The following is a 71,894-nucleotide window of genomic DNA, read 5'->3' as shown; positions in this document are numbered from 1 at the left end:
TACATTTTATTTATAGTTTGTATTATTTTGTTTCAACTTCATTTAGTTCTGCTCTGATCTTGGTTATTTTCTTTCTTCTGCTGGGTTTGGCTTTGGTGTCTTCTTGTTTCTTGAATTTCTAGAAATGTAACCTTAGACTCTCTATTTGTGCTCTTTCAGTCATTTTGATGTAGGCATTTAAAGCTATGAACTTTTAGCACACTCTTTGCAGAATGCCAGAGGTTTTGATAGGATGTGTCACTACTGTTCAGTTCAAAGAGTTTTTAAATTTCCATCTTGATTTCACATTTGACCGAGTGATCAATCAGGAGCAAGTTATTTAATTTCCATGTGTTTGCATGGTTTTGAAGGTTCCTTTTGGAGTTGATTTCCAGTTTAATTCTACTGTTGTCTGAGAGATTACTTCATATAATTTCAATTTTCTTAAATTTTTTGAGACTTGTTTTGTGGCCTATTCTATGACCTATCTTGAGAAAGTTCCATGTGCTGATGAATAGAATGTATATTCTGGGTTGTTGGGTAGAATATTCTGTAAATATGTCTTAAGTCTCTTTGCTCTAGGGCATAGTTTAAATCCCTTGTTTCTTTCTTGACTTTCTGTCTTGATGACCTGTCTAGTGCCGTCAGTGGAGTACTGAAGTCCCTCACTCTTATTGTGTTACTCTCTATTTCATTTCCTAGTTCTAATAGTAATAGTTTTATAAATTTGGGAGATCCAGTGTTAGGTGCATATGTATTTAGGATTGTAATATTTTTCTGTTGGACAAGTCCTTTTATTGTTATATAATGTCCCTCTTTGTCTTTTTTAACTGCTGTTGCCTTAAAGTTAGTTTTTTCTGATATCAGAATAGTTACTCCTGCTCACTTTTGTGGCCATTTGCATGGGGTATCTTTATCTACACTTTTACCTTAAGTTTATAGGACCCTTTATGGTTAGGAGAGTCTCTTGAGGGCAGCAGATACTTGCTTGGTGCATTATTATCAATTCTGCAATTCTGTATCTTTTAAGTGGAGAATTTAGACCACTTGCATTCAATGTTAGTATTGAGATGTGAGGTACTGTTCCATTCATCCTGCTATTTGTCGCCTGAATACCTTGGGTTTTTTTTCATTTATTTATTGTGTTTTTGTTTTATAGGTCCTGTGAGATTCATGCTTAAAGAGGTTCTGTGTTGATGTGTTTCCAGGATTTCTTTCCAGATTTGGAGTTTGTTTGAGCAGTTATTGTAGTGCTGGCTCGGTAGTGGCAAATTCTCTCAGCATTTGTTTGTCTGAAAAAGACTGTTATCTTTCCTTTATTTAAGAACTTAAGTTTTGCTGGATATAAAATTCTTGGCTGATAATTTCTTTTAAGGAGAATGCAGATAGGTATGCATGCCCATTTGAGGTGTTCTTCCGTCATTGAAGGTTACTAATATCACATGTGTTGAAAAGCATATGGGATTATTCACTTAATTGATGAGTACTCATTTCATTTTACATTAATTTGTAACATGTAAAAACAGTATATAAACATAGGTACAGACATATACATATATGTGATACCACATAGAACATAGCATGTACACATAAAGATTGAGGGAGACAGCAATACTTTAGATTTTTGATTTTAAAACTTTATGCATGGAACCCATAAAACTCATTATTTAAAAAAAAAAGTTGAATTTAAATTGTGGTTTTGTAAATAGAAAAAGGTAACATTTATCTGAGGAAGCCCTTGCTGAGTTTTAGAGAAAGTAGGTAGTAAATTTACATCTTAAAGCAGAGAGAGACAGAGAGAGAGAGAGAGAGAGAGAAGGAATTTGGATGTGTTCAAAGAAGATTAAAAATAGATGCCAAGGTAACACAATAATGATAGAAATTTGTAACAGAATTTTATAAGGAGACCGATTTTATTGACATACATGGCTTTTATTTTGGTCTGTGTTTTCCAATTGTACTCCAGGAAACACACTACACAGGCTCCCTTCTTAAGTGCTGGTGGGCCACTGCACAAGCAGACAGCCCACTTTAAGGGAAAAATCAGGGGAGAAGAGATGCAGACCCCAGAATTATGCCAACATAGAAAAGCCTAAGTCAAAGGTCAAACCATACACATGAAATTTCATCACCGGTTTGGGCATGTTTTATGTGTACTTTACTTTCCTTAATTTCTGCTCTAAGGCTTTTAAATAAACTTTCACTTCTGCTGTAAAACTTGCCTCAGTCTCTTCTTCTGCCTTATGACCCTGAGTTGAATTCTTTCTTCTGAAGAAACAAGAATTGAGGCTACTGCAGACTTGTACAGATTTGCTAATATATTTTAGTGCCATTTTACAAAAAGAATATATATATTCTTATATTTATACATATAATATATATAACATATGTATACATATATATATAACATATATGTATTCATAGAGGCTTTGAAACTACATTCTTGCTGCACTTTATGTAAACAATCCAGGTATAAGACTAAAACTTACTTTGGAAATACATTAGTCCCATATGATTTCTATTTCATAAAAATGGGAAACAGGAGGGGGAAGATTATTTTTCAGAAGAAAACAACAGAACAACAGTTATTAAATTTTAGATGTGTTCATTTATTTTTTGAATTTTCTTATTTACCTACAATTTGGACTTAATCCTAAATTTTTTCCTGGCTACAAGTTTCAAAACTAATGGTTTCAGAATTTTCTTCCATTTTTCTTCCATTTTGGTATATTATAAATTAAAACTCTGCTTTTAATATTTGTATCTTTTTTTAAATTATGCTTTTAAGTTCTGGGATACATGTGCAGAACCTGCAGGTTTGTTACATAGGTATACATGTGCCATGGTGCTTTGCTGCACCCACTAACCCATCAGCTACATTAGGCATTTCTTCTAATGCTGTCCCTCCCCTAGGCCCCCACCCCTCAACAGGCCCCAGTGTATGATTTCCCCTCCCTGTGTCCATGTGTTCTCATTGTTCAACTCCCACTTATGAGTGAGAACATGCAGTGTTCGGTTTTCTGTTCCTGTGTTAGTTTGCTGAGAATGATGGTTTCCAGCTGCATCCATGTCCCTGCAAAGGACATGAACTCATCCTTTGTTTTGGCTGCATCAAATTCCATGGTGTATATGGACCACATTTTCTTTATTCAGTCCCTCATTGATAGGCATTTGGGTTGGTTCCAAGTTTTTGCTATTGTGAATGGTGCTGCAATAAACATATGTGTGCATGTGTCTTTATAGTAGAATGATCTATAACCCTTTGGGTATACAACCAGTAATGGGATTACTGGGTCAAATGGTATTTCTTGTTCTAGATCCCTGAGGAATCTCCACACTGTCTTCCACAATGGTTGAACTTATTTACACTCCCACCAACAGTGTAAAAGCATTCCTATTTCTCCACATCCTCTCCAGCATCTGTTGTTTCCTGACCTTTTAATGATCACCACTCTAACTGGTGTGAGATGGTGTCTCATTGTGTTTTGATTTGCATGTCTCTAATGACCAGTGATGATGAGCTTTTATTCATATGTTTGTTGGTCACATAAATGTCTTATTTTGAGAAGTGTCTGTTCATGTGCTTCGCCCACTTTTTGATGGGGTTGCTTTCTTCTTGTAAATGTGTTTAAGTTTCTTGTAGTTTCTGGATATTAGCCTTTTGTCAGATGTGTAGACTAAACGTTGCAAGCTGAACCTAGATGACTTTTGTAAACTTCTGCAGAAACCATAGCAACTGATACATAAACAACCTTTATGCCTCTTGATCAGTAGACTACACAAAAGGTACACATGAACACTGGGTTCAGACTGCAATTCAGAGAATTGCATCAGATTGCCATTGCAATTGGAAGATGCTTCAGAAACTCTAGAAAACCTAGTCTATAGACTGCTCCAGACATTACAGGGGAGCCAACATACAACTGAAAGTGTTAGAGCGATGTTTGCCAAACAAATTACTCTAATTGAAGCAGCAGTTGTGTTACTTGAATACAGTTCCAAGACTATACTGTCCCTTTGTTACTGTGACTTCCCTTTGCCCTTTTCTGATTTGTCTTCATCCCATTTTCCATGGGACATGAATTCTTAAGAATGAGTCTTCCTAGTCATGTAGGATCAGATGAAACATACAGCCACAGGGGTCTTCTACAATACTTTCTCTGAGAGCTTTTGAAGAATTGTGGGGCCAGATGTGCTTGCACAGGCCTGTAACCCCAGCCTGAGAGTCCAAGGCAGGAGGACCACTTGAAACCAAGAGTTTAAGACCAGCCTAAGCAACAAAGGGAGATCACATCTTTACAAAACAAAATAAATCAAATTAGCCAGGTACAGTGGTGCATGCCTATAGTCTCAGACACTTTGGAGGCTAAGGTGGGAAGACCGCTTCAGTCCAGGAGTTCAAGGGTGCAGTGAGTACACTCTAGGCAACAAAGCAAGATTGTGTCTCTTAAAAAAGAAGGAGAAGGAGGAGGAGGAGGAGGAGGAGGAGGAGGAGGAGGAGAAGGAGAAGGAGAAGGAGAAGGAGAAGAAGAAGAAGAAGAAGAAGAAGAAGAAGAAGAAGAAGAAGAAGAAGAAGAAGAAGAAGAAGAAGAAGAAGAAGAAGAAAGAAGAAAGAAGAAAGAAGAAGAAGAAGAAGAGGAGGAGGAGGAGGAGGAGGAGGAAGGAAAAAAGAAAGAAAGAAGGAAGAAGGAAGAAAGAGGAAAGAAGGAAGAAGAAGAGGAGGAGGAGGAGGAAGAAGAAGAAGGCAAAAAGAAGAAAGAAGAAAGAAGGAAGAAAGAAGAAAGAAGGAGGAGGAGGAAGAAGAAGAAGGAGGAGGAGGGGAAGGAGGGGAAGGAGGGGAAAGAGGAGAAGAGGGAGAAGAGGGAGAAGAGAGAGAAAAGGGAGAAGAGGGAGAAAAGGGAAAAGAAGGAAGAAGAAGAAAGAAGAAGAAGAAAAAGAATGGGGTAAACACAAAAGCCAAAGATCTCAGGCATCTCTGGATGATTGCCTGAACAAACTGTTTTTTCTTGGCTTCAAACCTTTCAAGATGTATATTTCTTTGTAAAAGAAAGACATGCTGACTGTAACTTTAGGTGAACAATCAAAATCTAGCTCCTAAAACTCAAGTATTTTAACTCTCATTCTGATAATATTTATTTTCTGAGGCACAGAAGAAAGACAATATTAGATCAATTGTTTTCCTGCCCACTCCATCACTTCCTACCTGCCTTCTCCCCTTTAATCAAATGTATAAATACTAAGCCTCCTGAAACCTCTTCAGAGAGAGCACAAGCCACTGAGGTTTTTTGAAACTCATGTTTTTCCAGGGTACAGCATCAAGCTCTGGCTCAATAAAACTCGATTGTTCAAGACCGTTGCCTCAGTCAGTCATTCTGGATAAAAACCATGAGTCCTGGACAGCCCTTCAGTAATCTGTTGCCTGCCTAGTTGATGTGTACCTAGGTGAGTCAGGTCTTCATGAGTCAAACACTCTTCTTCCATTTCTGCCTTTCCCAACATTACCACTCAGTGCTGTGTGCTCTGATCTGACCCCAGCTCCCAGGTTCTTTGTATTGGTCTAAGAAAGCAAGACCAGGAAGGGCAGGTTGAGAAGGAAGTAAGAGGTCAACAGCCATAGAACGTGGCAAGTGGAGCTGTCATCGCTCAAAGCCACATTCTCTGGGTACATTTTCTGTTTCTACTGCACTTGTTGATGGCCAGAGAATGGCCATGCAAATAGTTGGCAATAGAATAAAAAATGACCTTTTGTGAGACTTGGAACTTGGCCATTCTTTTTTCCAAAAAAGATTGAGGTTTCTAAAAGCTAGCTTTTATGCAGGGCTGTGCAGTTGTGAGTGTAGTGTTAGGGAAAAGGTACATAAGTGAAGGATGAGACAGAAAACAAAATGCTGGCTGTCAAATCCTGAAAGTAAATGGGACAAAAATCACTTTTGAAGGTGGATGTCATTCAGGAGACCTTGTAAATTTTATAAAGCCCTCTTACCAAATGAACTGGAGGATGAGGTTAAATTATGGAGTTAGGTGACAGTGGGCACATACTTCTCTGCCACAGTTTTGTTGTTTTGTTTTCTTTTTTTTTTTTTTTTATCTGTAAAAATGGAGATGGTGGCTCTTAGAATTTTTTTTGTCAGGACTGTAGCTACATGAAGAGCTCTTAGGATAGTGCCTGGTGCATAGTGAGTGCTGCATCAGTGTGTGAGCTATTATAATTATGGGAATAGGCAAAAGTGCCACCCTGGCCATCCAGAGTGTGGAGATACTTTCCAGTGAGGGTCCAGGCAGGCCAGCTGGAGATAAAGCTGGTTAGTGGGGAAGTTTAACTTCCAGGAGTAGAAGAATTTAGGAGAAGTAACTCATGCACAACTTTCCCTAAACATTCCTTTAACCAACAGTAGGAATGCTCAGAGTGGGTGTGACTTCTGTGACAATCATTCTCTCCTGGGAATCTAAGAATGTGTCCTAGAGTTGACTGGCTTTGATGTAAGCCAAACCCAGAAATGGGCTTCAGGGCTGCATTGCAGATAGCATTCATCTTGAAAAAGAAAACATTCATCTTGCTAAAGGAATACCCTCTTCTGGCCCAGGCCATTATTTTTGTTTTTGTACTATGCTAATTTTTAAGATGTAAGGAGAAAGACTGAAGAATAAACTAATGAAGTGCATGTATGAAATAACAGGTTGAATTGAGACTGGTATGCGTAAGTTAAGAGAAATCGTGTATACATTTTGTGCGAACATAAAAAGGATTTCTTGTTGCAATCAGACCTCTCCATAAAAATAATACTCATTGCCTTTAGTGCATAGCAGACTCTATCACAAGAACACACCATCAGAGTCATGAGAGAATGGGTAGTGTGGCTTCTTTAATTGGCAGGTTAGACTGAGAAAGTTACTGAAGAGAAAGGAGTTGAAGGAAAAGATGAATGAGGGCGAGAAAAATAGGATGGTGAAAGGAAAGGACTGAAAGGAATGTTTACCAAGGGCTCATCAGGTACCAGGCTCTGTGACTAATGTCTTACACATGCTAATTTACTCTTCCACTGTCATTTTCTGATGCAGTAAGAGTCAGCCTTACACTGCAGATGAGGAAAGAGGCTGAGGGAGGTCAAATGAGGAATTTAGGGTCATCCAGCCACTTCATAGCAGAGCTAGTATGTCTCCCTGTGGTTAATGCAGACAGAAAAGTGAGACATGGAAGGAAGGTAAAACGTATTTTTGTTGTGGGTAATGTTTATGAAAGTGACCTGTATGAGACAGAATAATGGCCTCTTAAAAATGTTCACAACCGGGCAGGGTGCAGTGGCTCACGCCTGTAATCCCAGCACTTTGGGAAGATGAGATGGGCAAATCACAAGGTCAGGAATTCGAGACCAACCTTGCCAACATGGTGAAACCCTGTTTCTACTAAAAATGCAAAAATTAGCTGGGCGTGGTGGCGGGCACCTGTAATCCCAGCTACTTGGGAGGCTGAGGCAGGAGAATCATTTGAACCTGGGAGGTGGAGGTTACAGTGAGCTGAGATCACCCCACTGCACTCCAGCTGGGGCAACATGAGTGAAACTCTGTTTCAAAAAAAAAAAAAAAATCCACATCCTAAGACTTGGAACACATGCATTTATGTTCTTGGAAAAAGCACTGTTCAACGGTGATGCAGTTGATTACCTTCAGATGGAAAGCTTATTCTGGATTATCTGGGTAGCGCCCAGTGTCATCATAAAGGTCCTTGTAAGTGAAAGACAGAGGCAGGAAGGTCAGGGTGAGAATGATACAGCCTGAGAGACTCCACTGGCCATTGCTTGCTGTGAACATGTGTGACAAGACAAAATTACAACTAATTTAGTTATATATGGAATTGGCTTTTATTTGTCATTTATGATTTGGGACAGCTCTCCCTCTACAGATACAGTGATGACTCCCCCTGCGCAATACAATAACATAACAGTGGGTTTTGTCAAATGCGGATCAGTAAACAAAGCCATAGAAATAAATTGATTGGTTAACATCAGAGTACTTCTGGTCACTTTTTTTGGTAAAAGGTAAAGCAGAGGGGACTTCCTGATTATGCTCACTCAGGTAGACTGGAATCTTTTTTGTACAGAAAAATATGATCTGTTTTGAGAGCTATCTGCTTCCTTAAATTTTCAGTGGCAGTGTATAACATGTAGCATGTGTGGTTCTATTTTGGAGTGTCTGTACTCTCACTTAGGTGAAAATATGACGAAAACTTAAAGAATTATCATTAGTCTCAATAACCGTAATTTGGGGCTTCCATCATTTCTTTTCTTTTCTTTTTAATTTTCTTTGGCTTTTTAAAATTTTTTTTATATTTTATGTTCTAGGGTACATGTGCACAACGTGCAGGTTTGTTACATATGTATACATGTGCCATGTTGATGTGCTGCACCCGTTAACTCCTCATTTACATTAGGTATATCTACTAATGCTATCCCTTCCCCTCCACACACCCCACAACAGACCCCAGTGTGTGATGTTCCCCGTCGTGTGTCCAAGTGTTCTCAATGTTCAATTCCCACCTATGAGTAAGAACATGCGGTATTTGGTTTTCTATTCTTACAATAGTTTGCTGAGAATGATGGTTTCCAACTGCATCCATGTCCCTACAAAGGACAAGAACTCATGCTCTTTTTTATGGCTGCATAGTATTCCATGGTGTATATGTGCCACATTTTCTTAATCCAGTCTGTCATCGATAGACATTTGGTTGGTTCCCAGTCTTTGCTATTGTGAATACTGCCACAATAAACATATATGTGCATGTCTCTTTGTAGCAGCATGATTTATAATCCTTTGGGATTATAAATATGTGTGTCTCTGCACATGAGCTAGGTCTTCTGGATACAGCACGCTAATGGGTCTTAACTCTTTATCCAATTTGCCAGTCTGTGTCTTTTAATTGGACCATATAGCCCATCAACATTTAAGATTAATATTGTTATGTGTGAACTTGATCCTTTCATTGTGATGTTAGCTGGTCATTTTGCTCGTTAGTTGATGCAGTTTCCTCCTAGCGTCGATGGTCTTTACATTTTGGCATGTTTTTGCAGTGACTGGTACTGGTTGTTCCTTTCCAAGTTTAGGGCTTCCGGAGCTCTTGTAGGGCAGGCCTGTTGGTGACAAAATCTCTCAGCATTTGCTTGTCTGTAAAGCATTTTATTTCTCCTTCACTTATGAAGCTTAGTTTGGTTGGATAAGAAATTTTGGGATGAAAATTCTTTTCTTTAAGAATGTCGAATATTGGACCCCACCCTCTTCTGGCTTGTAGAGTTTCTGCCCAGAGATCCGCTGTCAGTCTGATGGCTTCCTTTTGTGGGTAACCCGAGCTTTCTCTGTGGCTGCCCTTAACATTTTTTCCTTCATTTCAACTTTGGTGAATCTGACAATTATGTGTCTTGGAGTTGCTCTTCTCGAGGAGTATCTTTGTGGCATTCTCTGTATTTCCTGAATTTGAATGTTGGACTGCCTTGCTAGGTTGGGGAAGTTCTTCTGGATAATATCCGGCAGAGTGTTTTCCAGCTTGTTCCATTTTACTAGTCACCTTCAGGTACAGGAATCTGATGTAGATTTGGTCTTTTCACATAGTCCCAAATTTTCTGGAGGCTTTCTTCATTTCTTTTTACTCTTTTTTCTCTAAACTTCTCTTCTCGCTTCATTTCATTCATTTGACCTTCAATAACTGATACCCTTTCTACCAGTTGATCGAGTTGGTTACTGAATCTTGTGCATTTGTCACGTAGTTCTCGTTTCATGGTTTTCACTTCTATCAGGTTGTTTAAGGACTTCTCTACATTGGTTATTCTAGTTAGCCGTTCGTCAAATCTTTTATCAAGGTTTCTAGTTTCTTTGCGCTGGATTTGTACTTCCTCCTTTAGCTCGGAGAAGTTTGATTGTCTGAACCCTTCTTCTCTCAACTCGTCAAAGTCATTCTCTGTCCAGCTTTGTTCCATTGCTGGCAAGGAGCTGCGTTCCTTTGGACGGGGAGAGGCGCTCCGAGTTTTAGATTTTCAGCATTTCTGCACTGCTTTTTCCCCATCTTTGTGGTTTTATCTACCATTGGTCTTTGATGATGGTGACGTACAGATGGGGTTTTGGTGTGGATGTCCTTTCTGTTTTTGTTAGTTTCCCTTCTAACAGTCAGGACCCTCAGCTACAGGTCTGTTGGAATTTGCATGAGGTCCACTTCAGACCCTTTTTGCCTGGGTATCAGCAGCGGAAGCTACAGTAGAGTGAATACTGTTGAACAGCCAATGTTACTGTCTGATCATTCCTCTGGAAGCTTCATCTCAGAGGTGTATCTGGCCATGTGAGGTGTGTGGTGTCAGTCTGCCCCTAGTGGAGATGTCTCCCAATTAGGCTACTCAGGAGTCGGGGACCCACTTGAGCAGGCAGTCTGTCCTTTCTCAGATCCCAAACTCCATGCTGGGAGAACCACTACTCTCTTCAAAGCTGTCAGGGACATTTACATCTGCAGAGGTTTCTGCTGCCTTTTGTTTGGCTATGCCCTGTCCCTGGAGGTGGAGTCTATAGAGGCAGGCAGGCCTCCTTGAGCTGCAGTGGGCTCCATCCACCCAGTTCAAGCTTCCTGGCCACTTTGTTTACCTACTTAAACCTCAGCAATGGCAGGTGCCTCTCGCCCAACCTTCGTGCTGCCTTGCAGTTAGATCTCAGACTGCTGTGCTAGCAATGAGGGAGCCTCCATGGACATGGGACCCTCCAAGCCAGGTGCGGGATATGATCTCCTGGTGTGCCATTTGCTAAGACCCTTGTTAAAGTACAGTACTAGGATGGGAGTGACCTGATTTTCCAGGTGCTGTGTGTCACGATTTCCCTTGGCTAGGAAAGGGAATTCTCTTCTCCCTTGTACTTCCCAAGTGAGGCGATGCCTCACCCTGCTTCCACTCTCATTCGTTGGGCTGCACCCACTGTCCTGCACCCACTGTCCAAGATGCCCCAGTAAGATGAACCTGGTACCTCTGCTGGAAATGCAGAAATCACCCGTCTTCTGTGTTGCTCACGCTGGGATCTGGAGACTGGTGCTGTTCCTATTTGGCCATGTTGGCGCCACCCCCCCTTTTCTTTTTTTTAAATGGAGTCTCACTCTGTGGCACAAGCTGCATTGCAGTGGCATGATCTCGGCTCACTGCAGCCTCCATCTTCTGGGTTCAAGTGATTCTCCCATCTCAGCATCTAAAGTAGCTGGGATAAATTGCAGGATCTGGCCAGCAGCCCACAATGCAACAGACCTCTTTCTTTGTTTCCAGGTGGATTGGCTGGTCAAGAAATAAAACACACACACATGATAGTGAAAGCTGGGTCCAAGGGGGTCATTGCCTTCTGGTCCTGTGATGCCAACAATACACTGGATATACCAGCATTTATTATTAAATTTAGTGAGGGTGGGGGTAGGTTAGTGAGGAATTCAGGGTCATTTGATTATGAGGTGAGATGGTCACATGGGGATGAAGTAATTCTTTAATATAACATCGGTATGCAGAAGTACAGAATACAGAGATAAGAATTTAAACATAGTGTGGGCATCAACAATTTCTAACACAGCTGTAAAACAGAAACACAGTCTATCTATATCCTATGATTAGCAAGGTATTAATCAGCAGTAACAGTTGCAGGAAAAGCTGGTTGCAAACAATCAATAGAAACAGGACGTGTAAATAGACAACCGGTTAAACCAAAAAATTCTCAGGAGGGAGTATACCTAAACCCTGAAGAGACCTAGAAGAGCCGTGGTAAGATAAGTGTGTTTATAACCCTATCTTATCCATATGAACAGGTGCCCCTCAAGTGTCCATTAATAGGCTCTCCACAAGGGTTGCATTCCATTCCCAGAGGTATGAACATCTGCTTTTCTGGAATAGGAATCTTGGTGATGTGAAACCTCCCTGACTACACGTCCATTTATAGGCTCTCTGCAGGGGGAAGTCCATCACGCGCTGTTGGCTCATTCTGGCAGCCCATCCTGGCATTGTCTTTACACAATCCTGCATGCAATTTTGTATTTACAATAATCAGGAGCATTTCATCTTTTATTCCATAGCAATGGTTTCAGGGGGTCTCCCTACAGGACTACAGGTGCGTGCCACCACACCCGGATAATTTTTGTATTTTTAGTAGATATAGGGTTTCACCATATTGACGCAGCTGGTCTCAACCTCTTGACGTCGTGATCCGCCTGCCTTTTCCTCCTAAAGTGCTGGGCTTACAGATGTGAGCCACTGCACCTGGCCCATAAACCACACATTTCCTTGAGTTTTTGAATTCCAGCCCAAGAGAAACAATTTAATATTTGAAGGATGGCTGCACACAAATATTTGCATGCAAATAAAAATGTTTGTAGATTGCACCACATGAGGGAGACTACCAGTATGACTATCAGGATGAAAATATCAAGAGTTTAGAATATGCACCTTAGGCAAGATGCAAACCAACTACAATAGAATAGATCAAAGAAGAAGCCAGAAGAGTCTAGTCATTTTAACCAGGCAGCACATTTGTTGATTTTTACAACTGAGTCTCTATAATGCCCGATGTATTTATCCATGTGCAACAAGAAGTGTCAGAAACTGCACAGGCTCCCACTTGTTAGCTGGTAAAGAGCAATTCTATTTTCTAGCATTGCATGTCTATGTTAAATTAAAACAGGGAGTGAGAAGAATAGGCAAGTATAGAAGTAGTAGCCTAAAAAAAAACTCCATACATTTGAGGAAAACATTGAGTTAAAGATACAGCTAAGGGCAGTTTTTGGGTGGGCTAAAGGATCTCTTGTTATGTAAAAATGTGTGGGCCAGGTGTGGTGCCTCACGCCTGTAATCCCAGCACTTTGGGAAGCCAAGGCGTGTGGATCACCTGAGGTCAGGAGTTCGAGACCAGCCTGACCAACATGTAGAAACCCCGTCTCTACTAAAAATAAACAATTAGCCTGGTGTCATGGAGCATGCCTATAATCCCAGCTACTAGGGAGGCTGAAGCATGAGAATCACTTGAACCCAGGGGGCGGAGGTTATGGTGAGCCAAGATTGTACCATTGCTCTCCAGTGTGGGCAACAAGAGAGGAACTCCATCTTTAAAAAAAAGTGTGCTTGACATGATATATCTGACACTGTTAACTTACTCTCAGAAGCTACTTCTTGTGAAATCCTAAGTACAGCATTATTCTGGAAAGCAAAGGAGACAGGCATAAGCAAGGACAAATTAAGAGAGTTAAGAGTCTCATCATGATTGATAGTCTTGTTCTGATATCTTGAGAAAAGCAGTCCACAGTGTAAAGTCATCAACTTGCTGTCGTGGTTTGCAGTTTAAGTGTCTCTAAGTTATGGTGTTGAACATTTGGTGAGCTCTGAAGGGCCCACACCTCAAACACGAGGGTTTTCCCATGAAATTTACATTGAGTTGTCCACCTCTAGCTTATATGGCTTCAGGAACAGAGCTGTTCCCATTCTTAATGATTTCATTGGAGAAAAATGAACTGGAAGAAATAAAAGAATTCAGGGTCCAGTCCAGTCTACCAATGGATTATAAATACTCAAAGATAATGAACAGTGGTTCAATTTGGTTAAAGGTGTACTACAGTTTTTCTTTTCAAAATAATTTGTCTCTATATAGGGGTCTCTATTTTTACCAAGGATAATCCCAGTAGGATGAATTTGTTTGCAAAATAGGTTGAGTCTCACCAAACTTGCCTAGATTTTTTACCTAAGTGCAGCAAGAGTAGCAAGGGACCATAGAGGCTCTTTTTAAACTTTGCTTTGCTAGAAGTTTTATAAGACTCTCAGATTAAACTTTCAAAAACCTCTTGAGACTAGAAAGCCAAACCAAGGCCAACTTCAGACTTTGCCTGCATTCCCTATGGGTTTATTCTATGTATATTCTCAAATAGAACATCCCAGTCAAAGCCTTAGTAATATAACCAATGTTTTCAAATGTGTTCTGTTATAAAGAGAGTAGATTCTTACTGAACTTGTGCCAATAACTTTATTACCATAAGCATGTGAATACTGATGAATAGTTTCCCAATTCTGGGGCACTCAGATTCGGATCAAAAGCAAATGTGTCCATTTTTGTTTACAAAAGTATACTTTACCAAATTGGTGTAAAGTATAAATAGCTTAAAAGAGAAAGTTCACAAATGTGGATATTAAAACATTCAAAGAAGCAGCACATTCTCAAATAAAAAATTATAAAAACATTATCATTTTGATTTTTTTTTTTTTTTTTTTTTTTGAGACGGAGTCTCGCTCTGTCACCCAGGCTGGAGTGCAGTGGCGCAATCTCAGCTCACTGCAAGCTCCGCCTCCCGGGTTCACGCCATTCTCCGGCCTCAGCCTCCCGAGTAGCTGGGACTACAGGTGCCCGCCACTGCGCCCGGCTAATTTTTTCTATTTTTTAGTAGAGACGGGGTTTCACCATGGTCTCGATCTCCTGACCTTGTGATCCGCCCGCCTCGGCCTTCCAAAGTGCTGGGATTACAGGCGTGAGCCAGCGCGCCCGGCCTATCATTTTGATTATTTAGTCCAATAAAACTGAAGTTTTTTTTCTTCTTTGTCATGAATTTCATGAACGTATCAGACTGTTCATTAAAATTTTGAAAGTTCTCAGAGAGTCCAGTGGTATGATCTTGAAGTTATCAGAAACTTGTATTCAAGAGTCGTTGTCAGAGTCTTTTCCATATATCTCCTCAAAGAAGAAGCAATTTTGGACTGTAGCTGATTATAAATACTTCAAGGAAGAATCAAAGCAACTGTCTGGGAATGACAAAGATTTAAAATGACTATGGTTAAAAATCTAATGAGGTTTTTATTAGGTTGATTGTGGTAAAGACACAGCTCACATAGAAACCTAGTTACCTCTGCGGCATATGACACTATGACTGATAACATATTCGATTTCCAGAAATTTCATATAGTTTTTAGAATACTAATTTTTTTCAATTTTTTCATTTTTATTTTTATTTTTTTGAGATGGAGTCTTGTTCTGTCACCAAGGCTGGAGTGCAGTGGCACGATGTCTGCTCACTGCAAGCTCCAACTCCCAGGTTCACGCCATTTCCTGCCCCAGCCTCCGGAGTAGCTGGGACTACAAGCGCCTGCCACTACCCCCGGTTAATTTTGTTTTTGTATATTTAGCAGAGACAGGGTTTCACCATGTTAGCCAGGATGGTCTCGATCTCCTGACCTAATGATCTGCCGTCTCGGCCTCCCAAAGTGCTGAGATTACAGGCGTGAGCCACCGCGCCCAGCCTAGAATATTCATATTATCAACATTCCCATAAATATTATTTAGAGAAGGTTTAGCATCACTTATCACTCATTTGAAAATGCTTTATATATATTTTAACATATCAAATAAGGTGACTTTTCCATTCAGCTTCTGTTTCCCAACTGGATCACTGAGTTCTTCGTGTAGCCCATTAATAATTAGGGCCAAAAAGTATAGTCTTATGTACATTGAAAAAGGTCCTTAGGTAATTCCTTTTTAAGTATTTTTAATTACTTTTTAACTAATTCCTTTAGAAGTAATTCCTTTTTAATTACTTTTTAAGTAATTCCTTTAGAAGTAATTTCAGGTACTTCTACCTGAAAATCATTGATTTAGTTTTAAGTTCTACCTATTATAACAAGAGTTCTTCATCCTCTTTACATGTTTCTAGTGTCAGGGAAGACTTAAAAATTACCAGTGCCTGGGTCCCTCGCCAGACCTTTAAACTGGAACTAATGCATGGGGCTCGAGCATCCACTTTTAAAATGTTTTCCAGTGATTCCAATGTGTAGCTATATTTCCCATCAGATTTCTCTGGTTTCTTGTGGCATTCACTTTTTTTCTATTTTGGTATCATGATTATTTTCAGGTCTCATTTCCTGTCTTAGACTTTATGTCTCCTGGGGTAGGGACCTTGCCTTCTTCATTTCTGTATCTTTTTGGAACACGTGAATTGGTCATCAGGAAAAGGTCTCAATCACACATAGGTTTTGTTCTGAGTCTCAGGTTCACCGGCTAATCCTAAAGTCTTTGTTCTGCATGAGGTCAGAGATTACTTGTGATGAAGGGTGTGGTTAAGTCTGTAGTGCAGATGGTGGAGGGGAGTTCACCCTGTTTTTAGACATAGCATTGGAACTAAGAATGTTATGTCTATGTGGGTTAGGGGGCAGAGATGTGTAGGAAGACAGTTCTAATTAGGATGGAGGAATTATACTAGCAAGTAGAGGTAAAGGAAGTGAGAAGGATTAGTAAATAGAAGAAATGTGAACTTACCAAATAGGCTAGAGTAGATGCCTGGAGATTCCTGATTAAGTGAATTAACTAGATTTTAGGAAGGTAATGAGGCAGTCCTGTGCAAGGAAGGTTTCAAAGTCTGGAGGCAAAAAGTCAAGCAACAGTTTGAGAAGTGGTTGAGCTTTATGGGAATGGAGAGAATTACACTATTGAGAGATGTGAAAAATAATGAAGAGGGTTTCACAATGTGAAATTGTGTTTCTCATTGGAACGAGCAGAGGCTGGAGATAATTATGTCTAAAAGACAGTGGGGTAGAGGGAGCATAAAGGCCACGGAGAAAGGGAACTGCAGGAATTAGTGCTGAGAAGCAGGAGTTTGGTGGAGGAAGGCGGAGATCCAGTCCCAGATACAGGCAAATAAGTCTTCTCCCTCTCCCAAGCATGGCAGTCAGCCCTTCAGGAAACGGGACAAGAGAAAAGGCCATCATACCTGCCAGTCTTCCTGAAATACAGAAATGACATCACGGCTCCTATATTAGATTAAGGCCAGGATGGACGTCCTAATACTGGACGAGCTGTCATGGAAAGAAAAGAAAAGAAGGAATGGAGGTGATGTTATTTTACAGGGGGGAGCCTCAGGAACAAGCATGTAACATGAGGTACTCTATAATTGTTTCTTCAAGGAATACATTATTTCTGTTGGAAAGTTGATGGGAGATGATTATATTCTTGCAGTTCTTTTCCCCCTCACCATGTTTCTAGGTTGGTGATCAGTCCTCTCTCAATTCTCTACTGCACTCAGATATTTCAGAAAACTTTCAGATGTGAGAAAGGCTGATTGCTATTTTCTATGTCATTAGAACTTTAGACCTTTCCACCTTTTCATGGTTGCATCTTTTTCTCAGTGTCTCTGTTGTGGCAGCCATGAATCAGACCATGCCAGGTCTCCATGGCAGGGACCTGATTGACAGAAGGCCCAGGTCAGTGCATTTCAAGTTCACAACCTCCTTTGCACAGAAAGCTTCCTTCCCACAGGCTCCCAGCAAGGGCGTGAAAGCAAGCCTTAGTTCTCTGAGGCTCTCTTTAACTTTAATGGGTGACTGGTTGGAGGACTCCACATCAGCCTTGCAAAAACTCTCTTAGAACTGCATTGAAACCTAAAACTTCTTTCTCTTTCCTTAACACAGGAGTCAGCTTTGCATAGTGGTCTGTGGGTTCTCCCATACTACCTTCATGCCTGCCCCACCTTCCCTCACAGGTGTCTTCCATGATAAACTACCTCATATGTCCAATACCAACCTGGATGCATCTCAGTTGGTAAAAAGTAACATACCAGGCTTGATTCCTTGCACTTAGCTTTTTTCCTTTCTCTCCCACAAGTAGTCAGTAACCATGTCCTAGTGTTTTATGTGGTACCTCTTTTTCTATATATATATGAAAATAGGTACTGTTGAGGGGCACGTCCTATGTGCCAGGTCCTGTGCTAAATACTTTACCTGTACCTCATTTAATTCATACAGTAACCCTGTCAGGTAGACATTATTTCCATTTTGCCAATGAAAAGACACAAGCTTAGAGTAGTGTAAAATCTCTCCTGGTGTCATATGGCTAGTAATAGGTGGATCTGAGACTTGATTCTAGGACTATTTGACCTCAAGGCTAATGACGATGGTAGTAATATAGCAGCTGACATTGGTTCGTCTGTGTGTGGCATCTTGTTTCATTGACTGCATGAAACCTTTAAAAGAATGGTATGAAACAAGCTCTCTTCTACTTCAGGATATGAAAGAAGAACAAACTAAACCCAAGCACAGTGATTGAAGGACACAATAAGGATTAGAGTGGATAAAAATAAAATGGAGAATGGAAAAAGAATAGAGGAAATTAATGAAACCAAATTTGATTCTTCAAAGTAAAATCAACAAAATTGATGACCATTAACTAGACTGACTAAGAAAAAAAGAGAGAAGATTAAAATTACTAAAATCAGAGAAGAGAGTCTGTAGAGACAAATTAGGAGGGTTCAGGAGGAGAATTTAGGATTTGCTTCTGCCCGTGGGGCACAGGCTGGGAATAAAAATGTTTTCCTGACTCTTCTCTGAAAGCCAGATAGACTCCACCTAAAACCCTGTTGACAATGATGCAGGGATCCACTTACCAAAGACTTTGATCCTCTTGAATGTGGAACGTTCCCTGCCAGTGGCTGAGTTACGAGCAGAGCAACCATAGAGCCCGCTATGCTCTGTAGTAATTCGGGGGATAGAGAGCTCTTGTCCTGATTGCAGAAACTTCCCATCAATCGTCCAACAATACTCTGCCGGTGGGTTAGAGTCCGCGAAGCAGGACAAGTAGAGGGTTTTTCCTGAATGGTAATAGGTACTTGGAGGGAAAATCCTGGGGATGTGTGGACCATCTGTAGTAAAGAGAATAAAGCCACAGGTGATGTTGTCTGAGGGAAGGGGATGCTCCTGGTCTCTTAAAGGGACACAGTGTCCCTCTGAGTCAAGACACACCCTCAAGACCCAGCCAAAACCCTTCTGTGTTCACTGAGACGAGGCCTGAGGTATTCACCTGTTTCTCCCATCACAGGCTGTAGACCCCAAGTCTTCCATGACAAGAGCAGCCCCTCCCCTTATATTCTTGGTTAAGGCTGTGCCTACCCAGGTTTCCCCAGGGCAGGGAGTCATGGCCAGCTCCAGTGTCCAGAGGTAAAATGTCTATACTTGGACCTGAGAGACTGAGATGCCTGGCCTCTGGTTGTTTGAATTTTAGCTGGTGGCCTGGCCCACAGAGGAACCAAAGATACAAAGGACATCCAGGGTGACTGGGTCACTGCAGATGCTATCAACTCGGTCCCGTATTTCACATTCATAGGGTCCTGTGTCATTTCTTGTGACATTGGCTAGAATGAGGATCCTGTTTTTACCGGGTTGCTTTAGCCTGGGACTGATCGGGAGGCTCTGACCATTTACCCTCCACAAGTAGGTGTAGCCCTGAGTCTTAGGTTCACAGGTTAAGGCTACAACATTCTTATTCTCCATGGGGTTGAAGTTGTTGCTGGTGATGTAGGGCTTGGGCAGCTCCGCTGTGTGGACAACAGAGAGAAGTTTGTCCTGTGTGGCACCTTTGATTCCTCCACAGGCATCCTTCAATCAGAGTTGGCATCTCCCACCTCTCAGCCCACCCGAGTCCTTGAAACTCAATAGCTGGTGCTTGTGTCACAAGACAGATGCATGATGATCTAAGGGCTCAAAGACTGTGAGGCCGCCTGCTCTGTCTTAGGAAAGCACAGACTTTCTCAAGTGTGAATTGAGCAGCAGTGTTGGGTCATGGACAGACACATCAGTGGGTACCCTCTGATGAGTGGTACCCTCCCAGTCCCTCTCTAATGAACTGACTGGCTGGCTCACCTTGGGTTCCTTACCTGGAATGTGCAACTGCTGGGCCCCTTCCAAATTCCATCCTGCTTTGCCCCCCTAGATGTGATTTCTCTGCAGCTTCCATTTCCAAGGACGTTCTAGAGATGAGTAATAATGGGACTTCCCATTGTCCTGAAACCCTGAAGATACTGAGTAGCCTGGCCTGGGACTGGATGTTTCAGCAGAAATAAGACAGGGGAGACCAGAGTCAAGCCTGGAGGTGAGTTCAGTCATCAGGCTGTGGAGGCACAAGGTGGGGCAGTTTTTTGCAGGTGTTTCATGATGACTTACTTGAGCCAGTGACCTCCAAAGATAGAGCAGAGTGCAAGGAATGATCTAGAAAGAGTGAAGGGGACAGACAAGAGCTGGTGGCTTTGGAACAGAACCCTGTTCCCTGTTCTGGGTTCTTTAAGTTTCCTCTCCTTCTGCAGAGGGAAGGTGAGGACTATGTGGATCTTTCCAGAAATACATGTGGACATTTGCAAATGCAGAATTGACTGGTGGAAAGGGTGGGAATGAACTGCTGGAAATCTGGTCCTCATGGACCATGTGTGTTTGATGGATATGAGACAAATTTGGGGAGAAATTTTGCAAATATTTTCTTCCATTGGACCCTCTACTCTCTGATTCCATGGATTTGACTACTCTAGGGACCTCATGTAAGTGAATTCTAGAGTGAATCTCAGAATAGACTGCTGGTTGCCAGGAGCTGGGAGTGGGGAGAATCAGAAGTTGTTCATGTGTGTGCAGTTTCAGTTATGCACGACAGGGAGGTTCTAGAGATCTGCTGTACAGCTCGATGCCTACAGTTCACACAGATTGAGTATTTCTTATGCATAAGACTTAGGACAAAAAGTGTTTTGGATTTCTGACATTTCTTGATTCCCACTATTTGTCATATACTTACTGGTTTAGCATCCCAAATCTGAAGGATTCAAAATCTAAAATGCTCCAGTGAGCATTTCTTTTCAACATCAGATTACTACGCCAAAGTGGGAGGTGATAGGCCAAATACATTGTTGCCCTTTTTTTTTCTCTCACCATGTTTCTAGCTTGGTAATTAGTTTTTGGTCACTTCCATACTGGCCATGCTGCACTCGTATATTTTTGAAGGCTTTGGGATGTGAGAGAGGCTGATTGCTACTTTCTATGTCATCAAAACTTTCCAACTTTTCATGGTTGCATCTTTTTCTCAGTAACTCTGTTGTGGCCATCATTAATAAGAGCCTGTCAGGTCAGATTTAATACAGTTTTTTGTAATTCTGCAAAAAATGTTACTGGGATTCCGGTAGGGGTTGCATTGAATCTGCAGCTCACTTTGGGTAGTATTATCATCCTAACAATATTGATTTTTCCAATCCATGAAAATGAAATGTCTTTCCATATATTAATGTCGTCTTTAATTTCTTTCAGTAATGTTTTGGAGTTTTCAGGGTATAACCCTTTGACCTCTTTGGTTAAACTTATTCCAAAATATTTTATTCCTTTTGATGTTAATGTGAATTGAAATCCTTTTCTTAATTTCCTTTCAGATTGTTCACTGTTAGTGTATAGTCTAAAGAATGATCAAGAAAGACTCAAGGGGACAAGCAAAAGCTGGTGGTTTTGAAGCAGAAACATATTCCCGGTCCTGGGTTTTTGATTTTCCCTCTCCCTTAGCAGAGGGCAGGTGTCTCTTCCCTGATAGCCAGATAGACTTCACTGGAAAACATATTGCCAGTGCTCCAGGGATCCACTTACAAGGGACTACGATCCTTTTGATTATGAGATTTGTCCCACCAGCGGCTGAGTTATGGATGAAACAGACATAGACCCCTGTATGTTTTAGTGATCTGGGGGATAAAGAACATTTGTGCTGATTGCTGGAACATCCCATCAATCAGCCAAGAATGCTCTGCCAGTGGGTGAGAGTCTGTGAGGCAGGAGAGCTTGGGGAGTTCCCCTGCGTGCTAATAGGTGTATGAAGAAGAAATGGTGGGGGCGTCCAGGCCATCTGGAGCAAAGAGAATAAAGTCACAGGTGATGTTGTCAGAGGGAAGGGAAAATCCTGGTCTGTGGAAGGGCCACAGTGACCCTGTGAGCTAAGTCACAACACTGAAGTCCCAGCCAAATCCCTGCTGTGTTCACTGACCTGGAGCCTGAGACATTCACCTGTTTTTCCCATCATAAGCTGTGGACCCTGAGTCTCCCATGATGAGAACAGCCTCTTCTCTCCCATTGGTGATCAAGCCAAAGCCTACTCTTAGTAGTCATGGTCAGCTTTGATATCCAGGGGTAAAGGTATCTGTACTTGCACCTGAGAGGGACTGGGAGGCCTGGCCTCTGGCCATATATATTTGGGATGGCAGCCTGGCTCACAGAGGAATAGAAGATACTCACAGAGGAGATTCAGGGTGACTGGGTCACTGCGGCTGGAACTCACTGGGTTCTTCATTTCACATTCATAGGGTCCTGCAGTATCCTTTGTGACATTAAATAGAACAAGGGTCTTGTTGTTTTCAGACAGCTGTGACTTGCCACTGATAGGGAGGCTCTGACCATTTATCCACCACAGGTAGCTTATGTCCTGAGTGTCAGGATCACAGGATAAGATCACAGTCTCCGTGGCCTCCCTGGGGTTTAAGTTGCTGCTGGAGATGGAGGGCTTGGGAATCTCCACTGTGCAGATAACAGAGAGAAGATTGCCCTGTGTGGCACCTTTGATTCCTCCAAAGACATTTTTCAATCAGAGATGGCATTTCCCACGTCTCAGCCCACCCAAGTCCCTAAAAGCCCACGGCAGGTGTGTGTGTTACAAGACAGATGCACGGCAATCTGAGGGCTCAGAGATTGTGAGGTTACCTGTTTTATGTGGGAGAAGCACAGACTTTCTTAAGTGTGAATTGAGCAGCAGCATTGGGTCATGGAAAGACATGGGACCAGCAGGCACAGCCCCTGGTGCCTCTCTGAGTCCCTCCCTCTTCAACTGCCTGCCTGGCCCACCCGGTGGTCCTCACCTGGAGCATGCAGTGCTGGAATCTTCTTAGTTTCAGTCTTACTTTGTCCCCCAAGGTATGTTTTCTCTGCAGCTTCCCTTTCAAGGACATCCTAGATATAGATGATGGAACTTCCCATTGTCCTTAAACCCTTTGGGTACTGGGAAGCCTGTCCTGGACTGGGTAATTCAGCAGAAATAACACAGGGGAGACCAGAGTCAAGCCTGGAGGTCTGTTCAGTCATCAGGCAGTGGAGCCACAAGGTGGGGCAGTTTTCCCAGCTGTCTCATAGTGACTGACTTGAGCCAGTGACCTCTAAAGATAGAGCAGAATCCAAGGAATGACCTACAAAGAGTGAAGGGGACAGGCAAGAGCTGATAGCTTTGGACCAACACCATGTTCCCTGTTCTGTGTCCATGATGTTCCCTTCCCCCTGTAGAAGGCAGGTGAGGACCATGTGGATCTTTCTAGAAATACATGTGGATGTTTGCAAATGCAGAACTGACTGGTGGAAAGGGTGAGCATGAACTGATGATGGAAGTCTGGCCCTCATGGACCGTTTGTGTTTGGTGGCTATTAGACCAATATTTGGGAAGAAGTCTTGCAGATGCTTTCTCTCATTAGACATTCTACTCTCTGATTCTATGAGTTTGACTACTCTATGTACCTCATTTCAGTGGATTCCAGAGTGAATCAGAGAGTAGAATAGTAATTTCCAGGAGCTGTAGTCAGGGAATAGGGCATTGTTCCATGGCTGTGTGGTTTCAGTTAGGCAGGTTGAGGATGTTCTAGAGATCTCCTGCACAGCTTCATGCCTATAGTTCATGCAGATAAAGTGTTCCTTATGCAGAAAGCCTAAAACCAAGTGTTTTGGATTTCTAACTTTTTTTTATTTTGGAATATTTGCAGTAGATGTACTGGGTTAGCATCCCACATCTGAAAAATTTTAAATCCAAAATGCTCCAGTGAGCACTTCTTTTTAGCATCACATCAGCGGTCAGAAGTGTTGGATTTTGGAGCATTTCAGATTTTGAATTTCCGGATGTGGGATGCTCAATTTGTAATACTGTAATTTTCCCAAAAAAAAGTTCTCTGGAGTTTAGACCTCATGTTATGTTCTGACTCTAGTAACAAAAACAAACAAACAAACAAAATTTGGAGGAAACATTAAAATGTTGTCATAAGTGGAAATTTTTACTGATGGTCCAAACATCTAAGATCAATTGCTGATAGTAGTATGTCTCATGATACCCAATTAAGGTTTAGGTGTGGGGTGAATTCCAGCAGGATCACATTATGCTCAAAGAAAGATACCAACCATGATTTGAAATTAGCAACTCCTTAAGTAGAGAGAGTCCCGTTAAAAGGACAGAACTGGTCAGTGTGTCAATTACATAAAGGGAGGAATGATGCCGAATTAAAAGAAGTGATGTGTGTTATGTTAGTAAATATAGAAAGAACTCCCTGTTTCTAATTTCTGTGCAGAGTTAGGAAAAATGGGGAGGAGCCCAGAACAGGTATGTGAAATGCTTTCTTCATTTTCTCTTAACCTCAGGAAATACAACTCGAGTTTGTTTGTGTGAATTAGGAAGAGTCTAAGTGAGACGCCAATGGCTCATGTGTTGCCCACAGGAAGAACCCCACCTTATGAAAATGGCATCATCATGAGGAAACAGTTGTATGTGGCACAGGCACTAAAACCACTAGATAGCACACACCTGGCCACCTGCAACAACAGGTCCCCGAAACCACCAGTATTCCCATTATGTGTATGTTACAGCCTTGGTAGTTGTCCCGCAACTACAAAGTTTTAAAATTGCTATAGTCAATACAAAATGTTGAATATAAAGTAGAATATGTTGTTCCACTTTTTTCCCCCACTCTTTTTGAACTTTCCTGTTTTACTTTTGGAAGTTTTTATCGACACATCCTCAAGCTAGAGATTCTTTCCTCACCTGTGTGGAGTCTACCAGAAAGCATCAAAAGCGTTCTTCATTTCTCTGACAGCACTTTTTTTTTTTTTTTTTTTTTTTTTTTTTTTGTGAGATGGAGTCTCGCTCTTCTGCCCAGGTTGGAGTGCAGTGGCATGATCTTGGCTCACTGCAAGCTCCGCCTCCCTGGTTCACGCCATTCTTCTGCCTCAGCCTCCCGAGGAGCTGGGACTACAGGCGCCCGACACCACGCCAGGCTAATTTCTTTGTATGTTTAGTAGAGACGGGGTTTCACCATGTTTGCCAGGATGGTCTGGATCTCCTGACCTTGTGATCCGCCCACCTCAGACTCCTAAAGTGCTGGGATTACAGGTGTGAGTCACTGTGCCTGGCCATCTCTGAGGGATTTTAACGAGTTATTGACTTTTGAGTTTGTTCAGCTATTTACTTACTGTTAGAACCGAGTGACAAATTTCAAGCTTGTTATATGCCTGACAGGAAACCAGAAGTCTCTAGGAAGTGACTGGAGAATGTGAGCTCCATGGTAGGTGGAGGATGGAGTCACGAGTGAAATGGGTGAAATCAGCCCATGGGCTTTGGAGACTGCAGGACTGTCCAGCCTCTGACACCCTGGTGAGTCAGTGCAAAGATTACAACAGTGACAGCAAACTAGCATGGCTGACTCCATCTGGCATCTAGTCTCAGGCTGGCTGTCCTCACTCATTCCTGGACATAGGCCAGGCTAACCAGGGAGAAATTTAGTTTATGGTTTAACTTTGAAGAAACAATGATAATAGTTCCTCCATAAGACTAATTCCCTTATTTTGCCAGGGATTGCCTTTGCAAAACTGGTGAAAGACCATGAGACTAAGATTATAGGAGGGAGCTGAATTCTGCTAAAATGGAGGCACAGTTTCTATACTCCCTTACTGCTCAAATGTCATTTGGCCAGAGTTTACAAAATTTGTAACTAATTGCTCCTATAGATAACATCACTATTGTAGAACCTGAGATTGGTCTTTTGAGATGTTTCTCATTTCTTGCATTTTGGTAACCCACTGACCTCATCCATACCCATGACTAATGGCTCAGCCAGTCACATGGTCCCCACCTAGAGTCAGATTCAAGCACAAAAGATCATTTCCCGCTGCCCACATGATTCCATCCCCAAACAATCAGCAGTACCCAATTTTTAGTCCTGTGCCCCTGAAACTATCCTTGAAAATCTCTAACCCCTGATCCACTAGGGAGGCTGATTTGAGTAATAATAAACCTCCATCCTCCTGTTTGGCAGACTTGGAGTCATTAAAATCTTTCTTTACTGCAAATCACCATCGGGATAAATTGGTTTTGTTTGTGCAGGAGGCCAGAAGAACTTGTCTGGGAATCGTAAGAGTGGATGGAGGAGCTGCCTATCCCTGTCCCATGGTCTTGTCCACAGATCAGCCTCACAAAGGAAAGAGCCCTGGGTGGGGATACAGTGGAAGCTCATTCTCTTAGTGACCTGGGGACATTGGCTTGAGATGAAGCCTGGCAGGAGTGGCAACTCAAGGTGATTTCTGTGCCTTTCCTATTTCCTGGGAGTGGGCCAGGCCACAGTGTTAGCAGGAAGGGAACAGAACAGTCAGCCTAGTTAGAGGGAGTGTCTGGGGAAGGCCTAGAGGTGGAGGAAGAAGCTGTGCAGGGCAGGGCTTGCCAGGTAGAATGAAGTGGGAGGAAGATGAGGGACACAGAGAAGCAGAGAGAGGCAGAGACAGCATGGCAGTGAACAGCGGGGGCCACAGTGACTTCAGAGACCCCAGGGACCAGGTGCCCCCATTTCCACAGTCCAGGACCAGGGAGCTCTGATAACCCTCCAGTGGCCAAAGAGCTTCAGAGTTACACATGAGGTGGGGTGGCTTTAGGGACAAGAGGTAGTGGGGGGATGAAACATGGGTATCAGCCTCTGAAGGACAAGGGACAGGTGTGGCTAGAACTTCCTAGGATTCTGCATTCAAGATCCAGTCTCTAAAGAGGTTATGGATCATTCATTTCTTCATTCAATTCCTTCTTTTGTTATGTGAGAGCACCTGAGTGTGTGTCTCTCACTGGGCCTGTGCTGGTGCGGGGTGTGAGTGGGGAAGGAAAACAAGGTCCTCTCCTTTATCCTGTCATGCCAGTGACATGGGCACTTTGGGAAACAAGATTTCGGGTTCAGTGATAGGGGTTAAGATCTGAGGGGGAGGCCTGGACATTTTTTGCACTGACTCGGACAGTTGAGGCAGGTGATTTAGTTCTGGAGTACAGACTAATCAGCTGACCATTTGCTCTCACTCCTCTGAGGTTTGGATGCCGAAGATGAAAGGATTTGAGCCAATAAATGACTATGGGGTTCTTGGAATCCAATAAGCCCTCACTTCTGGTGGAGGAGAGGATGGGCCTGTGGCTGCAGACAGACCTCATGTGACCCTGATCTGCCTTTTGTGTTTGTGTGACTTTGGTTCAGTGACTGTACCTTCCTGTGCCTCAGTTTTCTCTCAGTCAAATAAGCTAAATGGCAAATGGACTGTGGGTTTTCATGCTATCTGTGAATAAATTGTAAATTCTTCACAGTCACCTGACCTAATGCTTGGCACAGTGGAGGTGTTCACACAAACAGCATTTATTACTGTTCACTTCCATGAGAGAGCAACTTTAGGTCAGATCCCAGTGGACAAGCTGCTGCCAGGTACATTTTCTCTCTTCTGTTTCTGCTTCTGGGGACATTATGTTTTCTATGGAGTGTCCTAAGCCTCACAAGGCAGTTGGCTGATGGCCTACAAAGCTTGTTTTTCTGTCCTCTCCACTCTGAGTGTCAGGTGAAGAAAGCTCTGTCCTGCCCAGACGACGCTCTGAGGGCTGAGACCTGGCAGTGAGCAGCTCCAGGAGACACAGTCCTCAGACAGCTGGTAAATCCTTGGTCCCAGTAAGCCCTGCCACAACCCAGCCCTGGCACAGGCTCCTCAGCTTTATCTGGAGTAAGGATTTAGGGACAGGGGTCTGGGGTTGAGGCTTCTAGCGCTGAGCTTCTCTGAGAGTATCTCAGGGGTCCTCTTAGGCAAAGCCCTGCTCAGTTCTCCAGGGTCTTTCTCAGGGTCAAGTTTATGAAGAGGGCATGAGGTGCTTGGCTGAGGCTGATCTCCTCCTGCTGAGCACCCCCGCCCCCCCCCATCAGACTGTCCTTCCTGTGCAGCAAGTGTCTGCAGGGTCTGGAGGCAGGAAAGGAATTCTGATCTGTTGTGGTTTGTCTCCTCTGTGTGTGTCCTGCACTAAATGCCAAAACCCCAACATGGGACATAATGCAGAGAGGGACACAGGCACAGTCTAGGCCTGACCATCCTGTCTGTGCAAAGTAGAAGTGACCCCCAACCCCCAATACCCAGGGATCATGTGGAATCACTCACGGTATAAGGTGAAATGTCCAGTTATTCTTTTAATCTTATCACCTCGCTGTATGATTTGTATGGTGTAGGATCCTGTGTCATTCCGGGTGACATTCTGGATCAGCAGGGATGCATTGGAATATACTGTTTCTCGTCCACTGTATGCAGGCCCAGATATAATTGTTTCAGTGTCTATCGTATACGCTGTAATGAATTGGTGGAGGTCCGTTTTTTGCCCTTTGTACCAGACGTAGCCAGTAAGATTCTGGGGCAAATTCTGGACAAGTAGAAGAACATCCTTCCCCTCGGAAACTTTGGTTGGCTGAGCTTCAATCGTGACTTGGGCAGTGGTGGGTGGGTTCCAGAAGATGAAAAGTGATGCTAGGAGGTGGAGAGAGCATCAGTCAATATTGAGACCTATGTATTGGGGTAAAAAGATGGGGCTTTGGGTCCTGAGAGGATCTCTTCAATCATCAACCTTGAAGATACACACACAAACACACACACACACACACGCCCCATTTGTGTGTGTGTGATTGTGTGTTTGTGTCCTACTGTTCTACTGGGTCAAGGTCAGTGGCACGAACCTCATTCCTTCAAAGCTTCTGACCTCCAAATTTTTCTGTTTGGAATTCTCTTCCCCAGAGGTCTGCACGGCTCCCTCCACACTGCCCTCAGGTCCTGCTCACATCAGGGCATCCTTAGACTTCTTTCCTGATACCTCCTTCAGAGACCCTGGGTCCTCCCTTTCTGACCTTTCCCTGCTCTGCTCCCTCCAGAGCTCTGGTCAACACCTGACCTCACATTCTAGATCTCTTTGCATGTCTGTCTTCCTGCCCATGAGAGCATGAGCTCCGTGAGGACAGGGACTTTTGTGATCTTGGTTGCACCCCAGTGCCTCAGAGAGGCTGTAGACTCCTGTACATGTGAGAGTTCCCAGGGCCCTCCATGCCCGGGGTGTTTTGTTTGTTTCTTTCTTTCTTTCCCCAGTTGTTGAGGTTTTTTGCTGAGGACAATGTTTCATGCCCTGCTTATATTTTCATTTGAAGTGTCATCTGATAATAGTTATTATTATCATTTTTCAAAATGTGGTGTCCAGTGATGATCAACCAGCAAAACAGAACACTTGAGATTTTCCTACCTCTTACCAATTCCAGTTCAATGTGATTTTCCTGTTTTGACCCCTGTCCCTCTCTGGTGTATTTTCCCCTATCCAGACTCCAACAGAGCCTTCTTTCCTTTTATTTTTGAGACGGAGTCTCATACTGTCACCCAGGCTGGCGTGCAGTTGCGCGATCTCGGCTCACTGCAACCTCTGCCTCCCAGGTTCATGCAATTCTCCTGCCTCAAACTCCCGAGTAGCTAGGATTATAGGAGCACACCACCACACCTGCTAATTTTTTGTATTTTTAGTAGAGACTGGGCTTCACTGTGTTGAGCAGACTGGTCTTGAACTCCTGACCTCATGATCCGCCCACCTCAGCCTCCCAAAGTGCTGGATTATTTTATTTTTTGGAACCCCATCCCCTCCAGGAGACCCCATCCAATCATTCTGCTTCCTCCTCCTGTCCTCTCCCAGGAAGTTCTCTCCTGACCTGTGAACAGGAGCTTCTGCCAGGGGATGTGCCATCTGGAGAAAGGGACTGAAGGGGGCCCCATGGCCTGTGCCGCCTGCGTGTTCTCCTCTGTGGAGATGAGCCTGGGATCCAGAATCTTTCTGAGCACGGCTGTCAGCTGTGCTGTCCTCCCTCCTTCTGTGCTGAGCCTCTTCCCGCGGCAGGAGCACTTCTCAGGCTCATGGGTGGGGTCTGTGCCCAGGACACGTCTCTGTCCCCTCCCCTCTCAGTCCTGCCTCCTTGTCCCTCCTTCTCTTTTTCCTTTTGTCTGTGTCTCAGGTCCCTGGGAATTGTGGAGGCCTCTGTCTTTTTCAGCAGTGATTCTGTCATCAAACCTCGGCACACACTATGTGCAGAAACACAAACACACAAAAGAGACGCGTACAGACACACACAGTCACACACATACCCTGTAGGTTGGGCAAGCACAGTCCTGGGCCTCAGCCTCCTGCTGTCCCCATGGCTCTGGGTCAGGTGCACATTCGCGCCCTTTGCCCTCTTTCATCCCCATCTGGCTCTCCCCTTCAGTGCAGGAGGCTGGAGCTGCACCAGGTCCCTGTCACAGGGACACCCCATTGTGCTGTGGGTGAGCTGTGTGTCGTCTGGTGAGAGGAACCCTTCCTTTCTCTAATTGTGTCTAGCTTGGCTGCAGCTTCCAAGGATGAACATTCAGGACCTGGGTGTCCCAGAGGAAAGTGTCCTTCCTGGAGGTGTGCAGGGTGAGTCTCTCATGCCTCTTGGGAGGAGAGGCCTGTGCTGGTTGCTCAATGGGGGCTGTGAGTCCCATGGTCAAAGAACAGTTCTCAGTCACTCTATTGCTCCCTGGGGACTGGTGGCTGAGCTGGGGCTCAGGGTTTCTCATTTCTTCCTGACCATCTTTGGTGTCCTCTCTTCTCTGCCCAGCTGATTGTCCTGTGGTCACCACACCTTCCCTGTGGTGGTGCAGGAGGAAGTGGGGAGTTACCCAGGAACCCCGTGGAACATGGCTCGTTGGGATACAGGAAGGGGAGCCTGGGACAGAGCAGGGGTTCAGAGCTGGAGAGATTCATCCCGACTTACTCCATGGTCGTGATGGGCTCAGCCCTCCATGTGCTGACATACCCAGGGGTCTGTCCTGAGGGTTTTGACCTGTCCAAGATGCTCTCTGTAGAAGAGGAGCAGGCAGTCGCCAGAGAGCCTGTCTGGAGGGACGTTGCTCACACTTGAGAGGGCGGGTGGGGGTGAGTTGTGTTCTCGGAGCAAAGAGCAATAATACCCCCTTCTCCCAGCAGGGACACAGGAGAGGTCTGTCTTCCCAAGGGACAGCCAGGGGTAGGTGGCCACATCCTGGATGGTGCCTGTGTGTGAGCATCACTGAGCCCCACGGGGTGCAGCGGGCAGGCAGGTCACAGGGTGCCTGACTGATTCCCGGAGAGGCTGTGGGCCCTCAGGCAGCTGCTGTTCTGTGTTAGCGCTAGGCTTGGCTCCATGTTCACTGTTCTCCCTCTTTTACAATCGGATGTCCCGAACGCAGATTTTTGTCACCTTCTGTGAGTTTGTGTTTGTGTGCAGTAGGCGGCACTGTGTATACCCTGGGGGCAGTGATGTCTGGGGCTCAGCACTGCACATGGGCTTGGGAGCAGAAGATGGAGCAGCAGGGCGGGAGGATCAATGCCAGGGGAGCAGGGACATGTCATTTTCATTTTCTCACTCCCAGGGACCTGAACCCAGGATTCTGACTCCAGGGCACACTACCACACCCTGCTGGTGTCCCTGGATGTCATGAGTGCCCATAGTGTCATGCTGCTTTGGCATTCCTTTTTTAAGGTGTAAATCTATTTGCCTCACATCAGAGGCAGGCCTTGCTCACCATGGCAGTTTTCAATACTGTATCTGGTTCAAGTGACTGCAGTTGGTGGCCAGCGATGAACTCTTAGAGGCATCTCTCCTGCTTGGTGTGCTGGGCTCCCCTCTCTCTAGCTGCTTTCTTTAAACGGATAATTCTGACATTTGCCCTCACATTTAAAGTGACTGCTTCTCAGTCACAGCATGATCTCCTTGTCCCAGTGTTTGCTGCTTGCTATCCATTAAAGCTCCCTGCTGGAAACCTGTCAGATAACACCTGGACTTAATAAAGCCATCGGCTTACCAGTCTCTTCTCTCCTGCCTGCCTGGGCTCGCTGACCTCTGTATCTGTGGTTTCCAGGTGTGTCGAGTGCTCCCCAGTGTCTGTAAGTAGTAAAATCACTTACACTTTCACGTTGTGGTTGTATCACTGTAGCCTCACATGCCATCCAGGGCCTGACATCGAGGCTGCCCTGTAGGACCTGTACTGGTTGAGCCCCTGCTGGAGCTCTTGTTTTGGGACCTCTGGTTCTGCTGGGGACAGGAGCTTCCAGCTAACTTGATTGAAAAACTGATGCGTTTCATGGAAAACACTGGGTCCGATGATGTATTCATGGGCTTCAGCTGCCATAACAAACACCTTAGCCTGGGTGAATTAAATAATAGAAATCAATTTTTCACAGTTCTGTGAATAATGTGCTATTTTAACCACTTTAAAATGTACAATCAAGTGGAATTAACCACATACACAATGTTCAGTTCCCATCACCACTATTTTTCCTAGAAAATTTTTATCATTTTAAACTTAAATTTGTATCTTTTAAACAATAATAACTCCCTGTATTTTCCACCATAGACCTTGATCATCTCTGTCTCTATGAATTTGCCTATTCTTGATGTTTCATATAAATGGAATTATATATATATGTTATTTAGTTTCTGACATATTTCACTTAGCATAATGTTTCCAAAGTCCATGCATGTTCCAGCACATGTCAGAGCCTCATTCCTCTTTATGGCAGATTAACATTCCATTGTATGTGTTTATTTGTTTATTTATGTGTTGATGAACACTTGGATTGTTTTCATATTTTATCTTTTGTGAGTAATGCTGCAATCAACATTCCCATGCGAGTACCTATTTGAGTCCCTGGATTCAGTTCTTTGGGTATATACCTAGGAATGGATGCTGTTTCATATGAGAATTCTATGATTAGCTTCTTGAGGAACAGCACAACTGTTTCTCCTAGTCGCTGTACCTTTTATATTCTCACCAACAATGTATGAGGATTCCAAATTCTACATAATGCTGCTACTTGTTATTTAACACTTCAAAAGAATGGTAGCCTTTTTTGTAGGTATAATGTGGTGTCTCATTGCAGCTTTGACTTTGCATTTTCCTAGTGACTAATGATGTTGAGTATCTTTTCATGTCCTTCTTGACTATTTGTATATCTTCTTTGAAGAAATGTCTATTTGAGTGTTTTGCCCATTTATAAATTGGATGGTTTGTCCTTTTGTTATTGAGTTGTAGCTAGTTCCTTATATTATCTGGACATGAAAACTGCCTATGTGTGATTTGCAAATATTTTCTCTCATTCTGTGTCTATTAATTATTTTCTTGATAATTTCCTTTGATGCCCAAAAGGCTCGCATCTTGATAAAGCCCAATTTATTTTTTTTTCCTGTTTCTCATGCTTTTGTGTCATGTCTAAGAATCCATTGCACATTTGGGGTCATCAAGATTTACCTGTGTCTATTTTTAAGATATTTTTATAGTTATAGGTCTTATATTTAACTCACTGATCCATTTTTTTAGAGAATTGTTTGATATGGTGGGAGGTAGTTATCGAAATTCATTGTTTTGCATGTGGCTATCTAGTTGTTTCTGCACTATCATTTGAAAGGAGAATTGTTTCTCCATTAAATTTTCTTGACACCCTCTTCAAAGAGCAATTAACCATAAATGTGAGGGTTTATATCTAGATTCTCAATTCTATCCCGTTTGTCTTTATGTGTATTCTTATGCCAGCAGCTCCTGTTTTAATAATTATACTCCTTTGTGAGATTTCAAATAAGAAAGTTCAAGTCCTGCAATTTATTTTGGCAAGATTGTTTTGGCTATTCAGGGGTACTTTTTTGAAAGGTGAGGAGGCCAATGTTTCACAATTGGGAAAGCCTTTTCTGTCTTCTTCAGGGGGAAGTTTGGGAGAACCTTTTAAGAAACTTTAAGCAGGTAAATTGTCACCACTTTATTTGCTGAAATGCCATGTTAAAGTGTGCATTGCTGCTTGTGGAAGAATTGTGAGACCCTGGAAGCACTTGCCCACGTGGTGAGAGACAGTGAATTCCACAATGAGTGGCAGAGAGGACATTGTTTTGGGATACAATGTTGTTGGGGGAGTAGTATGCATCTCTACTTCTTTCTATCTCTGTACAGTGGGCATCTCCACTGGACACAGTAGGTTTTGAAATCCTTGTTTATCCTCTGGGGTCTGGGTCTTGGCTTACCTGTTAGCTGCTGTTGAAGGAAGCGTCTGCTAAGACAATGACACCCATGGGAAGAAGAAAGCTTCAGCAGAGTGAAAGTAGCTGAGGCTCAGAGAAGCCAGGAGAGTATGACTCTTAGAAACTATGGGTCAGCAGATGGGTGTCCTCGGGGGTAAATGGGCCACGCCAGTAGCCACTGCAGTGGACTGGAAGAAGGTAAGGGATGCTGGGTATCCCATGTTCTCTCTCAGCTCTCCAGCTGAAGATTTGGACCCTGGGCTGGTATTACCCAGCAGGGGAAGGGTATACAGGGATGGCTGCATATCAGGACCAAGTCCATGTCATCTTCTTAGGCATTGTTACCACGGATAGAGGATTCTGTTCAGAGACGTGGCCTGGACACATGGGAGGGCTGAGCCCACCCCATTCTTTTACAATTATTTTAAGAAAACAGTATTAGCAAATGTGGTACATGTTTTATCCTGCTAGAATCAGTATTACTGTCACATTTTACAATGTGTCTCTTAGGAAATGGTGAGAGCCATCCACACAATATGCATTTAAAGGGGACTCTACTATAATTTCAGCTTTCATACCTTTTTATAGAAACCATCTTCTCTGCAAACACACAGGCAATATTTCTGTGTTAATTTCTATTGGGAACCCTTATGCAAGGTGGAGAGAGCCACATTTCACCCTGAGATGTTATGTAAAAGTTTGAGGTTGAGATGACAACAGCTTCTGTTGTTACCCTCAGAAGCTACTACATGTGAAATTCTAACGACTGCATTATCCTGCCAAGTGAAAGAGGCAGGCATAAGCAAGAACAGTTAAGAGGGGTGAGAGCCTCATCATGATGGAGAGTCTTGTTCTGACATCTTGGGAAAAACTGTCCACAGTGTGAAGTCATCAACTTGTCCTGGTTTGCAGTTTGAGCATCTGTCGTTATGGCGTCAAACATTTTGGTGAGCTCTGAGTGTTTTGCACTTCAGGTACAAGGGTTTTCCCATGAAATTTACATTGAGTTGTGCACCTCCAGCTTATAGGCCTTTTGGAACAGAGTGGTTCTTGTTCTTAGTGATTCCATGGGAGAAAATGGAATTGGAGGAGCTAGTGGAATTCAGGGTAATGTCCAGTCTGCAGGTGGATAATAAAAACACAGAAACAATGAACAGAGCTGCAATCTCATATCAGGTATAATACAGTTTTTATTTTCCACATAATTTTTCTCTGTATAGGCATCTCTATTTTTACCAATAATAATTTCAGTAGAATAAATTTGTTTGCAAAATAGGTTGAGTTTCTTCAAACATGGTCTGATTCTTTACATAAGTGTAGCAAGAGTAGCAATGGACCGTGTGGCTCTCTTTTAAAATTTTCTTTGCTCTAAGTTTTTATAAGGAATCTCAGATTAAACTTTTACAAACCTCTTGAGAATAGGAATCCAAACCGAGGCTGACTTCAGACTTTGCCTGCAATTCATATTGGTTCATTCTATCTATATTCTTAAATATAACATCCCGATCAAAGCCTTGGTAATATAACCAATGTTTTCAAATGAGTCCTGTTACAAAGACAGCAGACTGTTACTGTACTTGTGCAAACATCAGTATTATCATAAACATATCAATACTCATGAATAGTTGCCCAATTCTGGGGCAGTCAGGTAGAGAGCAAAAGTCAATGTTTCAATTATTGTTCCCAAAAGTATAGTTTATTGAACTATGTAAGCTATAGATAGATTAAAAGAAAAAAATTCAGTAAATCTAGAAAACAAACCATTTAAAGAATCAGCACATTTTCAAATAAAAATAATAAAAACATTATCCTCATTATTATCATTTATTTCAATGAAATCAATGTTTTTCCTGCTTGGTCTAGGCTGGGAATTTTATGAAGATATCAGCCTGTTTGTTAAAGTTTTGGAATTTCTTAGACAGTTCAGCAGTATAATCTTAAAATTATCAGAAACTTGTATTAAAGTGTACTTGCCAGCATCTTTTCCATAAATCTCCTTGAAAAGGAAGCAATTTTGGACTGTGGTTGATTGGAAATGCTTTGAGGAAGATTAAAAACAACTGTGAATGACAAAGATTTTAAATGACTATGTTTAAAACTCTGATGAGAATTCATTATGATAATGACACAGCTCACATAAAAATTTAGTTACTTCTGTGGTATGTGACATTATGGCTGATAACATATTTCTAGAAATGTCATATAATTTTTGGAACAATCATATCAGTAACATACTCATAAATATAACATAGAGAAGGTTTAGCATCCCTTATCACTTATTATTTTAAAATGCTTTTCATATAATTTTACGTATCAAATGAAGTGGATTTTCCATGTAGCTTGTGTTTCTCAACAGGATTACTGAGTTCTTGGTGGAGCCAATTAATGAATAGGGCCAAGAAAGTATAGGCTTATGTATGTTGAAAAATTTCCCTAGGTAATTCCAATACTCCCAGCTAATAATCATTAATTTAGGTCTAAGTTTTACCTATTAGAACAGGTGTTCTTTATCCTGGTTACACATTGGTAGCATCTGGGAAGACTTAAAAATTACCAATTATCAGGGGAACCAGCCCCCAATATTTCAATGTAGGTTCTTTTCTATTTTCCCTAAGTGTTGGCCAGTGTGAGAAATAAAGGGAAAGAGTACAAAAGAGAGAAATTTTAAAGCTGGGTGTCCGGGGGAGGCATCATATGTCGGCAGGGTTCTGTGATGCCCCCGAGCCGTAAAACCAGAAAGTTTTTATTAGCAATTTTCAAAGGGGAGGGAGTGTACAAATAGGGTGTGGGTCACAGAGATCACATGCTTCAAAGGCAATAAAATATCACAAGGCAAATGAGCAGGGCAAGGTCACAAGGCCAGGGTGAAACTAGAATTGCTGATGAAGTTTCATGTCCCACTGTGCACGTATTGTCATTGATAAACATCTTAACAGGAAACAGGGTTCAAGAGCAGAGAACCGGTCTGACTAGAATTTGCCAGGCTGGAATTTCCTAATCCTAGCAAGCCTGAGGGCACTGCAGGAGACCAGGGTGTGTTTCATCCCTATCAACAACTGCATAAGGCAGACACTCCCAGAGCGGCCATTTTTGAGGCCTCCCCCTGGGAATGCATTCTTTTCTCAGGGCTGTTAATTATTAATATTCCTTACTGGGGAAAGAATTCAGTGATATTTCTCTTACCCATTTTTGGCAATAAGAGAAATAACCCTGTCCTGCCCGGCTCCCAGGCAGTCAGAACTAATGGTTATCTCCCTTGTCCCCTGAACATCGCTGTTATTCTGTTTCTTTTCTAGTTGCCCAGATTTCATATTGTTCAAACACACATGCTCTACAAACAATTAGTGCAGATAACGCAATCATCACAGGATCCTGAGGCGACATACATCCTCAGCTTACAAAGATGACGGGATTAAGAAATTAAAGTAGGCCGGGCGCGGTGGCTCAAGCCTGTAATCCCAGCACTTTGGGAGGCCGAGACGGGTGGATCACGAGGTCAGGAGATCGAGACCATCCTGGCTAATACGGTGAAACCCCGTCTCTACTAAAAAATACAAAAAACTAGCCGGGCGAGGTGGCGGGCGCCTGTAGTCCCAGCTACTCGGGAGGCTGAGGCAGGAGAATGGCGTGAACCCGGGAGGCGGAGCTTGCAGTGAGCTGAGATCCGGCCACTGCACTCCAGCCTGGGCGACAGAGCGAGACTCTGTCTCAAAAAAAAAAAAAAAAAAAAAAAAAAAAAAAAGAAAGTAAAGACAGGCATAGGAAATTATAAGAGTATTGACTGGGGAAGTGATAAATGTCCATGAAATCTTCACAATTTATGTTAAGAGACTGCAGTAAAGACAGGCGTAAGAAATTACAAAAGTATTAATTTGGGGAACTAACAAATGTCCATGAAATCTTCACAATGTATGTTCTTCTGCTGCGGCTTCAGCTGGTCCTCCATTCGGGGTCCCTGACTTCCCACAACAACCAATGCCTGAGTCTCACTTTAGACCATAAATTGAATCCTGTGGGTGGGGCTTGGGCATCCATTTAAATAAACGTTTTCCAGTGATTCCAATGTGTAGCTATATTTCCCATCAGATTTCTCTGGTTTCTTGTGGCATTCACTTTTTTCTATTTTGGTATTATAATTATTTTTTGGGTCTTATCATCTATCTTGGGCTTTATGTTCCTTGGGGTAGAAATTTTGCATTCTTCATTTCTGTATCTTTCATGAACATATGAGTTGGTTACCAGGAAAAAGGTTTTCAATCACATGTAGGTTGTGTTCTGAGTCTCAGGTTTACACATTAATGCTAGAGTCATTGTTTTCCAGGAGGTCAGAGGTTGTTTGTGATGAAGGGTATGGGTAAGCCCATAATGCAGATGGCAGATGGGAGATCACCCTGTTTTTAGCCATAGCATTGGAACTAAGAATTCTATGTGTATATCAGGTGGAGGGGAAGGGATATGTAGAAAGACAGATTTAATTAGAATGGAGGAATTATACTAGGGAATAGAGATAATGGAAGCAATAAAAATTAGTAAAGAGAAGAAATGTGAACTTATCAAATAGGCAAGAGTAGACCCCTGAAGATTTTTGATTAGGCGAGTTAACTAGAATTTAGGAAGGTAATAAGGCAGCCATACACAAGGACGATTTCAAAGACTAGAGGTAAGACAAGCAGTACCTCTAGCAGTTGTCGAGGTTGTGGGAATGGAGAGAATGACAAAAGTTGAGAGATATTAAAAAGGATCAAGAGGGTTTTATAACGTATTGTTGAATCTGGGAAACAAATGAGCAGAGGCTGGGGATAATTATGTCTAAGAGGCACTGGTGGGCACAGGGAGCATGAAGAACAGGGGAAAAGAGACCTGCAGGAATAAGTGCTGAGAAGCAGATGATTAGTGGGAGGAGGAGGAGATCCAGTCCCAAATACAAGCAAAGAAGTTATTTCCCTCTCCCAAGCATGGGAGTCAGCCCTGCAGGAAGCAGGACAAAAGGAAAGGCTGTCATACCTGCCAGTCTTCCTGAAATAAACTACACCAGGGCTGCTATATCAGAGCCACACCGGCAAGTACTCCAATCATGATGCCAACAGTGCCTCTAGCTGAGAGGCCAGGAAAACTTCCTTGTACTGAAGTATCTGCCATGGAAAGAAAAGAAGACAAGGAATAAAGGTGATGTTATTTTACAGTGCGATACCTTAGGAACCATCACTCAGTATGAAGTAGTTTCTACTTGTTCCTTCAAGGATTATATTGATTTTGTAGGAGGGTTGCTGATAGATGATTAGCCAACTATGCTCTTGCAGGTTTTTTTTTTCTCTCAACGTGTTTCTAGGTTAGTGATCAGTCTTCTGTCAATTTCATCCTGACCATGCTGCACTCAGATATTTTTGAAGGCTTTATGATGTGAGAAGCCTGCCAGGCCAAATCCACATAACCCGAGGCCAGGCCTCTCAGTCCCTCTCAGGTCCAAGTATGAAGACACTTACCCCTAGACCCCAGGGGTAAGTAAAAGAGGATACTCATAGAGAACATCCAGGTCACTGGGTCACTGAAGGAAAAGAGGATACTCATAGAGAACATCCAGGTCACTGGGTCACTGTGGCTGGTACTCACTACATTCTTCATTTGACATTCACAGAGTCCTGTGTCACTCTTTGTGACACTGAGTAGACCAAGGATCCTGTTGTCATTGGACATCTGCAGCCTGGGACTGACTGTGAGTCTCTGACCATTTATCCACCACATGTAGATTGTGCCATGAGTCTCAGGTTCACAGGTTAAGACCATAGCCTTCTCATCCTCTACGGGGTTGCTGGTGACATAAGGCTTGGGCAGATTTGCTGTGCAGATAACAGAGAAGATTCCTCTGTGTGGCACCATTGATTTCTCAATGAGCATTTTCCAATTAGAGTTGACATCTCCCACCTCTCAGCCAATCTAAGTCCTTGAAAGTCCACAGCAGGTCTGTGTGTCAAAAGACAGATGCATGATGATCTGAGGGCTCAGAGACCATGGGGCTACCTGCTCTGTGTGGGAGAAGCACAGACTTCTGAAGTGTGATTCGAGCAGCAACACTGGTGAAGCATGAATTGAGCAGGGTCAAACAATTAGAGTTTGATTAACTTTGTTTAAATTGGGCAGAGTCTAAGAGAGGCAGCAGTGGCTCATGCATCTCCCCACCCGAAGGACCCCACCTTATGACAATATTGTTGTTATGAATACACAGGTGTGCATGAAACAGGCAGTAAATCAGACAGCACCCATGGTCCTAGGAACCACCAGTATTTCCATTATGTGTATGTTATAGCCTTTTAGGCTACAAAATATAAAATACAACTACAGAATATAAAATATGCTATTGTCAATACAAAATATTGAATATGAAGCTGAATATGTTGTTCTACTTTTTTTTCTCTTGCTAAACTTTGCTGTTTCCATTTTGGAAGTTTCTACTGACACACACTTAAGCTGGAGATTCTTTCCTCAGCTATGTGCAGCCTACCAGTAAGTCCTTGGAGGGCATTCTTTATTTCTCTTACAGTGTTTTTAATCTCTAGTATTTCTTTTGGTTCTTTCTTAGAACAGCCATCTCTGCTTAAATCATCCATCTATTCCTGAAAGGTGTCTACTTTTTCCATCATAATCCTTAACCAGAGTTGTTTTAAATTTTCAGTCTGATAATTTCAACATCCCTACCACATTTGTGCCTGGTTCTGATCCTTGCTCTGTCTTTCAAATTGCATTTTCTTTTGCCATAGTCTGTCTTGTATTTTTTTGAAAACCACACATGATGTACTCGGTAAAAGCAGCTTGAGTGAGCAGGCATTCAGTGATATGGTGGTGAGTGTGGGGAGGGAAGTGTTCTGTGGTTCTGGATGAGGTCTGTGTCCTGGGCTGTGAATGTCACAAGTGCCTCTCAGGATTTTCTTTCCATTAGGTGGGATATGATGACTTGAGGAGGCTGGAGTTGGATAGTTCCCCTCCCCCTGGCCAGTTAAGCTCCCATCAAACCCCAGCTAATTAGGCTGCAGTAAAATAGTTTCTCTTAAGTATAGGTCTTTCCAAGAAGAATATAATTCACTGACAACTTTCCAAGTGGTTTTTTTTCCTTCTTCCTACAAGAAGGATGTGGGGATTCTTTTTGGACATTGACTGTGAGAACCTGGTAGAGCTCCAGGAGCTAAGAGTCATAAAACTGTCCCCCTACTCCCAAGACTAATCCATCCACTGGTGTGTTTATCTCTGCACTGTGTCCACATTGAGCCTCCAGAATTTCCTCAATTACAGTTCAGGTTTTCTGACCCCAGCACTGGTTCCCGCTGGGGTTTCTGTGGCTGTGTTTCTGCTCAGGTACGGTGTGCTGCTCTGTATTTGCCTGTGGGTCTCTCCAATATGTGGGCCAGTTAGCACTGAGACCTTGCTTCTCTGAGAAATCTAAATGAGTTGTTGATTTTTCAGTTTGTTCAGGTTTTTACTTGTTAGAACTGAGTGAAAAATTTTAAGCTACTTACAAGCCCGATGGAAATTAGAAGTCTCTAGGGCATGACTGGAGGATATGAGCCCCACAGCAGGTTGAGGATGGAGTCATGAGTGAAATGGGTGAAATGAGCCCATGGACTTTGGAAACTGCAGATCTGTCCTTCTGCCTCTGACGACCCCCTGGTGAGTCAGTGTAGAAAGCGAAACCACCTTTGCAAAGCTTACGATGGTGAGAGAAAGCTAGCTTGGCCAACCCCATCTCACCTCCAGCCTCAGGCTGGCTGTCCTCTCTCATTCCTGGGCATAGGCCAGGGTAACTATGGGAGGAATTTATTGTTTAATTTTGAAGCAAGGATGATAATAGTCCCTCTCTAAAATTAGCTCCTTCCTTGTCAAGGACTACCTTGTAAATCTTGTCAAGATTTGGATTATGGGAGGGGCCCAAATCTTGTCAAGACATGGATTATGGGAGGGGCCCAAATTCTGCTAAAATGCAGGCATAGTTTCTATAATCTCTTACTGCTCAGGAGTCATGTGTCCAGAGGTCACAAGATTTGTGACTTTCCTAGTTGCTCCTAGAGATAGCAACACTACTGTTGAACCTGAGATTTGTCTTGTGAGATGTGTCTCAGACTTTTGCATTCTGGCAACCAGCTGACCTCATCTAGACTCATGACTAATGACTCAACCAGTCATGTGGCCCCCACTCAGAAGCACGTTCAACAAATACAGACCATTTCCCTACCTGCATGATTTCATCTCCAGGCAGTCAACAGTATTTATTTCTTAGACCTCTGCCCCTCAAAGTTTTTGAAAAACTCTAACCTCTGAACCATTGGGGAAGCTGATTTGAGTCATAATAAACTTCTGTTCTCCTGTTTGGCAGCCTTGGCCTAAGTAGAACCATTCTTTACTACACATCACCTTCTCAATAAATTGGCTTTGCCTGTGAAGAGGACAAGAACCTGTCAGGTGATTATAAGAATGGATAGAGGAGTCACTGATTTATTTCCGGTGGCCCATTTTATGAGCCAGCCTCTCAGAGGGAAAGAGCCCTGGACTGGGACACAGTGGAAGCTCATTCTCTTGGTGACCCAGGGACATTGCCTCATTATGGAGCCTGGCAGGGGTGGCTGCTCTGGCTGATTTTGGTGCATTTCTCATTTCCCAGAAGGCAGGCCAGGCCTCAGTGTGAGCAGGAAGGGAGCGGAACAGTCAGCCTTGTTAGAGAGGATGTCTGGGGAAGTCCTCAGGGTGGAGGAAGCTGTGCAGGACAAGCCCAAGGGCTTGTCAGTTAGAATGAAAGGGGGATGCACTTTTTTCACTGAACACCTTTCAGACACCTCACCAGCTCTGGCCTCACTGGATTCTGCCTTTCCTCCTGAGCCCTGAGCCCTGCTTCCTGGGAGGGAGGGAGGGAGGGAGGAAGGGTGAAGCTGGAATGGGTGCTGTCCAGGTTTCTCCCATCTTTGGAATCTTGACAGTGAGGGACCCTAATGTGTTACCACAGAGGAGACTGTGGGAAAAAGCTGTTTCTCAGGGGTGCCTGGTTTATGAAGTGAGAGGAATTCAGACCGGGTTGGACGCGTGAACTACAAGGACCCTGTTCCATGTCAACAACCAGCTCCTCTAGCTCAGTGTTTCCATGGCTCATTCTCTTGTGTGATTTCTGAGCCCATGCTAGAGTCCTCCTCACAATGCCTGATGGTCAGACCAGTGTGGGGAGACCTAACTGGGGGGTCTTGTGTGCTTACAGAGTGTCCAGGGAACAGGCTTCGTGACTTCCTCTGCTCCAACCCCACAACAAGATCTGGATAGTGGGCTGGGTCAGATAAAGTCAGAATCCATGGGGGAGGGTATGTGTCCTGGCAGTGCTGAGGTTCATGCCTCCAGGTTAGCTCTCAGTCTCTGCAAAGACATTTATGTTGTGCATGTGTTGTTTGCTGGACTGTCTCATGTCCCTAAATTCTTGAACCTGCCTGCAGATAATATCATGAGGGGTCTGCATAGAAGTGCATGAGGGCTATCTGATTAGGGTGGGTGTGTTTCACATAGTGGGCTTTTTTTCACCACTTTTCAAAACATTGTGCTTGAGTGTATATATAGAAACACATACATACTTATATTCATTAGATGTGAATATATATAAATTAATATATAGATACATATATCTATAAATATACACACATATATGTGTGTATATACATATACATATATGTGTATACATGTATGTGTATATACGTATATACATATACATATATGTGTATACATGTGTGTATGTGTATATACATGTGTATATACGTCATGTATATACACGTGTATATACGTCACGTGTATACATATATTCACATAGATACCTGTGTATCTATGTGTATATATGTATAAATTCTTAGGGTGGGTGTGTTTTACATAGTGGGGTTTTTTCACCACTTTTCAAAAAATTGTGCTTGAGTATATATATAGAAACACATACATACTTATATTTACTAGATGTGAATATATATAAATAAATATATAGATACATATATCTATAAATATACACATGTGTATATGTATAGACACATATGTGTATATGTATATATGTGTATATACATATACACGTGTATATACATACATGCACATATATACACGTGTATATATGTATGCACATGCACATATATGTGTATATATGTATAATGTGCCATTTTAACCACTCCGGGAAGAAGAGAGAGAGAGAAGAGAGTTTCTACTAATACCAAATATACAAATCTATGTATACCAAATATACATACATACACATATATACACATTTATATATGTATATACATGCACATATATGTGTATAGATGTATATACATGCACATATATGTGTATAGATGTATACTGTGCCATTTTAACCACTTCAGGAAGGAGAGAGAGAGAAGAGAGTTTCTATTAATACCAAATCTCCTGGGTTAAATAAGGGTGGTACTATTTCCTGGGGTTGGGCTTTTGCTGGTTGTGTCAATTCCTGTTGGAAGTGAGCTAGAGAGGTTACATGCTCAACTAATTTAGAGATTTTCTATGTGAAAATAATCTGTGAGTGCATTGATAAGTGTTATCCTTTCCTAGGTGAAAAGCTTGGTGAAGGATTTTAAGGACTTCCCATTGACTGAAGGCTGGCAAATGGAGTTTGCCATTCTCTGACTGCAGCCATTCTGAGGACTGGAAAGAATACCCTGAGAAGTGGCCTATTTTATTCCTGCAGGAAGGTACTGAGGTTTAATTGATCTTATGGAATCTTCTTAGATTAGAAGGCTTTGAGGTGTGTTGATGCCTTGCCAGTGACTTAGCTGCCTGATCAGCAAACCTATTTCCTTTGGCTACTTCATCTGTTCCCTTTTTGATGTTCCCTATAATGTACCACTCTTATTTCTGAGGATAATAACCTGTTAATTTCTTGGTGACATTTTATAGGAGATCCATTAGTGGTAAGAAAATGCCTTTTATTTTAAATGGCAGCATGAGCATGAAGAACTAAAAAAGCATACTTGGAATTGGTGTAAATGTTAGCTACGTTTCCCTTGCTTAATTTAAGCGCTCTTATAAGAACTGTTTGTTTAGCTGATTGGGCACCTGCACCTGAAGAGAGATGTTATTTAGAGTGACTACTGCTTATCCTGCCTTACATATTGCTTGCTTTACCAGCTGTTGGTTAGCTAAGAGCTCCCTCTAGAGGAAAGTAATTTTGCCACATGAAGTGGGGGTGTAAACAGTTTTTTCCTAGGGTTAAGTTGGAGGCTTTTCTGACTAGTAGAGCTATTGTGACAGTGGTTTGGAAGCAGGTGTAAACAATAGGTCCTCCTAACTGCAAATAAGAGGTTGAGAAAAATATTGGATTAGAATTTTTCTTGAGACACCCCTTATGGTTGTGCTATGGGAAGAGGGGAGGCCTGGATAAGAGAGGAGAAAAGAGAGAGACTGGCTCTAGTGTTTTAGAAGGAGATCTACTTTCCTTCCTATAATTTCCAGAATCACCTGTGTCCCCTGTGCTGTAACGGCAGTTTGCTGCTGTAGCCGGGGGTTTGAGCCCCAGGACCCATCAGTCTTTCTGGACCACTGTGAGACTGGTTCTGAACCCAGTGACCTCCATCTCTGGGAGCAGTTGCATCTCCAGTGGTCTCCACTACAGGCTGGACAGGGTCAAGGTGGCTTCCTCTTGCTGTTTGGACACTAAAATGCCCTAGCTTACCACACCAAGATTGGTGGATGCACCTCTGGGATCCTGGACTTTGCAACTCTGCAAAGCTACTAGAGGCTTTATCATTCTCTTGAGCTTTCTCTCTTTCTTCTGGGCCTCCTCCTGGTTCCTATTATAAAAGACTGAAGTGGCTACCCTCAGGAGGTTTTCCAAGGTGCTATCTGCTACTATAGCTTGTTTCTGTAGGTTCCTTCTAATACTGGGAGCTTTCTGTATAATAAATCGATCTTTTAGAATGGGTTGTCACTTGACTGAATCAGGAGATAAAAAGGTGCGTGCTAATAGTGCCCCTCTCAACATATCCATAAAGGCTGCAGGATTCTCATCTGGCTTTGAGTCTATTATAGACAGTTTAGAGGAATTAAGAGGTCTGGCCTTAGATTTTCTTTTCCATTCATCTGCAGAGCTATTGGGGTTTCAATCAGGGTTGTCAAGAGGTACTGCTTCACTTCCTATTTGGAATGGTGTTTCTGCTATTTCTTCATTTTCCATATCTCCTTTCTTCTCTTTTGGTGTATTATAGGAGATATGTTGCTCATCTCCAAAATTCTCTGCTGCTTGCAGAGCTGCCGGTTTTTCAGCTGCAGTTAGGGTTTGGTTTAGGAGCAGCATGACATCCTTCCATGTGAGGTGAAACATCTGAGTTAAATTCTGGAAAATTTCTATATACCTATCAGGATTGCCTGAAAATCGGCCTAAGTCTTACTCTATTTGCCTAAGGTCCTGTAATGAGAAGGGAACTTGGAGGGGCCCCAAATTAAGGAGATTCTCAGATGGTTCCCTTGGAAGTTGCTTTTCTACTTATTGGGGATTATTCTCTATAGGCCTGCCTGATATGGCTGTTAAAAAAGCTGGGTTGCTGTTACAACACTTGTAAAGGTTTAGTAAAAATGCCCTGTCATTGTGCAAAATAGAATGAGTTGCTTTTCTCTTCAAAGTCCTGAGGTTAAAAGAGTTCTAGTGCCTCAGAGTGCACTCCAGAGGGGTGCAAGCTGAAGATGCTCTGTTAGCCATGTAAAAAAAGAAGTGAGAATAAAAGTGTCCTTATAGTCCCCCTTCTTTCACTGTGACCCAGGGTAGAGTAGAAGACAATGGGAGCGTCCCCCCAACTGTTTTCTCTCCTTCGTTCCTAAGTCCTAGCACCATGTTAAATGTGCCACCCTTGGTTGTAGGCATGGCCCTCTAAGCCATGGAACTGGATAAATGAAGTGATGGGATTAGCCACACTTTACCCACACAACCTTAGCTTATCTGCCGTGATCTGCCTGGCTTCCTGAAAAATGGAGCTCTGAAGAAACTGTAATGGTTGCCTTTGAGCAAGCTTTCTTTTACAGAGGGAATGTGCCAGTTGCCTGCTATTATGGCCCATGCTAAAACATTTACCCTTAGAAAAGTGGTCCTGGTTAACTCTGTTCTTAAAATGTCCTTACTAATTAAGTACTGTTCTAATTGGAGATAGAATAGGTACCTTAAATTAACGTAGGGACCTAATGGCAGGTTTTCCTTCTGATGAGACAGTATCAGAACTAAAATTTGGCTATGGAAGACATTTTATTTCTAATTGTTGAAAGCAGAACTTTCCCATTCACAAAAAGGGCTTTTCTATCAGTGCAAAAAGAGAGAATTGGAAAAGTGCAGTGTTATGGCAAAGAACCAACAATGTGCCTCATGAGGAGGATTTCTATCTCCACCAGGTGGCACTGTTGGCTGGGAAATACCATGTGCTCAGCAGAGGAAGGATAGAGCAGGGAGGGTAGAGAGAGAGAGACAGAGACAGAGACAGAGACAGAGAGACAGACATCTGTTGGGTTAGTTATTATGTCATTTACCGATCTTTCCTAACAGATCTGTTTCCCTGAACTGTAAAAGTTTCCACACATTGCATACACAAAAAGAATAGGAGACATAGCAACCATGGATAGAAAGGAAGAAAAAGATTGCAACAGGATAGCAAATTAGGAGACCGATTACCAACATCTGAATGGGCTGCTGGAGGCTGTGTTCAGTCCAGAAGCTGTTGAATAACATCAGGGCATGTACTGGCCAGAAATTCTCAGCTGCTCCAGGACATCCCCCAGCTTCATGTGATGGTAAGGTTCTTCATGAAAGGAAACTGGTTTGAAGAGAACCTTGAAATTAAAGGACAGATTTGAGGTTTGCTCCATACCCACCATTCTGATGTTTCTATCTTCTGTTCTGATTACAATGCTGGATGAGAACTCCCAAATAAAATGCCTCTGTTGTCTGGGAATCCATGGTTCTTTGTCTCACACTGAGAAAGAATTCAGGACATGGAAACACATGAGGAGTGGGTTTAGAAGTGGAAAATTTAATAGACAAAAAAGAGAGAGAGAAAAAGCTTCCTCACACTGAGAAAGCAGTCACCCAAGAGAGGGTCTCCAATCTGGGACGGAATGCGATTGATTTTGTACAGAGACTTGAGGAGGCAGTGATTGATTTACACAGGGTCCAGGGGATTGTTTTGACTGGGTGTGCCATTTACATAGTCAGAGAAAAGACTGGCCCTCCCACCCTAATCTTTTATTATGCAAATGTGGCTTTTACCTGGTGGTCACCATGACACCTGCACATGTAGTGACTAGGAAAAAAGAGTGGGAACCGCGGTTTTCCGGTATACCTGGCTCTTAGCTACCTGCATTTACATATGCATGTCTGTGCTTGCAGCCTGATTATTCAGTTTGTTTTCTGTTAGAAATGGTTTGGGGGCTGCTTTTTGTTAAAGGAAAATTCCACCAAGAATTCTTTTACCCTTTCTAGCTGTCTAAAAATAATTTCTCATTAACTCTTGTATTAGGATCCCTTTAGGAAAACAGAAAAGATGACACCGACTCTCCTTTAGGGGAGTAACCGTAGTCTCTTTTTTTCTCATGTAACCCCAAGAGTTGCAAGTGAACGGATTTCTCTCAGGTCTAAAAGTCTACTGTTTTCTCCATTGTGTTACCTGACCTCTTTGCCTTTTACATTACTTTGTACTGTAAAAATATTTGACCTTGTGTGTGTAATGGTCGCTGGGTCAGTGGTAAGAGCTATGGTTTTGAAGGCGACTAACAGTAGTTATAATAAATTATTCTAGCTTCAGAGGGCTACTCATTTCTTTGCATGTTTAGATGCAAAATACACAGTTTAAACAATTAGGGAAATGCCTTTGTAGCAAAGTACTCTGTGGAAGTGTTGCACAGTATGGTCCCCATTGCATTTTCCTCTTCTTGGGGACCTGGGATTCAGTGAAATTCTTGATTTTTAATGTCTAAATGTTGTCCCTTCCAACTGGTTCTCTTTTTTACATATTTAAATGATTAGAATCTAAAAATTGTAAAGACTTTGTTGGCCCTCTTCCTGAACGGGCTCTATCTTGAGCTCAGTGATTCAGTTGAAGAACAGAGACCAAATTAAAAGCTACATCTCTAAATAAAATTGGCCTCCTTATAAAGTCCCATGGTAAATTTCTATTATTTTTGTGTTACCTTGGCATCTATTTTTAATCTTCCTTGAACACACCCAATTTTTTCTTGAAAGAGCTTAAGTTCTCTTTCTCTCTTTGCTTCGAGATGTAAATGTACTACCTATTTTCTCTAAAACTCAGTAAAGTCTTCCTCAGATAAATGTTAACCTTTACCATTTACAAGAAAGCAATTTGAATCCAACTATCCTTTAAAATGGTGGGTTTTACTGATCTCATGCCTGAAGTCTTAAAATCAAAACTCTAAAATCTTTTTGTCTCTCTCTATCTTTATGTGAACATGTATATATGTTTCATCACATATATGTATATGTCACACATGTTTATATACTGTTTACACGTAGTGTCAAATTAATGTAAAAATAAATGAGTACTCATAAATTAAGTGAACAAGCCCAAATGCTTTTCTATACATGTGATTTTAGTAACCTTTGATGAATATAGATAGTTTTAAAATTGTTGGTAAAATAAAGTAGAAATGTCTTCATAATTTAATTTATACATTTTTGCCTAGGTCTGTTGGCCGGCAGGTTTATATTGTCTTTACTAGATGTTTTAAGGTCATCAAACAGTTGTTTCTGTGTATATACATTTGCTTAATTTGTCTGTGAGCTTATGTCTTTATATTTGAACCTTTAAATTCTGAGTTCTAGATCAGTGACCATAGCAAGAACTGGGGACAAAATCCATCCCAACCCTGAGTTGTATCTTTTGGCCATGCTGGGAGAGATGAGATTCTCCAGGCATTTTCTTCATAGCTCTGTTCATTGTCTTGGGCTTTACATGTGGTACATAGTTAGAATGGTTTACTCCCTAGTTTTTTTTTTCTACTGAAAATAAGGCTGTATAAGTCTGTTTTTACATTGCTACAGACAAATACATGAACCTGAATCATTTATAAAGAAAAAAGGCTGAATGGTCTCATGATTCAGCAGGCTGTACAGTAAGCATGATTCTGGCATCTGCTCAGCTTTTGAGGAGGCCTCAGAAAACTTAAAATCCTGGTGAAAGCCAATGGTGCAGGAAGACATCTTATATAATGGGAGCTGAAGGAAGAGAGCAAGGGTTGCACACTGGTAAATAACCAGATAAAAACTCACTGTTGCTACAACAGCACCAAGGAAAATGGTGTTAAAATATGAGAAACCACCTCCATGATCCAATCACTTCCAACCAGGCTCCACCTCCAACTTTGGAGATTATAATTGGACATGAGATTTGTGTAGGGGCATAGGTCCAAAACAATATTATTCTCTCCATGGTCCCTCCCAAATCTCATGTCTTTCTCACATTTAATAATATAATAATGGCTTCCCAACAGTCTCTAGAGTCTTAACTCATTCCAGCATTAACTCAAAAGTCCAAAATAGCAAGTTTCACCTGAGACAAGGCAAGTTCCTTTTACCTATGAGCCTGTAAATTCAAAAACAAGTTAGTTACTTTCAAGACACAATGGAGGTGTAGGCATTGGGTAAATACTCCAATTCCAAAGGGAAGAAATAGGCCAAAGGAAATAGGATACATACCTCACGGAAGTCTGAAATCTTGCAGCGCAGTCTTTAAAACTTAAAGCTCCAAAATAATCTCCTTTGACCCCATATCTCATATTCAGGGAACACTGATGTAAGGTTTAGGCTTCTAAGGTTCTGGGCATCACAAGAACATTCCAAGAGAGTCACAACATAATTTGTAGTGTGGCTTTTTTATGCTAAACAGCATGTTAGACTGAATAAGTCACTGAAGAGAAAAAAAGTCAAAGGAGAAGATGGGCTTCCATCATTTATAGGTTAATGATGTCTTCCTGATCACACATTTCTTTGAGTTTTTGTAATTTCAGCTAAAGAGAGACCCTCTGGTATTTGTTGATGGCTGCACACAAAACATTTTTTAAACTTTTATAGAATTCATCACACGAAATTGTAGAATTTAAAAGCTTTTGTAGAATTCACCACACCAGAGAGACTACTATTACGAGGATAACACCAAAAGTTTGGAGTATGCACTTTAAGCAAGATGCAAGCCAACTAAAATAGAAAATATCAAAGAATGAGACAGAAAGTCTAGCAATTTTAACCTAGTAACATGTTAGTTAACTTTTGCAACTGAGTCTTTATAATACTCAATGTATGTATGTTTGTGCAACGATCTGTGTCAGAAACTGCACAGACTTCTCCCTGTTCAGCTGGTAGGGAACAATTTTATTGTCTAGCAGTCTATGGCTCATTAAATTAAAACAGGGAGTGAGAACAAGTGAGTCTGAAAATGTAACTTTAAAAGGGACTACTGTACATTTGAACAAACAATTGTGTTAAAGATGCTGCTAATGTCAGCCATTGGGTGGACAAAAGAATATCTTATGTAAAAATTTGAGGGTGACATGATATATCCGTCACTCTGTTAAGCTACTCTCAGAAGCTACTTCACGTGAAATTCTAATGATACCATTATCCTGCCAAGTGAAAGAGGCAGGCATAAGCATGGACAAATCAAGAGGGATAAGAGCCTTTTTTTTGATGTGGAGATTTGTTCTGACAACTTGGCAAAAGTTTTTCACAGTGTGAAGTTGTCAACTTCTTGTCCTGGTTTTGGCAGTTTGAGTGTCTGTAGTTAACGGTGTCAAACATATTGGTGAGCTCTGAGTGACTCATACTTCAGGCACGAGGGTTTTCCCGTGAAACTTACATTGAGCTTTCCACCTCCATCCAGCTTATAGGGCTTCAGAAACAAAGCAGATCTTGTTCTTACTGATTCAATAAGAGAAAACTGGATGGGAGGAACTAGAAGAATTCAGGGTCTAGTCCAGTCTACCGGTGAATAATAAAAACTCAAAAACCATGAACAGAGCTGCAATTTCATAGCAGGTATACTACAGTCTTTATTTTCAACATAATTTTTCTCTCTATAGGCATATCTATTTTTACCAAAGATAATCCCAGTAGGACAAATTTGTTTACAAAGTAGGTTTAGTCTTATCAAACTTTGCCGGGATTCTTTACATAAGTTCATCAAGAGTAGCAATGGTCCACAGAGGCTCTTCCTAAAGTTTGCTTTGCTAGAAGTTTTTATAAGGAATCTCAGATTAAACTTTTACAAACCTCTTGAGACAAGGAAGCCAAATGAGGGCCATCTTCAGACTTTGCCTGCAGTACTTATGGGTCCATTCTACGTATATTCTCAAATATAACATCTTAGTCAAAGCCTTGGTAATATAACCAATGTTTGGAAACATGTCCTCTTGTAAAGAGAGAAGAATCTTACTAAACTTGTGCAAATAACTGTATTAGCATAAACATATGAATACTCATGAATAGTTTCCCAATCCTGGGACAGTTAGGTAAAGAGCAAAAATAAATGGGCTTCAATTATTGTTTCCAAAAGTATACTTTACCAAACTGCTTTAGATATAGATAGCTTAAAAGAAGAAAAATTCCATAAATCTGGGAAAAAAAAACATTTAAAGAATCAGCAAATTTTCAAATAAAAATTATAAAAACATTATCCACATTATCATTTATTTCAATGAAATTATTTTTGTTCTGCTTGGTCTAGGTTGGCATATTTCATGAAGGCATCAGCCTGTTTATTAAAGTTTTTGAAGTCCGTAGACAATCCAGTGGTATAATCTTGAACTGCTCAGAAACTTGTATTCAAGAGTACTTGTCAGCATCTTTTCCATAAATCTTTTGAAATAGAAGCAATTTTGGACTGTAGCTGATTGCAAATGCTTTCAGGAAGAATCAAAACAAGTATCTGTGAATGACCAACATGTAAAATGACTATTGTTAAAACTCTGATGAGAGTTTGGTATAATAAAGACAGTAACTCCGGCCAGTACTCCAGTCATGATGCTGACAGTGGTCCCAACTGACAGACCAAAAGAACTTTCTTGTCCTGAAGCAGCTGTCATGGAAAAAAAAAAAAAAAAAAAAGGAGAGAAGGAATAAATAATAAAGACAGCTCACATAGAAATGTAGTTACTTCTGTGGCATATTACATTCTGACTAACTTCTGTGGAATATGACATGATTATAATAATAACATATTCAATTTCTAGGAATCTAATAATTTGGGGGACACTCATATCAGTAACATACCCATAAATAAAACTTAGAGAAGGTTTAGCATCACTTATCACTTATCATTTGAAAATGCATTTTATATCATTTAACATATCAAATCAGGTGGCTTTTCCCTTTAGTTTCTGTTTCTCAACTGGATTACTGAGTTGTTGGTGTAGCCTATTAATGAAGAGGGACAAACATCAAGAATGTGAAAAGGCAACCCATGAGATGGAAAACTATTTGCAAATTATACATCTGATAAGGGATTAATTTTCAAAATATTATATTCAGAATATTTCAGAAGAACTACATATCAAAAACAGTGGGGGGAATGGGGAGTTGTTCAGTGGGTCTACAGTTTCAGTGATGCAGGCTGAGAAGGTTCTAGAGGTCTACTTTACAGCTTGGTGCCTATATTTCATACAGATTGAGTATTTCTTATGCATAAGACTTAGGACCAAAAGTGTTTTGGATGTCCAACTTTTTTTGATTTTGGAATATTTGCAGTATACTTAGTGGTTTAGCATTTCATATTTTAATAATTCAAAATCCAAATGTTCCAGTGAACATTTCTTTTAAGCATCACATAAGTGGTCAAAAAAAAGTGGTGGATTTTAGGGCATTTCAGACTTTGGACTTTTAGATTTGGGATGCTCAATATTTAGTACTAAAATTTGTATTTAAAAATTCGTCTTGAGTTTGGACCTCACGTCATGTTCTGAAAATAGTAAAATGAAAATTTGTAGGAAACATTTTTTTTTCTATAAGCGTACACTGTTATTAACGGTCCAAAGATCTAAGATCGATTGCTGGAAGTAGTATTCATCTTGATAACATAAAAAGGTTTAGGTCTGCTTTGAATTCCAGCTGGATCACATTATGCTCAAAGAAAGATGCTGAAGGTGGTTTGGAATTAGCAACTCCCTGGATAGTGGGAGGCGTGTGCATTCTGTTGGGAGGACAGGATTGGTCAGAGAGAAAGTCTTAGGTGTGTCAATTACATAAAGTGAGGAATGACGCCAAATTAAGAGAAGTGATGTGTGTTATGTTAGTGAATTTAGAAAGAGGTCCCTGCTTCTAATTTCTGTGCAGTAAGGCAAAATGGGGAGGGGCCCAAAACAGGCATGTGAAATCCTTTCATCATTTTCTCTTGATCTCAAGAAACACTAGAGTTTGATTATGTTTGTTTAAATTGAGCAGAGTCTAAGTGAGATGCCAGTGCTTCATGCATCTCCCCACCTGAAGGACCCCCCACCTTTTGACAAGGGTGTCATCATGAGGACACAAGTGTGTGTAAAACTGGCAGCAAACCCGTCAGACAGCACCCACCTGGCCAGCTCCACCCTGTTCCAGGAACCACCACTATTCTCATTACGTGTATGTTACAGGCTTTGAAGTGGCCCCACAACTACAAAATATAAAATATGCTATTGTCAATACAAAATATTGGAAAGAAAGCTGGATATGTTGTTCCACTTTTTTCCCACTCTTTTTAAACTTTGCCATTTCAGTTTTAGAAGTTTCTGTTGACACACCCTCAAGCTAGATATTTGTTCCTCAGCTGTGTTCAGGCTACCAGGCTTCTTCATTTACAGAGATTTGTTTTTCCAGCATTGTTTTAAGTTCTTTCTTAGAATATCCATCCCTCTGCTTACATCACCCATGTTTTCCTGTATGGTGTCCACTTTTTCCTTCATAACTGGTAACCAGAGTTGCTTTAAATTTTCAGTCTGATTATTTCAACATCTCTGCCATATCTGTGTCTGGTTCTGATCCTTGCTCTGTCTTTCAACCCGTATTTTTTTTTTTTTTTTTTTTTTTTTTTTTTGCCATAGCTGTCTTGTTTTTTTTCTTTTTCTTTTTTTTTTTTTCAAAGCCAGACATGATGTACTGGGTGAAAGGAACTTGGGTGAGCAGGCCTTCAATGATATAGTGGTGAATGTGGGGAGGGAGGGGTTCTGTGGTCCTGAATGAGGTCTGTTCCCTGGGCTGTGAATGTCACAACTGCCTCTTAGTATTTTCTCCTCCTTAGGTGGGATATGATGGCTAGAGGGGGCTGGAGTTGGACATTTTCCCTTCCCTAGGCCAGTTAAGCTTCCATCAAACCCCAGCTGATTCGGCTGTGGTAAAACAATCTTCATGAAGACAGGTCTTGCCAGGAAGAATTGAATTCATTGCCTTCTTTCTAAGTGGTTCCTCCCCATACCCCACAAGAAAGACGAGAGGAATTTTATTGAACATTCACTGTGAAAACCTGCTATAGTTCCAGGGAGTAAGAGCCGTAAAAATGTCCTCCTAATCCCATACCCAATCCATCTGCTGGAGTGTTTAACACTGCCTTGTCCACATTGAGCTTTCAGCAATTCATCAGTTACAGTTCAGGGTTTTTTACTGTGTCTGGATAAGGTCAGCTGGTGGCTAGGATACAAAAGACACCCCACTGAGTTTCTGGGCCTGGGTTTCTGTTCAGATAAGATGTGCTGCTCTGTATTTACCTGTGGGTCTCTCCAGTATATGGGGCCATTGGCGCTGAGACCTTGCTTCTCTGAGCGGTCTAACAGAGTTTTTGATTTTTAAGTTTGTTCATCTTTGTACTTGTTACAACTGAGTGACAACCACAGCAGGATGAGGTTGGAGTGAAACGGGTGAAATAAGCCCATGGGCATTGGGGACTGTAGACGTGTCCTTCTTCCTCTGATCCCCTGGTGAGTCAGTGGAGAGAGTGAAATCACCTTTGCAAAGATTACAGCAGTGAGATAAAGTTAGCATGGCAGACTTCATCTTACCTCTAGCTGGAGGCTGGCTGTCCTCACTCATTCCTGGGCATAGGCCAGGCTAACCATGGGGGAAATTTAGTTTATAGTGTAACTTTGAAGCAAGAATGATAATATCCCCTTACTAAAATAAACTCCCTCTTTGTCAAGGATGGCCTTTGTAAAAGTAATAAAAGACCATAACATTAGGTTATGGGAGGGACCAAAATCCTACTGAAATATAGTCATAGTTTCTATAATCCATTATTGCTCAGGAGTCATGTGGCCTGCAGTCACAAGACTAGTGATTTCTTTAATTGCTCCTATAGATAACATCACTATCATAGATTATGAGATTGGTCTTTTGAGGTATTTCTCAGACTTGCATTCTGGCAACCAGCTGGCCTCATCCAGACCCATGAGTAATGCCTCGTCCAGTCATGTGGCCTCCACTCAGAGGCAGATCAAGCACATAGAGACGATTTCCCCCACCTGCATGATTTCATTCCCATCCGATCACCAGTACCCATTCCTTAGACCTCAAACTTTTTGAAAAACTCCAACCCTAGGCATCAGGGAGGTCAATTTGAATAATAATAAATGAAACTCCGATTTGGCAGCTTTGGACTAATTAAAATCTTTCTTTACTACAAATCACCCTCTTCATAAATTACTTTTGCCTGTGCAGGGGGCAAGATGAACCTTTTTTTTTTTTGGTCTTCTTGTCAGGTGATTATAAGAGTGGATGGGGCCGGGCACGGTGGCTCAAGCCTGTAATCCCAGCACTTTAGGAGGCTGAGATGGGTGGATCACGAGGTCAGGAGATCGAGACCATACTGGCTAACACGGTGAAACCCCGTCTCTACTAAAAAATACAAAAAACTAGCCAGGTGAGGTGGCGGGCACCTATAGTCCCAGCTACTTGGGAGGCTGAGGCAGGAGAATGGTGTAAACCCAGGAGGCAGAGCTTGCAGTGAGCTGAGATCTGGCCACTGCACTCTAGCCTGGGCGACAGAGCGAGACTCCGTCTCAAAAAAAAAAAAAAAAAAAAAAAAGAGTGGATGGAAGAGCCACTCATTTCTTTCTGGTGGCCTGTTCCGTAAGTCAGCCTCTCAGAAGGAAAGAGCCCTGGAATAGGATGCAGTGGAAGCTCATTCTCCTGGTGACCTGAAGACATTGGCTCATAATGGAGCCTGGCAGAAGGGGCAACTCTGGCTAATTTCAGTGTTTGTTTGTTTGTTTGTTTGTTTGATTTGTTTGTTTGTTTTTTGGTCAGCCCACAGTGTGAGCAGAAAAGCAGCAGAACAGTCAGCTTTTGTCTGGGGAAGTCCAAGGCATGGAGAAAGCTGTGCTGGACAGGGCATGCCAGCTAGAATGAAGGTAGGGCAGGGGCAGAAGATGAGGGACACAGAGGAGCAGAGGGAGCCAGAGACACCCATGGCAGTGAGCAGTGGGGGCTACAGTGACCTCAGAGACTCCAGGGACCAGGGGCCCTCAGGGTCACAGTTCAGTACCATGGATCCCTGAAAACCCTCCCATGGCCTAGGAACCCCGGAGTCACATGAGACGGGGTAGCTTGAGGGACAGGGAGTGAGAGGGAAGGAACATGGGTCTCAGCACCCAAGTGACAGGGAAGAGGTGTGGCCAGAAACTTCTAGGATTCTGTATCCAGGATCCAGTCTCTAAAGAGGTTATGAATCATTCATTCCTTTATTCAATCGCTCCTTCCGTCATGTGAGAACTACAGAGTGTGTGTCTCACACTGGGCCTGTGTTAGTGCAGAGTGTGAGTGGGGAGAGAAAGCCAAGTCCTCTCCTTTATTCTTTCATGGGAATGATACTGACTCTGGAAAACACAGGATTTCAGGTACAGTGAGGGGGATTAGGATCTGAGGGAAAGGTCTGGATATTCCTCATACTGGCTCTGAAGGTTGGGACAGGTGATTTCATTCTGAACAAACTAAATAGTTGTCCATTTGCTCTCACTCCTCTGAGGTTTGGATGCCAAAGAAGAAAGGATTTGAGCCGACAGATGACCATAGGGTCCTTAGAACTTAATAGGCCCTCACTTCTCATGGAGGAGAGGATGGAGATGTGATTGCAGAAAGACCTCGCGTGACTCTGATCTGCCCCTCATGTTTGTGTGACCCTGGTTCAGTGACTGTGTCTCCCTGTGGCTCAGTTTCCTCTCAGTCATAGAAGCTAAATGGCAAATGGTCTGTGGCTTGTCATGTTGACTCTGAATGAACTTTAAATTATTCACAGTCACCTGACCTAATGCTTGGCATAGAGGAAGTGTTCACATAAACAGTGTTTATTATTCGCCTCCATGAGAGAGCACCCTTAGACCTGATCCCTGTGGACAAGTTGCTGCCAGGAACATCTTGTCTCTTCTGTTTCTGTCCCTGGGGACACTGAACTTTCCATGGGGTCTCCTAAGCCTCCCAGGGCAATTGGCTGATGGCCTAAGATGCTTGTCCATCTGTTCACTCTGAGTCTCAGGTGAAAGAGAAGGCTCTATCTTTGACCAGGTGAGGCTCTTGGGGCTGAACCCTGCCTGGCAGCAGCTCCAGGAGCCACACCTATCATATGGCTGGTCAATACTTCCTCCCAGTCAGTCCTGCCCAGGAGGCCACAACCCAGCCCTGGCACAGGTTTTCCAGGGTCACCTGGATTTAGGATCTGAGGACAGGGTTCTGGGGCCAGGGCTTCTAGGACTGAGCTTCTCTGTAAGGATCCCAGGGGGCCCCTCGAGCCAGGCCCTGATGTAGTTCTCCAGAGTCTTTTTCAGGGTCATGTTCAGGGGAAGTGCACAGGGTGATGGGCTGAGACTAATGTCCTCCTGCTGAGTTTCCCCCATCAGATTGTCCTGTCTCTGCAGCAAGTGTCTGCAGGGTATGGATGCAGGAAATGAATTCTGATCCATTGAAATTCGTCTACCCTGTGTGTGTCCCGCACCGAATGCCCGAACACTAAAATGGGAAATAATGCAGAGGGGAGCACAGGCACAGCCCAGGCCTAACAATCCTGTGTGTGTGAAGTAGAACTGACCCCCAACACCCAGAGGTCATGAGGAATCACTCATGGTGCACGCGGTGCATTGCTTCTTCAATGGTAAAATCTGTCTTTATGATTTGTAGGGTATAGAATCCTGTGTCATCGCGGGTGACTTTCTGGGTCAGCAGGGATGCATTGGCAAATATTACCTCCCGACTACTGTATGCAGGTCCTGAGCTAGATCTTTGAATGCCTATTGCATATCCTAAAATTCAATAGTCGAGATCCGCACTTCTTCCTTTGTACCAGTTGTAGCCCATCACTTTCAGGGGCAGATTGTGGGCAAGTAGGAAAATCTCCTCCTCCTCTGTGGCATTGAATGGCATGGCTTCTATAGTGACTCTGGCAATGATGGGTGGGTTCCAGAAGGTTAAAAGTGAGGTTAGGATGGGGAGAGAGCATCAGTCAATATTAAAACCTATGTATTGGGGTGGAAAGTTGGGGCCCTTTGTCTTTAGAGGTTCTCTTCACCCATGAGCCTTGGAAAGAGAGAGAATGTGTGTGTGTGTGTGTGTGTGTGTGTGTGTGTGTGTGTGTGTGTGTGTGTCCCCTACTGGGTCAAGGTCAGCAGCATGACCCCCATTCCTTCAACACCTCTGAACTTGGCATTTCCCTGTGTGGAATCCTCTTCCCCAGGGGTCTGCATGGTTCCTTTTCCACTGACCTCAGATCCGGCTCACATCAGGGTGTCCTTGAAACATCCCTTTCTTGATACCTTCACTAGAGACTCTAGGTCTTCCCTTTCTCACTTTTCCCTGCTCAGTTTTCTCCAAGGCTCTTGTCAACACCTGACCTCAGATTCCAGATCTCCTTGCATGTCTTGCTCCCCTCCCTATAACGGCATCAGGTTCATGAGGGCAGGGATTTGTATGATCTTGGTTGTACCCCAGTGCCTGGGACATGCTGCGAACTCTTGTGAATGAGTTTGTGAGCATTCCCAGAGCCCTCCAAGGCCTGTGATTTATTTTCCAGTCTCTGAATTTGGCTGATGACAATGTTTTATGCCCTCATTATGTTTTTATTTGAAGTATTATCTGATATAGTTATTATTATCATTTTTCAAAATGTAGTGGCCAGTGATGATTAACCTGGAATAGAGAACACTTAAGATTTGTTTGCTTCTTACCAATTTCAGTTCAATGTGATTTTCCTGTTTTGATCCTGTCCCCTCTGTTGTCTTCTTTCCTGTTAAGGCAGCAGTAGAAGCTCTAAGTCCCCTTTCCCCAGGAGCCCCATCTTCCCCAGGAGACCCCAGCCAGTCCCTGAACCTTCTCGTTTCCTCTTCAAGGAAGTTCTCTCCTGACCTGTGAACAGGAGCTTCTGCCAGGGGATGTGCCATCTGGAGAAAGGGACTGAAGGGGGCACCATGGTCTGTGCTGCCTGCGTGTTCTCCTCTGTGGAGATGAGTCTGGGATCCAGAATCTTTCCGAGCACGGCTGTCAGCTGTGCTGTGCTTCCTCCTTCTGTGCTGAGCCTCTTCCCGGGGCAGGAGCACTTCTCAGGCTCATGGGCGGGGTCTGTGCCCAGGTCACCTCTCTGTCCCCTCCCCTCTCAGTCCTGCCTCCTTGTCCCTCCTTTCCCTTTATTTTCTGTCTTTGTTTCAGGCCCCTGGGAATTGCTGAGGCCTCTGCCTCCTTCAGCAGTGATTCTCTCACCCAACCTCTACACACACTATGTGCAGACACACACACACACACACACACACACACACACACAAAGACATCCTTTAGGTTTGGCGAGCACAGCCCTGGGCCCTCAGTGTCCTCCCATTTCCATTGCTCCAGGTCAGGGTGCACAGTCGCTCCCCCTGCCCTCTCCCATTCCCATCTGGCTTTTCCCTTCAGAGCAGGAGGCTGGGCTGCACCAGGACCCTGTCACAGTGATGCACCCCCACCTTGCTTTGGGTGAGCTGAGTGCTAGCTGGGGAGAAGGACCCTCCCTCTCTTTCATGATGTTGAGCTTTGCTATAGCTTCCATGGTTAGACATTTGATGACCAAGTTGTCCAAGAGGGTATTTTCCTTCCTGGAGGTGTACAGGATCAATCTCTTATGTCTCCTGTTATGAAAGGCCTGTGCTGATTGGTCAGTGGGGCCTGTGGGCCCAGTGGTCACCAAGGACAGGTCTCAGCCACTCTCTTGGTCCCTGGGTTCTGGTGGCTGAGCTGGAACTGCGGCCCATCTGTTTTCTTCCTGACCATTTTTGGTGTCCTCTATCCTTGGCCCAGCTGACTGTCCTGTGGTCACCTCACCTTCCCCATGGCTGGTGCAAAAGGGAGTGGGGTGATGCCCAGGGTCCCCACAGAACACAGCTCTTCAAGACCCAGGAGAGAGAGACTGGGAAAGAACAGGGACTCAGAGCTGGAGAGGTTTCTACAGACTTACTCTGCAGCCAGGATGGGCTTAGCCCTTCTCGCTATATATCCCTTGGGGTTCCTCTTGAGGGACTGAAGTAGGTCAAGCTCCTCTGTGTAGAAGAAGAACAGGCAGTGGCTGGAGAGCCTGTGTGAAGGGACTCTGCTCATACCTGAGAGGGTGTGTGGGGGTGGGCTATGTTCTGAGAGCAAAGGGAGTTCATATCCCCCACCTCACCTTCCCCATGCACAAAGGACAGCCCTGTCTTCCTTCCTGACTTCATGAGAGACAGCAGGGGGCAGATTGTGGGTGGGTAGATAAACCTCCAACAGGTGGCCACGTCATGGATAGTGCCTGTGCGTGACCTGCAAACACGCTCTGCACCTCCTGGGATGCAGTGGGCAGGTCACAGGAGGCCTGGCTGATTCCTAGGGATGCTGTGGGCACTCAGGCAGTCGCTGTTCTGTGTCAGCACTGGGATCAGCCTGGGATGCCCCAGACAACCGTACAGAGGGAGTGGGGTGGGAATGTAGGGAGCAGTCACAGAAAAAGTTGATGAGGATGGAAAGAGGTCACAAGGGTAAAGTGTCTAATATGGCATCACATGGACCATTGCTGCCCTTGGAGATGCCCTTTTGGCTGGGTCAGCAGCCCCTGGGGAGCCTTGAGGCTGGGATTCTGCCACACTCTGGTGAACATGGAGGGGAATCTGGATGACAGCAACCCCAGGTCAGGCTGCATGTTTTATTCCATGTAAATCTCCACATTTCACAGTAGATTATTCACATACATCACAGATCCATCACATTCCAGCCCCGTGAGCTTCAGTCTCTGTGACTGTAAGTTCACTGTCCTCCCTCTTTCTCAATCAGATGTCCCAAACACAGATTTCTGTCACCTGCGAGTTTGTGTTCATGTGCAGTGGGCTGCAGTGTGTATGCCCTGGGGCAGTGATGTCTGGGGCTGAGCACTGGGCAGAGGTTTGGAAGCAGAAGAAGGAGGTGCAGGATGGGAAGATCAATTACAGGGGAGCAGAGAGGGAGCAGGGATAAGTCATCTTTGTTTCTCACTCCCAGGGGACCAGAATGCAGGACCCTGACCCTAGGGCTCAACACCACACGCTGTTGGTGTCCCTGGATGTCACCCGTGCTCATAATTTCATGTTGCCTTGGCATTCATTTATTAAGGTGTAAGTTTACCTGCCTCATATCAGAGGCAGGGCTTAGTCACCGTGACAGGTGACAATACTGTACCTTGCCAAATGTCTGCAGTTGGTGGCCAGAGATAAAATCTTAGAGGCATCTCTCCTGCTTAGTGTGCTGGGCTCCCCTCTCCCCAGCTGCTTCCTTTAAACTGGTGGTTATGAAATTTGCTCTGAAATTTAAAGTGACCACCTCTCAGTCACAGCGTGGTCACCTGGCCCCAGTGTTTGCTTGCTTTAAACTCACCATTAAAGCTGTCTGCTAGAAACCTCAGATAACACCTTGGACCCACTAAAGCCATTGGCCTACAGGTCCCTACTTTCCTCTCTGCCTGGACTCCTTGACCTCTGTGTCTATTATCTCTAGGTGTGCCATGTGCTCCTCACAGTCTGTAAATAGCAAAAACATTTGTACTTTCACATTGTGGTTGTATCACTGTAGCCTCACCTGCCATCTGGTGCCTGACACTGAGGCTGCCCCATGGGACTCATGCTGGTTGAGCCCCTGCTGGAGCTCTTTTCTTGGGGTCTCGTGCTGCTGGGGACAGGTGCCGTCAGATAATTTGATGGAGAAATAGAAGAGTTGTATTCAAAACAGTGTGTGAGATGATGTTTTCCTGGGCTTCAACTGCTATAACAAACACCTTAGTCTGGGTGACTTAAAATACAGAAATCTATTTCTCACAGTTCTGGAGCCTGGAAAGTCCAAGTTCAAGGTTCCAGCTGATTCAGTCCTGGTGAGGGCTTCCTTGCAGATTCCTGCTCTCTTGCTGTATCTGCACATGATAGGGGCTTGAAGGTGAGTGGAGAGACAGAAAGAGGGAGAGAGAGACCCTTCTCCTGTGTTTTCTTCTATTTATAAGGTCATTAATTTTATCATGAAGCCTCCACTTTTATGACTTAGTCTTACTCTAATTATCTCTGAAATGCCACCTCCAAATTTCAGCACATTAAAGATGAGGGCTTCAATAATTTTGAGGGGGCACATTCTGTCCAGGGCAGGAAAGGTGGGAGCTGCTTCCCCTCCTGTTCCTGAGGCCTGACCTTCCCTGGTGAGATGACTTCACACTCAGTCTCATTCTAGGTTGCAGCCCCACAGAGGCTGGGTTCTCCTCTGCTCTTCTGCCCATTCTTGGGTTTTCCTTCTTGCACCACCTTCTCCCTGTGGACCCACCTGCTCCTGTTCCAGGCAGCTGTCCCTAGCTTGCTGCTCTCTCACCATCTCTGGCCTCATTGGCCTCTGCCACTTTTTTTCTGAGCCCTGAGGCCTGCTCTATGGGAGGAAGGACAGGTGAAGATGGAATGGGTCCTGTCCAGGTTACTGTCCTTTATGGAAGCTTGACAATGAGGGACACTGTTGTGTCACCATGGAGGAGGCCTTAGGAAAAGGCTATTTCTCAGGGGTGCCTGGATTTCAAGGGGGGTGGCACTTTTAACTTAGCTGGACCTGTGAACTACAGGGACCCTGCTCCGTGTCAGCAACCAGCATCTCCAACTTTTGGGTTCTCTCTGTAGCTGATTCTCTTGCCTGATTCCTTAGCCTGTGGTAGGATCCTCCTCACAATGACTGATGGTCACAGCTGCTATATGTGGAGACCTAATGGAGGGTCTCGAATACTCACACAGCATGTCCAGGGAAGAGGCTTCCTGGTGTTGAGAATGGGTGCTCGGTGTCGTAAAGATCAACACTGAGACAAAGGATCTCTCAGCAAGGCTAGTTTACTTTCTGCAGAAAGGGTGCTGCTCATTAGCAGTCATGCCATGAGAGCACACATGAACAAAGGAGACAGGGTCATTTATAACCTGACGCATCCACCCTACCGCTGTGTCTGGTTTCCCTTGGCTGGAATGGGACCTCATAATTTGTACTTGACTCAATTGGCTAGCAACTTATAACTTTCCCAAAGAGGCAAAGGCAGAAGAGAACAAAGGCAGAGAGGAACTAACTTGTGGAATGCTGAGAGGGGCAAAAACATTTTCAAATAGGAAAAGGAATAGGCCATGACCTAATGCTTGTTTGGACTGGTTCAGGCATGTCAGGGCAAATATCTAGGCTAAAATGTGGGAGCTAAGAACATGGAGTATATTGATTTCTTTATTATGACTGGCAAAATTTAAGAATATTAGCACAGATCTTTGAGAAAATGTTGCTTTTAAGAGACGTTACTATTTATTTTCAATTAGACTGGGAGGAAAATACCTTTGAAGAGGACCTCTATTTATTCCATTCTCTACAATTCCCCCCTCTTATATTTTATAATTCCTCTTCAAACTTGTTTAATATGTTCTATCTTAATTGCTCTGTTTGTCCTTTTAAGAGAAGTAAGTTTTTTTAATATGGTGGAGTTAGGAAACAATTTTGTGAGAGTAGCAGGGACAAGTTTTTGTATAAAGCTTTGAAGACATTTTTATTTATAGTTGCCCACCAGGACAACATAGATTTAAATCTTGCAGCTATTTGATTTCATGCTTTAAATTTATCTGGCACTTCTCATGGGACCCCAATAGCGTTTATGTAAACCTGAGGATTAAAGGATTTATAAGGAGTTTCTTTTGGCCTGCAGTGTTTTGTTTTTACTTTTTTTTAGGTTGATAAAATGCCAGGGTGAAAGGGATAGCCAATTGGATTAGAGCATAAATACTCCTCCAATTATCTGGCAGAGTGTCCAGTAAAGGTCCTTTGTGGTACTACCATACATTTGTTCAGGGGTAGCTAACCGCAGACTGATGGGCAAGCTCCTGGAAAGGCTTGAGCTTCTTGCATACTTTTATGCTTCCAAGGAACACCAAATTCTCCACTTGCCATGAGAGGCACGAAGTAAACTTAGCATTTAGAGGTGGAAGCTAGATTGCCTCTGGGGGCTGACCCACAGGGTGTCAAACTTTAGGAAACAGCAGAGAGAGAGAGCTCGGCATGATGGATTATCCCAAGCAGTGGGATTTTGGTAGGATTTAGCCTGTGGTAGAATCTTCCTCACAATGACTGATGGTCACAGCTGTGTGTGACCGTACAGTCCATACCTGGTTGACAAGGAGACCACCAGAGTGGAAAGGTGACAATCTGGGCCTGTGTGCACAAGCATAACAGTCACTCTTATTTAAAGTGTGAATGGAATATTTAATTCATTCCAGGTAGGCATTTGCATTTTGATAACTTGTCTTAATGACTAAGGTTTGTTTTAGATCCTTCATCTTTACAATAGACACCCTAGTTTTATTATTAGGTGTAGGAGTAACTGGGATGGGATCTAAAACTGAGGCTACTGAAGAAGGGGAAGATAGGGGAATAATACATATCTTAAAAATGCCTAGGGGGTGTTTCCCATTTAAGTCAATAACCATACCATAGAAGCAACTAAGGGCAGGTTTAGAGTCAGTTAAGGTGGAGGTGGTGATAGAGAGAAGGAGAGGGTTACACTGATAAGGCTGGCAATTAGAAGGGGCAGTCCCTTTAGTGAAATAGATGAGGGGTTTTAGATCTGCACAAACCTCTTCCGTGGAAGTCCAACCTTGCTCCTGAGTAGTCCAAAGGACATAGTCCCAGCTACTACAAGGTTGCCAGGCTGTAGGAGCAGAAAATTGGTGTCTTGGCTGCAGGTGCTCACAACGGTGAGTGCTAGGAGGAACTATGTCAACTAGAGGGCTGGGGCATAAATACTTGTGTGAAAAGGTTAGCTGTCATTGATCCTTCACATCTTTACAAGGTATGACAGAGCATGCATTAAAGGCAATGGTCTGAGTTGAGTCAGACTTAGTTACATTAATAACAAAAGGGGCTATTAACAGAATCAGGAAAGAAAAGGAAGCAATATAGAAAGGATATGGAAATTAAGCTTTTTTTTTTTTTTTTAACTTTAACTTGGTAAGGCTTGATCCCAGTACAGTAACCCATGATTCTGATGAGGAAGATGGTTTCTTGACTTGAGTATGACATCTTCTCTTGGCTGTGTGGACGGCAGTCTTGGTGGTCAACTGTACAGGGTGAGGGCCTTCCCAGGCGGGCTCAAGTTTCCCTTCTTTTTTTTTTTTTTTTTTTTTTTTGAGACGGAGTCTCGCTCTGTCGCCCAGGCTGGAGTGCGGTGGCGCGATCTCGGCTCACTGCAAGCTCCACCTCCCGGGTTCACGCCATTCTCCCGCCTCAGCCTCCGAGTAGCTGGGACTACAGGCGCCCGCCACCACGCCCGGCTAGTTTTTTGTATTTTTAGTAGAGACGGGGTTTCACCATGTTAGCCAGGATGGTCTCGATCTCCTGACCTCGTGATCCACCCGCCTCGGCCTCCCAAAGTGCTGGGATTACAGGCTTGAGCCACCGCGCCCGGCCGTTTCCCTTCTTTTTACCCTTTGATGAGAATGTGGTCCCTGGGTTAGTAGTGGTGAACTAGAAATTCTAGCGGTGGTGCCTATGCTAAGAGACCTTTGATCTTAAAAGAAGAAAAGGTAAAGGAGAGACCAAGTATATAATTTCTGAGGAACTGATCCTTAGTTTCAAACATAGGAACATTAGCTGAGGAATGTAAATAAGGCAATCCATATAACATTTTATATGGAGACAGGCCTGTATCCTTTTGGGGAGCCATCCTGATCCTTAATAAAGCAATGGGAAGACATTTGGTTCATGGTAAACAAGTTTCTAGAATTAATTTAGTCAGATGATTCTTAAGGGTTTGATTTATTCTTTCTACTCATTCGGAGGATAAGGGATGCCAGGGAATATGATATTCCCATTCTACGTCTAGCACTTGGGCCAGATTTTTAATAATATGTGCAGTAAAATGGGTTTCATTGTTTAAGGCAACATTTTCTATTATTTCAAACTTGGGTATAATATGCTCAATTAATGGTTTTACCATATTATTGGCAGTTGCCTTAGAAAAGGGGATGGCTTCTACCCAATGGGTAAGGTGATTAATTATTACTAGCAGGTGTTTTAGCCAACTAATAGGTGGCGTTTTAGTATAATCGACTTGAACATTTTGGAATGGTCTTAACTCCAGAGTTCTTCCTCTGAGAGGTAATTTCCTTAAAGCATGTTTGTCAGTTTTCTTACAGATGAGGTAGCCATTTGTGATCTGCCTGTCTAGAGTATAAATGCCAATACACCTAAAGACTCTGAGAACTGCGTCACATAGGGCCTGGGGACCCAGTCAGTCCCTTGATGTAAATAGGATAATACTTCCCTCATAAAGGGTTTAGATAGCATCTCTCTTTGATTTGGAAGTATCCAGCTTTCTTCTGAATTTTTTTTTTTTTTTTTTTTTTTTTTTTTTGCTTTGGGATTTCAACTAATTTTTCTTTCTCAGCCAAGGAGAAGATAGGAACAACAATAGGAGAAGGAAAGTGGGGAATTACATGAAAAATGGGCATATCTAAGACTGCAGCCTTTTTTGGCCATCTGATCTGCAAGCTTATTCCTTTGGCTCTCAAAGGAAAAATCATGTTGATGTCCAGGATGGCTGTCTCCTTTGGTAGCTGGAGGTTATTTAAGACATGAACTACTAATGACTTATGAGCAAGTACTTTGCCCCTACTATTTATAAGACCTTTTTCAGCCTAAATCTTCCCAAATGTCTGTGGGCTGCCCTAAAGGCATACTTAGAATCTGTGTAAATAGTTTCTATCTGATCCTTTAAATATTTCAAGGCCCGACTGAGGGCAAATAATTTACAAGCTTGAGCAGAATAGCTATTGGGTAACTATCCTGATTTAATTTCTTCAAGTGTCTCTCTATCTACTACTGCATATTCACTGTGTTATTCCCCATTAAACACCCAGGGGGACTTGTCTATGAATAGGTGTTGCCCCGATCTATAGGGGGTCTCAGCTAAATCTGGCTGGACCTTTGTATGGTAGTCAATTCAGTTGAGGCACAAGTGTTCTGTCTGTAGCAATGGATTTCCCATTAGGAAACCTGCAGGGTTGAGTGAGTTATCTGTTGTTATGGTTAAGTCATTTAAGTCATCCTTTTTTTTTTTTTTTTTTTAACAGAATCGCCTTATATTCTAAAATTCTGGAATCAGTGGGTCATCTTCCTGCCTTTTGGCTCAAAATGGCCTTGACTTCATGAGATGTGCTCACGGTCAAATACCCACCAAAGGTTATTTTTCTGCTTTTTCCTACTAATATGGCTGTGGCTACAATAGATTGAATACACTGGGGCCACCCACTGGCCACAGGATTTAAAATCTTAGACAGAAAAGCTACTGGTTGTCACCAGCCTCCATGTTCTTGAGTGAGCACCCCTAAGGCTACTCCATTACTTACATTAACAAAAAGGTGGAAGGGCTTCTTAAGAGAAGGCAAAGCTAAAACAAGCAGACGTTAGTCTATGCTTCAGTTTATTAATTTGATCTACTTCTTTAGAGGACCATATAAGGGGGTCAGGCCCCTTATTAGCTAACTTTTCATATAATAATTTACTTCTTAATGCATAGGAGTCTATCCGTAATCAGCAGTATATAATTACTCCTAAAAACTTTTTAAGTTCTTGTTTGATCTGGGACAGTGGCAGGGACACAATTCTTTCCACTCGCTCAGGACCAGTTCTTCTTTTGCTGGTGCTAATTGAATGGCTCAAGTATTTGACTTCTGGTTCCACATATTGGAGCTTCTCTTTTGAGACTCGTAACCCTTCAGTGTATGTGATTTAGAAAATAGATGGTGTACTTATTTACTTTCTCTATATCCTCTCCAGATATAAGAATGTTGTCATCCATGTGTTGAAGTAAATGTAGCTGTTTTGGGATAGCAGCCTTCTCTATTACTTTCTCTAAGGCATGACTAAAAGGGTTTGGTGAATCTGCGAATCCTGGAGACAGAACTGTCCGTGTTGTTGCTTCTGCCCACTGTGGGGGTCCTCCCACTCAAAGGCAAACAGATCAGGCTGCTTTCTGCTAAAGGACATGCCCAGAAGGCATCCTTTAAATTTAAGACAGTGAACCACTGATGACTATATGGAATTTTACTTAGAATAGTGTAGGGATGGGCCAGGCGCAGTGGCTTACACCTGTTATCCCAGCACTTTGGGAGGCCAAGGCAGGCAGATCACGAGGTCAAGAGATTGAGACCATCCTGGCCGGCCGGGCGCGGTGGCTCAAGCCTGTAATCCCAGCACTTTGGGAGGCCGAGACGGGCGGATCACGAGGTCAGGAGATCGAGACCATCCTGGCTAACACGGTGAAACCCCGTCTCTACTAAAAATACAAAAAACTAGCCAGGCGAGGTGGCGGGCGCCTGTAGTCCCAGCTACTCGGGAGGCTCAGGCAGGAGAATGGCGTAAACCCAGGAGGCGGAGCTTGCAGTGAGCTGAGATCTGGCCACTGCACTCCAGCCTGGGTGACAGAGCGAGACTCCGCCTCAAAAAAAAAAAAAAAAAAAAGAGACCATCCTGGCCAACTCAGTGAAACCCTGTCTCTACAAAAAATACAAAAATTAGCCGGGCATGGTGGAAGGTGCCTGTAGTCCCAGCTACTCGGGAGGCTGAGGCAAGAGAATCACTGGAACCCAGGAGGCGGATGTTGCAGTGAGCCAAGATGGCACCACTGCACTCCAGCCTGGCGACAAAGCAAGACTCTGTCTCCAAAAAAAAAAAAAAAAAAGTGTAGGGATTTGGCATGATTGCATGAGTAATCTGCACTATTTCATTAACAGCTTTAAGATCTTGCACTAATCGGTATGACCTGTTAGGTTTCTTGACAGGTAAAATGGGAGTATGATAGGGATACAAGCAAGGCTTGAGGAGCCCATCTTTTATAAGTCTTTCTATTACAGGCTTCAACCCTATCAGCCCTTCCAAGAAGGTAGGATACTATTTATTCCTTACAATCTCTCCCTGGAGTCTTCAATTTTATTTGGATTGGGGGAATCTGTAACCTCCTTCAGTTTCCTTCTTTTGACCAGCCACTAGTGGGAATTTTCAGCTTATTTGCTGTAGTTAGCAAATTTAGTGAGGTTAAGAACCCTCTTGGGCTAACCTGTAGACCAATACCTAATTTTAACATTAAATCTCTCCAAAGTAGATTAGTTTCTGCTTTAGGAATTAATAGGAATTGAATGTTAGTTGACCAGGCTTTATATTTTACCTTGGCACCTTCTAAAATCTTTTCTTTAAATCCTTCTCCCTTTACTGCAGAGACTAACAACTCCTCTGAAGAATATGTTAACCCTGTTGGTGGAACACCTAGGGAGGAGTGAGTCGTGCCTGAGTCGACTAAGAAAGTAATTGACTCATGCTTAGGTCCCACCTTTAAGTTTATCAAAGACTCCTGGTGGGACTCGAGGTAGAAAAGAAAGAGCCCCTGACCCCCCTTCCCCCTATTCCTCCTCTTTAAAGGCAGGAATGAGCGGAGGAGCTCCCCCTGTAGTCTGTTGCTTAGGGCATTCTCTCTTAAAGTGGCCTAACTTTCCACAGTTGTAACATCTGTCTTGCCCTCCTTTTCTCCCTATTCCGGAACTTACCTGTCTGTTCTTTTTCTTCTCTCTTATGTTTACACCCTTTACAACACTTGCACTGTGTTCCCTTCAATCTCGATTCTGTCTTCTGCCGTTTTATATCCCCAGCTGCCAGGGTGCCGGCTGAAATTTTGCTCTGGGACTGTTTGCCCTGGTAAATTTTGCCAAAATATTTTTGCCTTTTGCTTTTGCTTTTCTTCGTCTCTCCTGACATATACTTTCTGTGCTTCCTCTAGAAGCTCTTTGATTGACCGTTTTTTCCCCCTTTTCATTTTTTTGTAATTTCTTGGCTATATTAGGCTATTTGTGACAAAATGCAATTTCAGCATCCATTGTCCTAGGGAGCCATCTAGATCGAAATTAGCATACTTAGAAATTAGAAATTGCATGGGGCTTTCGTCTTTCTTTTGTTGTACATCAAAGGCCTTAGTGAGATTTTGAGGTCAGGGTGCTGATTATTTAATCCCTTTAACAATTAATTCTCGTAAATTTGTATATGGTCTTGGTGGGTTTCATTATTATTATCCCACTGTGGGTCTTGAGCGGGAAATTTAGTATTTGCTGCTGGATTATCCTGGCCAGCAGGGTGATCACGTTCCCAAGCTGCCATAGTGGCTCCATGGATGATGTTTCGCTTCTCTTTTGAGAAGAGGATACTTAGGATCCACATTAACTCCGTCCAGGTATACAACTGGGGACCTAAAAACTGGTCGATCTGTTCTGCCACGCCTTTTGGATCACTTAGCAGGGGCTTGAGCTCCCTCTTCAGGCCTCGGACCTCAGAGGCAGTTAAGGGAGCATTTATAAAGCCAATTGTGCCCCCTCCTTGTGGAACTTTGTTTTAGAGGGAAGAGCTGGGAAGTCGGTTCTTTAGGAATGCAAGGAAAAGGAAGATTCTGAATGTCCCTTTTACATTGTTCTATCTCTTTTTGGAGACTTCTTTTTGAGGAAG

General features: G+C 42.9%; 1 protein-coding gene and 1 long non-coding RNA gene across 2 annotated transcripts; one reads left to right on the top strand and one right to left on the bottom strand.

Moving 5' to 3' along the window:
• Positions 1 to 17,024: 17,024 nt before the first annotated feature.
• LOC112611960 (putative pregnancy-specific beta-1-glycoprotein 7) lies at positions 17,025 to 39,790 on the bottom strand. The gene is made up of 6 exons (XM_025365913.1): positions 39,379 to 39,790; positions 27,969 to 28,328; positions 22,020 to 22,298; positions 19,028 to 19,306; positions 18,380 to 18,634; positions 17,025 to 17,181 (listed from the first exon to the last, which is right to left on the bottom strand). Exons 1-6 carry the CDS (start codon positions 39,788 to 39,790, stop codon positions 17,123 to 17,125), a joined length of 1,644 nt encoding a protein of 547 aa, XP_025221698.1. The 3' UTR covers positions 17,025 to 17,122.
• Positions 25,702 to 27,129, top strand: LOC112612148. The gene is made up of 2 exons (XR_003116820.1): positions 25,702 to 26,098; positions 26,869 to 27,129. It is a non-coding gene; the product is annotated as an uncharacterized LOC112612148 (long non-coding RNA).
• Positions 39,791 to 71,894: the final 32,104 nt, after the last annotated feature.

The sequence above is a fragment of the Theropithecus gelada genome, chromosome 19 (assembly GCF_003255815.1).
Source record: "Theropithecus gelada isolate Dixy chromosome 19, Tgel_1.0, whole genome shotgun sequence".
Taxonomy (NCBI): Eukaryota; Metazoa; Chordata; class Mammalia; order Primates; family Cercopithecidae; genus Theropithecus; species Theropithecus gelada.
Note: the sequence above shows the minus strand (reverse complement) of the source record. Positions and strands in the feature narration are given on the sequence as shown.

Excerpts from the sequence above, each read along its gene's own strand:
- LOC112611960 (XM_025365913.1), bottom strand. The coding sequence starts at position 39,790 with ATGCTCATTGAGAAATCAATGGTGCCACACAGAGGAATCTTCTCTGTT. Across the intron at positions 28,329-39,378 it reads CTTACCCCTGGGGTCTAGGG|CATCACTTTTCATCTTCTGG; the intron begins GTAAGTGTCTTC and ends TCCACCTCCTAG. Across the intron at positions 17,182-18,379 it reads CAAGAGGATCAAAGTCTTTG|GTCCCTGCCATGGAGACCTG; the intron begins GTAAGTGGATCC and ends TCTGTCAATCAG.